The sequence below is a fragment of the Muscardinus avellanarius genome (genome assembly GCF_963383645.1).
Source record: "Muscardinus avellanarius genome assembly, chromosome: 1".
Taxonomy (NCBI): Eukaryota; Metazoa; Chordata; class Mammalia; order Rodentia; family Gliridae; genus Muscardinus; species Muscardinus avellanarius.
In genome coordinates, this window is record NC_137786.1 from 73,418,109 (window position 1) to 73,490,197 (window position 72,089).

Here is a 72,089-nt window from a genome sequence, read left to right on the forward strand (position 1 = left end):
TATCAGTGCTTTCCCATTTTTTATGGGACTGATTAAAAAAGTATCAAAAAGACTACTGTTGGCAGGGCGTGGTGACGCATGCTTGTAATCCCCACACTTGGGAGGCTGAGACAGGAGGATTGCATGGGTTCGAAGCCAGCTTTGCTGGCTTAAGAGACCCTGTTTCCAAATAAAAATATAAAAATAGGTCTGGGAGTGCAGCCCGGAGGTAGAAGGGTTTCCAGAAACCCCAGTACCACCAAAACAAAAACAACAACAAAAAAAAGACTACTGTTAAAGCTGGACACAGTAGTACATACCTGTAATCCCGGTCTTTTGGGAAACTGAGACAAGAGGATCACAGGAACAAGGCCAGCAGGTAGAAACTTAGTGAGCCACTCTTTTAAAAAACAAATAAAGAATTAGGACTGGAGGTACATCCCAGAGGTAGAGTGCCCCTGTATTTAATTACCAGTAAAACACACACACACGCACTCATCTTCACCAAAGGCTACCACAGATGTTGGGAGGACAGGGATCAAGTTGGTAATTTAAAGGGATGAAGTAAAAACACAGAACAAGGAACACAAAGCCGGCTAGTTGCTGAAGCACGGAGCAGGTGATGCAGCTCAAGTGGCTCATGAGGATGGAGATCTGCTCAGCGGCACCCAAAGACACCTCAGCTGTCACTTTGAAATCCGCAGAAGGGAATCACACATTCACTCCTGACCAGACTTTGAAAACAACTACAGTCAATGGCATCCATTTCTGGTGATGCCACCTGTGCCAATGATCAAATCATCACCTCTCAACTCCAGATCCGTCCTTCCCTGCCTGTGCTGTATCATCTGAAGCAATGCTAAGCTTTTTCAGTAGAGGGTGTTAGAGAGGCATGGCCGGAGGAGTTTTTGTCCTTGGTGCTGGTGACTTATTTGCTGATTTCCTGCAGTGCACACAGCTTGCTTGGGGTCCAGGCCACTATGGTGTCAGTGGCCTCTCCAGACCCAGTTCCTAAATGGCAAGCAGCCTCTCCAGCGCCTGCTCCATCCCCTGCAATGCACAGTAGCCTACGGCTTCTGCTGGGCCACCCTAGGCCATTCTGAGGCAAAGTGCTTCTGAGGTGACAAGTCCCTAGGAACAGCTGACTCCAGAACCCTGGGGTGGGGGGTAGACTTTAGGCAAATCCCAAAGGACTAATTTCCTGCATGAGCATCAACATGGCAGCACAGGGGCTCGGCTGCCATTCAGTGAGCCCCAGCTCCCCTTTCCCTGGGCCCTGGGTCTCAGCACTGTGGGCCTTATCCACGGTGTCCCTGGGTACAGTCTCTCAACCCTGTGTCTAGAAGGTATTCCTTAAACCTAAATTCTTATGGGGATTTTTTTTTAGAGTTAACTTTACTTATTAACTAATCTCTCATTACTCTACTATTATAGTTAATTACTCTTTATATTAAACTGTCCCCATTTAAATTAGTATGTGGTTTCTTTCTCCTGACTGGACTCAGATTAATACAACACTGAACTCCTCTGATAAAATTTACTCCCTTCTGTCTATAGACACAGCTAAGGGAAAATAATTGAAAATCAGTAACATACAAAAATTTTCCTCCTTTATATTATGTAGTATATTTTACATTGAATATATTTTAGCCATAATTCAAATACATAGCTATTTTTATTAAACCTTTTTTGTAGCAGTTTTAGGCATTCAGCAAAACAGAGTGAAAATACAGTGTTCCAGTATTGCTCCCTGCCCCACATGTGTACATTTTAAACAGGTGTCTAAGAAAGATGGTCATTTGCTTACTTAATCTAAGTTAAATGTATATGTTGAAAATTTTTATATTTAATATAAGATAATCAAATTTTGGGGGGTACTGGTGGTTGAACCAGGGGTATTCTACCACTGAGCTACACTCCCAGCCCTATTTTATTCTAATTTAGAAACAGGGTATCACTTGGTTGATGAGAGTCTCACTACTTGCTGAGGCTGTCCTGAAACCTGCAATCCTCCTGTCTAAGCCTCCCAAGTACTGAGATTACAGGCATGTGCCACTCTACCCAGCTAGAGTAGCAACTTCTAATGACTTCAACCCTTCAAAAATTTTATTCTCAAACCAAAATATTATTTTCCTTAGGTATTCACTAAAATATAAGCAATAATGCATTTTAATTTTAAATTGAGTTTATTATAAGAAAAATAAGCTATAGTATTCATTTGGCACCTTACAGAATCATGGATAAGAATGTGACTTAAAATAAGACTGTTTTGAGCTGGGAATGGTGGTGCACGCTTGTAATCCTGGCATTTGGGAAGCTGAGACCTGAGGATCGCGGGTTCACGGACACCCTCAGCTACTTAGTGAGGCCCTCACAACATAGTGAGACCCTGTTTCAAAATAAAGAATAAAAAATAGGGCAGGGGGTATAGTTTGGAGTTCAAATGCTCCTGAGTTCCATCTTCAGACCCTTAAAAAAAAAAAGAAAGAAAGAAAAAGAAAAAAAAATCAGACTTTTTTGAATGTAAATCCTGGACTCATCACTGACAATATAACTTTTAGCAAATTATTTAACTTCCCTGTATTTCAGTTTTTCTCAAATATAAAACAAAGGTCAGGTGCTTTATAAGATTTACAGTGATGTTTAAATAACATCATTTATGTAAAATTCTAAATTAGCTCTGACATTAATTGGTAAATAGAAAGTTCTCAAAAACAGGCTGTTATTATTGCTAGAAATGATAATAATCATTTAAATTTTTAATAATAATATAGAAGCTGAAATAATAAAAAGTTAAAGCAAAATAATTTAGAAGAAAATCATTAAAGGTGAAAAATTTGAAAAATTCTTATTGCTAAAAACTTTGATAGTATGTTTGAAAATAGCCAGCCTTCTAACAAAAAAAATATTTAAAATAAGATATACAGTTAATATAGCATGTATCAAAATAAATTTTACTTGGATTTAACTAATTGCTCATGTGATAATTAGGGCTCAAATGCAATCTGTCATTAAGTTAATATCACATAATTTCTGTTTCTCAAAGCTAAATTTAAGCCAGTTGCCATTTAGGCATATTTGGATTGACATGTGGTTGATTTTTTCTAAAGAACATTTATTCAAATGTAAGAAAAATTATTATTGAAATTTTGAAATTTTGATAAATTTAACATGGTATTTTAGTGGCTAATCTTTCTTTAAAATTACTAGAAATATATATATATATATATATATATACAGAGAGAGAGACAGACAGACAGACAGACAGACACACAGACACACAGACAGACATTACCAGAGAATGTGAACTCCTGGAAACACATGTGGACGAAGAGCCTAATATTGGCTGAGCCTGAAAGTCCATCAGTAGGTAGCATTCAAGGAAACAAAAGTAGGTGGCAGAAATGATCATCCTGTTCCCACTGCTAGGAGGTTTTTAATACATTTCAGTTATAAATGAGTTGAATGGACCAGAAAACTGACAAGCATCTAGATTGTCTTTTTTCATTTAGATTACATAGATGATAAATTTTTAAACTTCACAAAGATCTAATGCCTCTGTATAAGAACTAGGCTACTTTCTTCTGGTCTCCTTTCCTCCTCTCTACTGCCTCTAAGTCCCACTTCATGCAAATTTTGCTGACAACAAATTCAAAAATATCACAAATTTCATGTATTTTATTATTTGGTGGAATCACTTCCTATTTTGACATTTCAATAAGTAAGCAATAATGTGGCCCATTTCCCTGAAATCAAGGCTTCTATTTTGCATAAGACAATGAAATTTTTAAACAGGAAAAGGAAAGGGAAGAATTTAATTAGTGGGGAAGTTTGAAAATATACTTTAAAGAATATCCAGGAAAGGAATAAGAGCATTTGACATCCTCTAGAGATCTTTTCTATATAACACATATGAGAAAAGCAGATGTTACCTATAGAAAGTGCAAGGCTGAAACACCCCACACTTACCCACCCAAATTCCAGAGAGTGGTTCACAGAGACCAGCACCTACTGTTAGGAAAGGTCTCTAGCAATCTGAATAATTGTTGATAACCGTTCAGCATAAAGACTCTGATGTTAGGTCTAAGAATATACATTTAGAGAATTCGTTTTTCTGAAAAAAAAGGCCAAGGATAACATTAAGATTCTGGAATGGGCCAAAAGCCATATGAGAGTAGACCCAGATTTATTTTCAGTAATCTCTCCAATTTACAGTAGGATCCTGTAGTCCCAACATAAATAGCACTTAGATGACTTTACTAAAATGCACTAGCCTCTGACCAGACCAAAGAACATTGGCCTAGTAATTGTTCCCTCCGTATGACTCTATTATCAACCTGAAGAGAAAATGACATGTAGGACAATGGTACAATATGTTTTCTAGACATTCTTCCATACCAGTTGAGTCCCCAGGCAGAGCATGAAAGGCATAACCTCATGTCCAAAATGTCATTTACTGAGAGGTACGAAGATGTGAACTCCTGACACCTGTGAAAAGATTATCTTCAGGTTTAATGATGAGGTTTTATAAGTTATGAAAAATATTAGAAAAAAATAATTTACTAACTTTATATTTTTCTTACACAGGTAAGTAGAAAATAATGAATTATATAAGCAGTTTTATTTATATAAAATTTTTATTTATTTATTTTGTGGTACTGGGGTGGAACCCAGGGGGGTTGTCTACCTCTGGGCTCTACTCCCAGACCTATTTTATACTTTATTTGGAAATAGTGTCTCACTAAGCTGCTGAGAGCCTCACTAAGTAGCTGAGGCTGGCTTCGAACCTACACAATCCTCATTTCTCAGCCTCCAACGGGCTGGGATTAAAAGTGTGCACCACCGTGCCTGGCCTATATAAAATTTTTAAAAACAGGAACTGAAGTTGGATTTAACTCTATTAACATATTTCTTCCCTAATTTTAGAAAGAAGTCTCCTTTACTTAAACCCAGAAAAACTGCATTTTCTAGGTGTGGAAATAATTATAAACATTTACTCAATCTAAATATGACTCATCATAATTCTGGGATAATATTTAATGTTCAACATTTCAGAATGCCATCAAAATAATCTTTAAAATAACCAAAGGGACAGAGATCAATCTTTACTTGAAAAGGAGAAAACAAATGCATACTTGTGTCTATTTGCCAAGCTATAATGGTGACTATTTGTTGAATGCCTCCTTGTATGAGACATTGTTATAAATATGCCTCAATATTATCTCATTTAATACTTAAAACTAGGATACCAGCTGGGTGTGGTGGCGCACACTTGTAATCCCCGCACTCGGGAGGTGGAGACAGGAGGATCACGCAGGTTCGAAGCCAGCCCCGCTGGCTGAAGAGACCCTGTTTCCAAATAAAAAATATAAAAATAGGTCTGAGAGTGTAGCCCAGAGGTAGAAGGGTTTCCAGGAACCCCAGAACCAACAACAACAAAATAAAAAACTAGGATACCAAATAACTTGTTAGAAGTTATACAAGTAATTTGTAGCACAGTCCGAATTTAAACCCAGAACAATCTGACTGAAAATCTCATACCCTTTCTCCTAGATTGTGCTGTCTACTAAAGTAATGTGTGTAATAAATGCCAAAGGAACTAGTCCTGGTTTTGTATGCATGTTTACAATATTTTTCAGATAATGAGAACCTCTAGTGTTTCCTAACTAACAAATCATTCAAAAAATATTTCCTAAAGAACAAATAAATGTAAGATCAACTAACTTGCCTCCAGAATCAGACAAACTATTGTGCAACTTAAAAATAGATTTATATGTATATTTGATATAAAATATTTAGTAAAAATATACTTGAATACATATAAATATCCTTTAATAAAATATTTTGTTTTATATTCTTTCTTTTTTGTGGTTTTGAGGATTGAATCCAGGAGCATTCTAACTCCAAGCTATACCCCTAGCCCTATTTCATTTTTATTTTGAAATGGGATCTCACTAAGTTGCTAAGGACCTCACTAAATCACAAACCTGTCATCCTCCTGCCTCAGCCTCCCAAGTACTGGAAGCATGCATCAAGCATGGGGCACTACACATGGCTATATTTTTATTATAAATAAACACACTTTTAAAATAGTTTAGGGGAACATAATTTACAGTCTTATTTACTAATCAATTTATTCTGGTGTGTGTGTGTGTGTGTGTGTGTGTGTGTGTGTGTGTGTGTGTGGTGTGTAACTGGGGCTTGAACCCAGGAGCATTTTACTTTTTTATTTTTTGTTTTGAAACAGCATTTTGCTAAGTTGCTAAGATTTTTACTAAATTGCTGGTGTTAACTTTGAACCTGAGATCCTCCTGATTCAGCCCCTCAAGTACTGGGATTACAGGTGTCTTCCATCAGGCCCAGATATTTATTCTGATTTTTTTTTTTGTGTGTGTGTGTGTGTGTGTGTGTGTCTGGGGAAGGAACCCATGGGCATTCTACCTACCTCTGAGTTATACCCCCTGCCCTAGTTTGTTTGTATTTATTTATTTATTTATTTATTTTTTATTTATTTATTTATTGGTGGTACTGGGGTTCCTAGAAACCCTTCTCCAGGCTACACTCCCAGACCTATTTTTATATTTTTATTTGGAAACAGGGTCTCTTAAGCCAGCACAGCTGGCTTCGAACCTGCACAATCCTCCTGTCTCCACCTCCCAAGTGCAGGGATTACAAGCGTGCACCACCACACCCGGCTTTTATTCTTTATTTTGAAACTGGGTCTCACTGAGTTGCAGAGGGTCTCACTAAGTAACTGAGGCTTTCCGCGAAACACAATCCTCCAGTCTCAGCCTCCCAAATGCTGGGATTACAAGCATGTACCACCACGCCCGGCTATTTATTCTGATTTTTAACAATTATTTTTAGGATCTTAAAAAAATTGAATAAGGACTTCATATAATGAAATTCCAAAGAGTGAATCCTGTCAATTCAGAATAGCAAAAAATAAACAGCAATTTTTTTTTTGGGGGGTGCCACTGGGGGAATCTTAAAAACAAAAATAAAATATACAAAATTAATAGAATAGATTTTAAAATAACCTTTGTGTATGTATGTGTTTCTGGAGATTGAATTCAGGGTCATTCTACCTTGGAACTACACCTCCAGTCCTTTTTATTTTATTTGGAAAAGGGTCTCATTAGGTTTTTGAGGGCCTCGCTAAGTTTCTGAGGCTGTTCTCTAACCTGTAATCCTCCCAAGTACTGAGATTATAGGCATGTGCCACCATACCTGGTGGAAACAATTCTTAGAAGTATGAAATTTAACATTTAATTTCTTTTACTAAAAATCTAATTATAATAATTTGTATGTTAATTTTGATTAATGTAATTTTCTCTGCCCATAATACTGTAAAACTGATTATTTATAAATATGCTTCAGCTCTTCTGATGATACAGAATTCTGGTCATTTATAATGAGTAGAAAGTAAGTTTTGATTTATCTTAAGTGATCCACTTCGTCTAGATTTTACAATGTCAACCACAAGCGTTTCAGTTAAATGCTAAGATCCCTAATATAATTGCATTTTTTAAGCCTACAGAAGTTTTTACCTTCTTTTTTAAAAAATCCATCACCTATGATAATCATGAAGAGATTCAATTAAATCATTGATAAACCTAAAAATAAGAAGACTCTTCAGTGATTCACTTTTAAGTCAATAATTTGAAGAGAGTTTGGAAATTTCAGCCATTGTGTACCACACTAGGCCCTAACTAAGAAACAGTCAGTGTAAAACAGAAACAGCTCTGTCCTCCATACATGACAGTTTGACATGAAAGAGAGCCTCTTGATTTTCACCCAGGTCTTCACAAGCAGGCGGTGGTGTAAGAGGAAGCCCTCTGCACAAGCTTATTCCATGTTTACTCAAAGCTGCCTCCTGCGGAAGTCCCCCTGATTACCCATCACACCCCCCAACTCCTCCAAACAAAAAAATCACTCCCTTGTCTCTAACCTAGAGAACTATTCCAGGGCATTTATTGTATTATGTTTTAATAAATATGTGATTTCTTCCTGTACTGTGTCATTTTGGGGCTAGCAAAAGAATATCTTACTTACAGTTCAATATTTGGAGATAGAACTTTCTCCTTAGCATTCTCTTCTCCAAACTAAACATCCACAATACTTCTCAATATTCCCACATAAAAGTTTTCTGAGCTTATGGAACTACTTAGAGATCTGAAGCATATTTATAAATAATCAGTTTTACAATATCATGGGCAGAGATAATCACACACACCCCATGCTCTTTGCACGGCAAGGGTCCCAATGCCTCAAAAATAATATCGTACCATAAGCTCCAATATATTTATGTGAAGTTGACCTCCAGAGCTCTTCAGAGTTTATGCAATTATATCCCTTATACACAGAACCAATTACAAAATATTTCCTTCAAATAACTAAGCATCTTGGATAGTGTGCAAGATGAAGTAATTCAATAGGCATTTAGCAAGTAGCACCTGTGCACTAGACACTATGCTCAGAACTAGTGATCCTGCGTTAACATGTGTCACACTGGGTTATATCACTGTTAATAGGCTTAACTTTTCCTTAAGACTTACTTCAGCTTCTCATATACAAATGGAAAGTGTATCTTTTGATGACAATAACTCCTAAATTTAATGGATGTTACCACACTGGTTTCATAATGCACCTTGAAGAAACATCCCAAAAGAATATTTGTGTTAGCTTTCTGTAACCATGAAAAAATACTTGAGAGAATCAAATTAAGTGCATAAAAGGCTTATTTTGACTCGTGGTTTTAGACGTTTTTGCCAATGGTCACTTGGCCCTATTACTTTGGTATAATCATGACAAAAGTGTATGATAGAGGAGGCCCGTTCACCGCATGAGAGTCAGGAAGCAAAAAGAGTGAGAAAGGAAGGGGCGAGAGTTCCAACATCTCCTTCAAGAACTCTCTCCCAGTGATTTAACTTCCTTCCACTTGGTCCTACCTCCTGGAGGTTTCATTTTGTCCCATTAGTGCCTCAGGCTGGGGATCAAGGCCTCAACACATGAGCCTCTGGGAGATGCTCAAGAACTAGACTATAGCAAACACTTTGTGAAGACTTTCTACAATTTATAAACAAGTAAACGGATCACTGTAGCCTACGGAAATAAGAGCTATGTAGTAGCCCAGGGCAAGATACTAGTACAGAAGAAGGTTTCAAGGGCTGAGGGAAGAAGAAGGGCAAGCCCCTAGAAAGAAATGGTATTGAAATGGATCTCCAAAAATAAGTCTGAAATGAAAGTGAGGTCAATGACAAGATTCTCAGAAAGATCCCTCAGGCTTGGGCAGAGCCCAGAGTGCCTTCCTGTGCACAGTAGGACTCCACAGCCAGAACTGCAGTCCTTTCTACATTTACCGGAGTAAATATATGTTAAAGGAAACAGTGGCCCTTTCAACAGGAGCTAGATTGCTAGTCAGAAATTCTTCTCACCCCCAACCCTACTCTGCCAAAAAAGCATACAAAAACCAAAAGAATAAAATAAGTCAATTTAATAAAAAGACATTTTCAAAGAAGTTAGGTAACAGATCATCTGCAGCTCCCTAATTGTAACTATGAATTATCAAAGCTTAAAGTTAGGTACGAGTAATGAAAAACAGAATTAGAGAAAGTGGGGCATGCCCAGAGTTTCATCGGGTCTTAAAAAAAAACAACTTCTAAAACTAAGTGTCTCACTTAAATTAAAAACTGAAGGCTCTGTTTACAACAAGGGTATAGGAACTGTGTTGAGTGAGGCAGACAACATTTTGACTTAGATTACAGCAGATGAGGGGCTCTTAAAAAAAAAAAATCATGCCAGTAAACCATGACTGCAGGAAGCTGTCCGAGGAAGCAGACAGGAGGAATATTTTCCATAGGGATCACACAACTTAAGAATATAACTGATCTAGAAAACCCCACTCATTTACTAATAACTCCATTACCAGAAAGAGATAAGTATAAAATTAATACAAAATCAATATAATGGGAGAAATATGCATGTATAAACTTATATGTGCATGTATAAATTTATATATGTAAATTTACCAGAAAAATCAAACAGAATATAAAGTAATCTCCACAATGAAAGAATGAAAATCAAACAGAAAAAGTCATCTCTATAATATATTAAATCTGATCATGAAACTTCATGAATTAAAGCAGTTTGGTTGTGACACATGGATAGATAGGTCAATGAACAGATTAGTAAATTCAGAAATGGACCCAAATACACATGTGACTTTAATATATGGCCAAGGTGGTATCTCACATCAATGTAATACAAAGTCATTATATACCTGGGCATGGTGGTGTATGCTTATAATCCCAATACTTGGGAGGCTGAGACAGGAGGATATCAGGTTTATGGCCAGCCTCAGCAACCTCCTGAGGCTCTCTGAAACCTAGTGAGACCTTGTTTCAAAAGAAAACATAAAAATAGTGCTAGGGGTATAGCTCAGAGGTATAATGCCCCTGGCTTCAAACCCCAGTACTGCAAAAAAAAAAAATCACTATATAAGTGCTCAAAGAGCAGTTAAGTAAATGTCTGAAAAAACTGCAAGCCAAATCTGTATGTTACATTCAGCATTTTCACTGATATAATCCAAAACACCTGACCACACAACTTAGCAGTTGGAATATTTTATTTGCTCACAGTTCTGGAGATATCAAAAATTCAGTCTGTGTTAGGCCAGGTTATATATGCAGAGCTCACAGTATGGTGTGTGGGGGGTAGAGAGATTAAGGAAGTCTCTGCTTTCATATTGTGGAAGCAAGAGAGAGCAAACAAGGAAATTCAAGGACATGAGCATAGTCCCCAGAGCCACACCTCCAGTTACCTAATTCCTCCAGCCATACCCTACCTGCCTAGGTTACTACCCACTGATGAGATTATAGTCCTCATGACTAAATTATACCAACTCTGAACATCAAAACATGAGCTCTTTTAGGGGACATCCTATATCAAAATCATAATACCATACTTCATACTATACACCAAGATAATCCTCAAATAGAGCAAAAGATTTAAATGTTGTCAAACACTGCTAAAGAAACTTTCATAATCCATGCCCCTATCATGACTCATCTATAAGGATATTTGATTTCCTAGCACAATCCTCAAACTTTTTAATTTTTACAAACTGAATAAGTAGACTTATAGCCTTCTGGCTTAAATGTTTTTTCATGACTACTGTGGTTTAAACATATTATTACGTACTTATTGCCCCTTTGTATTGCCTCTTTTGTGAGTTTGCTTGTTTGAATCTTTGTCTACTATTTTTACATTTGGTTGTCTTTTTCATATAGATTATTTTAGGGCATCTTTCTTTTCTAGAAATACCTATTGATTGATGTGAAGCAATTCTTCTTTTCTATATTTTTTATTGTTTATCTTTTAATCATATATAGTAATTTCTAATGCTCACCTGTTTCTAATTTTGGAGTCAAATTGCCATTTTTTCTTTGAAAGTTTTATCTATTTAAAAGGTCGTATTGACCTCAAGATCATAAGAACAGTCTTCTATAATTTTCTGTATATTTTTATGAAGAAGTAAAAGAACAAAGAGGAGGAGGAAAGGGAAAAGAAGAGGCAGAAAAATAGGAGCAAGAAAAATAAAATATTTAATTCTTGTAGTATATATTTGATTCTTACAGAATTACAGAAAATACTATAAGCAAAGACAAATGACAAACTAAAGCTAATCCTTGTATATCATAGACCATAATATGAAAATAATGCTAGAAAGCAATACAAAAATATAACAATGTAATAGAAATTGTCAAGATACCATAAGTGATTGATAGAAAATAAAATACAAAAGACCATTAATTGCATAATACAAATACTAATTTAAAATAACCTATAAATCTATTTTCACTTGGCAAATTATCAAAAATCCTAAAATTTATAAAACAGTCTTTTGGTAAAAACAATAGGAAAATAGTTTCAATTATTGCTGGTGGGAATATAAATTGGGAAAATGAGTATGAATATGCATAGTAAGCTGATTAGACAGTCCATATAATTACCATAGCCATCTCTTCACATAATTGTATATGCACACTGAGTTAGCATGCTGAGAACACTTAATTTCTAGTCTCCTACCAAATTTCAAATATATAATACATTATTACTAAACATTGTCATTATGCTGTACATTGTACGATTAATCACAACCATCAAGATATGGAAACAACCAAGTGACTGTCTACAAATGATTAAATCGTGGTACACACACACACACACACACACACACACACAACACAAGTTTTCAACCTTGAAAAAAATGGATATTTGTGACCACATGAATGGATCTGGACATTATGCTAAGTAAAATAAGACAAACATAAAAAGAAAAATAATAATATGATCTCACCTATATATGGAATTGTAAAAAGTAAATTCATAGAAACAGCAAGTAGAATGGTCATTACCAGCGATAGGGTGTGAGGAAAATAAGGAGATATCAGTCAAAGGTTAGAAGGCTTCATAAATAGAGGGCAAATAAGCTTTAGAAATCTAATGTACAGCTTAATGACTGTAGTTGATAATACTGTATTGTAGCTATGAAATGTTAGTTTAACTTGTTATAGAAAAATTGAGTAGGAGACAAAATTTTCTATAAAGCTGGGAGAGTTAATGACATATAATTTCATTGGCTCATATTTGCCTGAAGAAACTCCAGGAAAATACAAAACAAATTACAGTGGTTATCAATGTGTGAATAGTGAGAAAAGAGAAGGAAGAAAAAGGAGAACAACGGAAAGAAGGCTTAGCAGACTGCACAGTTTTTATGTTTTTAATTTTCAAAATATTATAACATAGCCAATGAATTAAATTTTAAAACCAATTTATTTTAAAATAACTAGTCAACAATATTAACTTAGTTTGAAACATAGAACACAATGGTGATACATACACTTAAGCTATTTTTACCTGTCTTTACATCTTTTTGAGATGTTATAAGAAGTGGTATTTCTATAAAATACCAGTATGCTGCTATTTGTATGTGCCCAAATGAATTATGTGTCTTGAGATACTTCAGGAAAAGAATTACACATTCAAAACTGCTTTTCCTAAAGGAGACTATGAAGGGATGAAACAATTTATGGTATGCTAAAGCAGAGAAAATATTCCATGCAATACGAAATGTCAACTTCAAAGTTAATCTGAAGATCACATATGAGGGGGAAGGAATCCAAGTTTACCATTAAATGATCAGCTGACAATCTGAAGGAGAATATACTGAAATGCATAACGTTTTATTATCACATCTATTTCTTGCAATTCAGAAAAACCATGAAGAATATCTTCCAAATCTGTAATTTAATGCAATACACTGTAACACATTTCTACAGTAAGTTTTAAAATGAGTCAGCCTTATAAAGCTGAGTGACATTTTATCACTGATTTAAAGAAAATGCTGTCACTGTTAAGATCTCTAATGTACATAATAAGGAAAAACACAGTATAAAGTTAGACAAATTTGAGAATTTTGTTATCACTCTAACATCAGAGTGTTAATGCATATGTAACCACAAATATTTGAACTATTCCTTTCATTACATCGAATGACAAAAAAAGGTGCCTGAAAATTGTCTTATTTGTTCAGGTAAATTAAATAATGTCAGATCAATGAGTGATGTGCTTATCAGTATAGAATCTAGATGTTCAGAGCATCATGGGCTAAAACAACATTTGTAGTGGCGTGAAAATGAAATACTTCAACATTGAAAGGATTTATTTCCCTGGAAGCATTTATCTTTATAGTTACACTTTTTCTGTTGTACTAGCTGGCTTATAGATCTTATTTACCGAAGATCAGCCTGAAAACTAAGTGTCACTTTAAACAGAAAGGGTAAAGAAACAAAGGGAGCATTAAAAAATGGATAGACTTTCAGCAACCTAGTAAGACCATGTTTCAAAACAAAAAATAAAAAAGGGCCACTAGTGTAGCTTGGAAATAGGATACCCCTGGGTTCCATCTCTAGTACCACCAAAGGGGGGGAAAAAAACAAGATAAGTAGACAAGTAGATGGGTTGGGATGAATGTCACTTAAAAACAATTCTGTGTTAGTTAATTCACCTGTAATTTTTTTTTTTTTTTTACCAGAGATGGAACCCAGGGGCATTGCACTTTTGAGCTACACTCCCAGCCTTATTTTTTAATATTTTATTTTGAAACAGGTTCTTACTAAGTTGCGAAGGTCCTCAGTAAGTAGCTGAGGCTGTCAGGAACTGGGAACTGTGATCCTCCTGTCCCAGCTTCCTGAATGCTGGGATTACAAGCGTGTCCCACCATGCTCAGCTTCACCTGTAACTTTAAGAGACAAATGTGTATTGTTCTCAAAGAACAGCACAAATAGCACATGTGAATGAATGACCACAGGATGAGCCCCAAAGCATGGCCAGTTGAAATTCAGTGAGCTGCAAGTGTAGAAAAGGGGCATTTCTAAGACATTTCACTACAGATACTATGGAAATAATCTGATTTAGTCTCAACTGGATTTCTTTTAGATTTAGGTGTCTTTACACATTTTTAAGTGCTTAATTTCCAGAGGCCAGAGCAGGATTTTCAATTCCTAGTGTTCCCCCAGCAGTGGGGCAGGCCCAACACTGCCACTGTACAACCACTTTTTGTTGTTGTTGAATGAAGCTAAAATTCTGGTTCGTTCATCTATATATTTTTTTAATCTAAATATTAGAAAAAAGTAGCAAATAGACTGTAGGAAATTAGGTATCAACCAGTGTGCTTTAAATTCAATAGTAATAACCAGTAACCCTTTCCAACACTTCCTTTTCTTTTTATCACCGTTTCAGGATGAGCAATGGAGGCCACACAGGTCTGTAGTTTGCCCAAGGTCACACAGTGGCAAATGGCAGAGGTGGAACTTGAACTCAGGAATTCTGCTTCCATGTTTATACCCTCAAAGACCAAGGGGCTAGCCGGGCGTGGTGGTGCACGCTTGTAATCCCAGTGCTTGGAAGGCTGAGACAGGAGGATCACACAGGTTCAAAGCCAGCCTCAGCTACTTGGTGAGGCTCTCAGCAACTTTGTAAGACCCTGTTTCCAAATAAAATATTTAAAAAATAGTCTGGGAGTATAGCCCAGAGGTATAAAAGCCCCTGGTTTCCACACCCAGAACCACACACACACACACACACACACACACACACACACACACACAAAGACCAAGGGTCTCCTGTAAGAAAACTTCCCCTTCAAAAAGCTGGTCACAGCTGGGCATGGTGGCGCACATCTGTAATTCCAGAATTTAGGAGGCTGAGACAGGAGAATCACAGGTTCAAAGCCAGCTTAAGCAACTCAGTGAGGCTTATATCAACTTAGCAAAACCCTGTTTCCAAATAAAAAAATAACATAAGATTAGAGGTGTAGCTCAGAGGTAGAATTCCTCTGGATTCAATCCTCAGTATCACACGCACACACACAAAAATAGCTGGTTACAAATATTTAATTAATTGTATAAGTAAATTGTTTCTGGAACTATCAGTATTGATAGCTTGCAAACATTTTTCTAAAGTCATTAATGAGCCACCTCCATATCTAAAGGACCCAATTTGAAAGAGGAAGTTGTTATGGAAAACTTAGGTCTATTATTATTCTAAGGCAAGAGCATAATTTTTTTTTCTAGTACAGGGGATTGAACCCAAGGGCATTCTACCTCTGAGCTACATTCTCAGCCCTATTTTCTTTTTCTAAAATTTGCTCAATTTATACTTGAACTCTTCAAAGTTTACATGTTATGATCTGATTCTAGATTCATATCAGAATTTATAGCTATAAGTTAATTTAAATATGAAAAGGCAAATGACTATAGAAAAAATATTCCTTGTATGGAAAATGCAGAAATATTTGGTACATGCCATTTAGACCCACTAGCACTTTAATATATGTAGAAGAAATTTCAACTTATTTCAATTTCACCTGGAAAGTTTGGTAACTCCTTTGAGAAATAGGATGCCCAGATTACCTTTCAGAGAGTGTATATCATCAAGCTGTCTTAGAAGCTACACTCTATTTTGCACTGAAAACCACCAAGCTTGCATTCAGTGATTCTAAGACTATACTATCAAGCTGGTCTCAGTGGTACACACCAGTAATCCCAGTACTTGAGAGGCTGAGACAGGAGGATCACAGGTTCAAAGCCAGCCTCTGCAACTTAGCAAGACCCTATTTCAAAATAAAAATAAAGTATGGCTGGGAGTATAGCTCAGACGTAGAACACCCCTAAGATTCAATAGTTTGTATTGTTTTTGTTTTTTGTTTTGTTTTTTGCAGTACTAAGGATGGAACTCGGGGACATTTTACCTCTGAGCTACACACCCAGCCCTGTTTTTTATTCTTTATTTTGAAACAGGGTCTCACTGAGCTGCAAAGGGCATCAATAAGTAGCTGAGGCTGTCCTCGAACCTCGATGCAGCTGTCTCAACTCCCCAAATGCTGGGATTGCAAGCACGCACCACCACATCCAACTAAACCCCTATTTTATAGTGAGAATTTGTATACATTTGCCTGAGATAATGCAGTGTATATAACAAATATAACATTCTCTCTATCTCTCTCTGTCTATACACACACACACACACACACACACACACACACACACACACACCATCTTTTACAAAAATGTCCACATGCTATATAATTGTATTTCTCAAAGTAAGTTTATACTGAACATTTTTCACATCACTTGTTTTTGGCCTAAATACTTTAAAGTAGCCAAAAGATAAAATATCAGTACTATAGTCTAATTATACCTTGGAAGGGGAGATATCTATAATAACCTTTAAAGTTTTTATGTAAAATAGCTGCATTATTGCACGAAAAGCAACATTTCTTATAGCTAAATATATCATTAGCATTATGACAGATGAAAATATGTTCTCAACTTTGTGAGGAAAATGTACAATGTAAGTCGTCTTTTATAAAATAAAATTACATTTTGGAAAGCCACATTTCCAGGGCTCTGATTTATGCTTGAGTCGGTGGTGAATTATGAAATTAGACTATTTTTAATAGAATTAATGCAGCATTTGTGTAATGTAAGATGATTTGTCCATGATGGTCTTTGTCATAACTGCCTCCATGTTCTTTGTAATTCTAGGATAAATACAAATAACTATAGTTGTATATTTTACACTAGTGCAAACAAAGTTGACAAAAAGGCAAATACAATGTTTCACTGACCCTAGCCCACCCCAAATTTAACATGTGTCATTAAAAATGTAGTTAAGAGCGGGTGTGGTGACACACGCTTGTAATCCCAGCATTTGGGAGGCTGAGACAGGACGATCGCAGTTCAAGGCCAGCCTCAGCTACTACTGGTGAGGCCCTTTGCAACTCAGTGAAACCCTGTTTTAAATTAAGAATAAGCCGGGCGTGGTGGCGCATGCTTGTAATCCCGGCGTTTGGGAGGCAGAGACAGGAGGATCTCGCAGGTTTGAAGCCAGACACGCACGCTGGCTTAGGAGACCGTGTTTCCAAATAAAAATATAAAATAGGTCTGGGAGTGTAGCCCAGAGATAGAAGGGCTTCCAGGAACCCCAGTACCACCAAAAAATAAAATAAAGAATAAAAAATAGGGCTGGAGATGTATCTCAGAAGTAGAATGCTCCTGGGTTCCATCCCCAGTACTGAAAAAAATAATAATTAAAAATATATATAGTTAAAAAAGTAACAGGTTTTGGATAAAACATCACAATTTTGTGGTCCAAGACTCCACTAGAAAATCTGAGAGAAATCCTACTGGATAGCACTGTCCTACACCTTGTGCAAACCGCTTGGTCACAGAGCAAAAACAAGCAAGTAGCCCTATTGACAATGACTGTCCACAGAGGCACTAGGCTCCCTGGTTTCTCACAGAGGTTCTCTTTTTCACCTTCGAGCAGCGCACACTGTTTTCATGAGTCCAATTATTTTCCCCCAGTGATGTAAGCCTGTCCCACCGTATCACCAGATCTTACCCTATGTCTCTTGAACTTGTCTCTATACCTTTCAGAGATGCAATTGTATGGAAGAAACCTGAAAAGTATCTCTGGTTGAATGAAATTACGTCAGATCCAACTCTTCCTAAAACAATCTGTTTTGTAAGTGGTGAGGCTTGGATGGAAAGAAATGCTTATATTCAGGGTATACAGAACTATGGTCCTCCAGACTTTCTCCAGGAAATCTACTTCTTTGCCTGTAAAGCCCCATCTCTTCCTGGTAATGATAACAGACTTGCTGCCATCATCTCAAAATTCAGACTTCTGGCTCACCACAGCTTTAAAAAAATCCTCCTAATACTCCTTAGTATAAGCGAGAATGATTCCCTAAAGCCCCTTTACAAAAGAATGTCAAGCTTATAAGCTTTCTCGATAACATAAGGTACCAAGAAACACTGTGAAACCTAAATGCATACACATGAGACAAAGTAGGGCTCAGCCCAGAATGTCCCTTCTCTTCCCTTTGCAGTTCAGCCAGCAAATAGCAGGTCATTTTTATTGTGCAAAATGCTAAATATTTCAGTCACTCTGACTACCTTCTCATCTGACCTGGCTGAGGCCAGCATTGAAGGATAGGTGAGAAGTATGAGGAAGTCATTAAATACTCAGTGGATTTTCAGGCCCGAGGCTGATTTTCTTCCAGTTGAGCCTGATCCATGGAAACAAGTGGACAGCTGTGGACAGGAAGCCAGGCTTAGCAGTAGCACAGAGGTCTTAGATAAAGCAAACAAATCAGGGCTTTGGGAGGTGACAAAAAGGAAACGAGCAAAGTCACACCCTAATCCCAGCCTTCAGGCCATCCAGAGAGCAGGAAACAAAGCCAGGCCAATGGCCCCCATGGTGACAATAGGCTGCACAGGTGGCCAGGAGGAAGCCAAAGTGAGGTTCTGTCCTTTTAACACACTTTGACATATTTTAATGGCCTAAGTTTGTACTCTAAGAAATTCAGAAATGGGCCTTCTGAAAGCTCAGGCTTATAGTGAACATAACATGTGACTTAGTGAAGTGCTTTTAAAAAAAATAACATACATCTGATCTTTCACAGTCTTTTCTTATATACAAAGAAATCTGTGGGTCTCGCTGCTAACAGTTGTACTTATTTTAAAAACTGAACAAAAATGAAAGGCAACTTAAAGATGTAGCATTCTCCTTATCGAGAAGAAACCCAAGCCTCCAAATGATTAGCTTTTTTTCCCTACTCTCAAACTGCAAGGAAGCCTTTGTTGATAATGGGGATAATAAGAACCAGAATATTCTGGAATATCAAATAATATCTAGACAATTATGAAATCACACCTAATATAAAAACTAAGGATGTCAAAATCTAAATGTTGAGTGAAGCAAAGAACTAGAATAACTTTAAACATTAAAAATGAAAGCATGGAGTAAATCTTGCTGCCATGGATATTTGGGAAATGGTTGGTTGTCAGCCTCATATAATGGCGTGTCAAGGCAATGTTTCAGGAAGGACACAAAAAATCTAACTGGGGTATAAGCAAAGGATAGTAGCCAAGCCATTCTCAATCCCCCAAATTAACTAAAAGGAAGAGAGGTAGGAATGGGCATAGCATATATGGAGAGGAATGAAATCGATCTAGGTAAAATAGACTGCTTCCATTATTTGGGAGCTATAAAGTATTGATCTGTAGAAGTTAGGTAGTTCAAGTGTCATATACATGACTGAAGAACTTGAAACCAGCCAACAGGTCAAGGAAACATTAGACCTTCTGTTGCAGGGGAAGCACACTGGAAGGAACTTTTAAAGGAAATTCTGCAGGTTTGGTTTGGGGAAGCTTAGCTTAATGTATGCATACTAGACATAAGGCTAAGTTCATAATTCAGACGCACTGTCACAAAAATCTGACCAACAGGGACAAAGAAAAGAAAAGGTGAGTTTAGGAAACACTGCAAACAGAGGAAACCCTGGCAGCCTGGATATGAAGTATTAAGATAACACATCGAACATGACTCCAACCAACTCATATAAATAAGGAGGCCCATGGACCACTAACTAGGCAAGTGCTGCGAAAGATGGAGAGATAGAAGGGGGCCTTGGGTAAACCAGGGTGGTGCACTCAGCTTTGTTTATCACTTTCATTATCATTCAAAGCAATGACTACTGGCACTCAGCACTGTCTAGTTACCATCAAAGGAAGAAACACTTCAGTTCTAAGGAGCTTTTAATGTAGTTTGGCAAAATTGCAAAGCAAACTATTACAAGAAACAAATAAAATGTGAAAACTGAAACAATGAAGTAAGTACACTTTATCACTGATAGACCTGAAATAAAAGAATAACACAGGAAGTGGGGGTAGTGGATTAAAATGTTACACATGGAAAGCAGGATGCTGAATCTTGAGTTATGCACCCAGAGATTAGAGATAGAGGAGGAGGAATGAGGCGGAGCTGGCCTCTGCAGGAATCTGCTGAGCTATCAGAATAAGGCTGGAACTCAGCTTGAGTAAAAGTGATACTAAGCAGCAAGAGCAAGCAATTGGGAGAAGCCTGCCTTGCAAGGAGGTGTGCACCATCTAGGCTTGGAATCACTATCAGGGAGACAACCTGCCATTACTGTTTCTCCTGCTTTCTACCATAAACATTACTTTGTGCTCACATGTGCTTGCTCAAGGGCTATTTATTCTCCAAAAGGATAGAGAGACCTCCTCAGCACTTTCTGTTCTGTTTTTAAAAAGCAATCTTAATAAACACTTCTTAAAAAGTGCCACTTGAGTTGCTATAGAAAGTATTACACTTGAGGGGAGATCTTAGATGGCCTAAAAACAGGTAAAATTCTGCTTTCTAATATGTTAAGGTTCTCTAAGGTAAGGTAGAGGACAGGGCAGGAAAAGAGGTAGAGAAGAAAGTAATGTAATGACTTTAAGCTACTGTACAAACTAGCATTGGAATTTCATTAGAAAGCAAAAGGGATCACTTAAGCTTCATCAGTGGAGATACTGAGTTCTACAGAGCGTGAAGAGAGGAGTGTCAGTACCAGTGTCTTTAGCGTGTGTTCTCTACCAGAGCATACAAATGAACTTTTTAAGTATTGTAAAGAATAGCAAAATGTTTAAGTTAGAATATGCCTGGGTTCAGTCCTAGCCTCTCCAACCATGACTTCAATAACAGGAAAATCAGTTGCTATAAGTTCTAACTGCCTGATTTTTAAAAAAATAAAAATACTGGCGATAAGGCTTGGTACTAGAGATGTAACACTGGGACATTCTACCTGTGAGCTATACCTCCAGCCCTATTTTATTTTTTTTATTTTGAAACAGTCTCGCTTAGTTGCTGGGGGCCTCCCAAATATTGGGATTACAGGTGTGTGCCACCATACCTGGTGGCTAACTGCCTGATCTTTGAATGAAGGTAATTTTTAATATACCTTACATCATTGTTATTGGTATCAATTAAGATACCATTTATAAATTACTTAGCACATTGTCTGGCCCATAGCAGGAACATTTATATTTAAGTGTAATATAACTATTATTAGGAAAAATTATTTCTTCCTCCTATCCGTCTAGATAAAGATGAGTGACCATCATCTCAATATTTCTGAAACATAGATGATATGTATAATAATGAGCCCTTTGATGACCTTTGTAAAAAGGTTGTCAGTCACTAATATTTTCAGGTTCTTGTCAACATCCTTTTTCCTTCTCTCAGAATGACATTTTTAGGCCTTTTAGGTATTAACTATTTCCTTCAAACTATGTGTTGTTTGACTAGAATACATTACACAATTTAACAGAATATCTGCCTCATTTTGGGAGCTAAAAAAGCAACGTTGTTTTACATATAACTCCTCCCCATATATATAAAAATAACTGATCCTTTGGTAAGTCAGCTTAAAATTAGAAGTAATGGTTTTAAAAATGAAACTAAAATTATGAAACTTTGTAGGAGGTTGACTAGGATCTCTCTGTCAAAACATCAGCTTGCCTATTTAGATTTAGACTTAATAACATGTATGTAATTTCAAGTTATAACATTATAATACCAACAAATAAGATTAATTCTGGTCATATGTTTATTAAACAAGCAGTTGTGTGGTGTGGTGCTGAGGAATTCTGCACTCTTGGAAATGCAAACCACAAAGATCCAATATCCACACACCTGTCCCCCTTTCTCATTAGAACACTGTGCTACCGCTCGTATGTCTAATTACTACCCACTAACAGTTGCAAAGGCCCTTTGAGTGATTACCCACAAAGAATTCAGTGAAAGAAGAGGGGACATGCAAAGAATGTTCAGTCACTATTGAAGAGTAAGTTGTAGGAATGAGAAGTGTGGAACTATGTGTGCTGTGTGGTACTTCCTTATTAACTCCTGTCATTCACAATCCCTACAAATTCTCTCAAACTTGATCACAAAATATACCCTGACCTTTAGCAACTTGCAGGGCTGAGATGTTAACCTTCAACATTTTGCAAAATTTTTCTTTAAACACTTCCTCTGGAAAACACATAGCTCAAAGTGCTAAAATTGTCTCCTATAATAACCACAACAGGATCGTAACAAACCCGCATTTAAAAACCAAATAAAGCTTTCCGTGGGGGCGGTTCACCACTTCCCCCCTTTTAAAAAAAAAAAAAAACATGCAGGAGCTAATTTAGCTGAGAAGATAAAAGCAAGAGCTGCCTACAGATGTACAAGGAAACCAGATCCTAGAACATAAAGTGCCTTGGTCATGGGGTGGTCTGGGCAGTTTTCTGTAAAATAGAGCCCTCTCTGACTTATAATAACACAAAGGGAAAGCAAAAGTCTAAGACCTCTATTACTATCAAAGTGGGCTGAAAAGGAAGAAAAGGCACCCCAAGTTAGTTTCAACAAAAGGTCTGTGTTTTCCAGCTGTATAATTTTATACCCATTTTCAATTTATATCAATGAAAAGATACTCAGAAATTTAAGAGTAAAGACCTTAGAGTTTCTGTTAGATGTTATAACCCTTCCCTTTCCTTTACAGAACTCATGAAATAGCAGCTTTTCTATAAACCCTTCCTTCCCTCTTTCAGAAAGATGGTCATTTGATCCCATCCTGGGTGGTCTAAAATGCACATAGGCTATGGGTTTCACACTGAAAACCCATAAAGTGTGCTTATTTCATTACTCATTTAGACCTTTCCAACTTACTTTTTTATTTGTTCAATTTATTGGTCATGTACTTGATTGTAAATCTGTGGGGTGTATTGTGTAAACTCTGGCAAATTATAAACTGCATATTATTAGACATGACTCTCATTAGCACAATATGTGTATTTTCTAACAGTGTCCACATGTAATAAATGTTCTGTAGTTCCAAAAATAATAAATGGTACATGAAGGGAAGATTCTGACCATCCTTCCTTGGCTCTTAACAGAGAAGTTATAAGTCCATAGAGTATATCCTTCCTCCCTTACTCCACCATGCAGGAAAGGATGCTGACTACTGAAAGAAGGTGGCCGGACGCTATTTGGGTTTCAATACCTAGAAACAGACAAAGGTGCCTGGGATCAAAAATTATCCAACATATGCTTGATAAACAAAATCTCTTTTAAGCAGATTCCACTTGCATATCTTTTTCTCCTACAGAAATCGCTTTGAAAAGATTCCTAGCAAATGATTGGTAGCAAGATGAAAAGGTGGATGGAAATAAATTACTGTACTAACATGTAACCACTTTCATCGTCTTTTGAACTTCCTTCTTCTCCCGAAAGCACTGCTTTCTAATATTTTAGTTTAAACCTGGATCCATATTACACCTTCTGATAGACTACAAGAAAGAATCACATGTTAGCCATGAATGAAGATTCCAAGACCAGATCTACACAGTACTTGGAGTCATTGTTCAATATTCTTTTGATTTATTTCAATGAAGAGATGAGTAAATAAATTTCTGAATGTTTATACAATCACACAAATATGTAAAGATGGTGAATTAAATAAAAATGATTTTACTTCAAGTAAAATGATTTTACTTCAAGAGTGAGGAATGCTATTGAGAAGCCCTGGATATAATGAGTATAACCTAGAAACGGAGGTAAGAGATAGCTTGTTAAAACAAGTCTCAGTTAAGGTGCCACAAGTTCAGAAAACAATGACAGACATCTACCTTAATGACTTAACAGGCTTATGAACTTTATACACTCTAGTAAAGAAAAAAAATCCACCTTTAAGCACAATAATTTTTAAAGTCTCTGGTGTCAATGTGAAGGCATTTGTGTACATTAAATTGTCTGCTGTATTTCCAACTGCCTATAATATTTCCAAGACAAAGAAGAACCATGAGGCATTAAGTTGTAAGACAGAGACAATTCTAGTCTATTTTAAAAGTATAGTTTTTACCCATACATCAATTTAATTGACTTGATTGAAATGTGATAGTTTAATTCTCCCTTTCCCTACCCCTTGGACATTCTTGCATTTCTCTTCTTCATGCTTTGGGAAGTATCAAAGCATGTCACAAGATTATTAGGAAGGGTTCAGGAAATTTATACCTCTGGATATAAAGATTCTCTGGAGAAAATATTTCTGAGTCTTAATATTAATTACAATCTTAATTCTGAATCTGAATTAAGACATTCCAAAATACAGAACAGTCATTTCAAGTTTCCCACCGCACTTACAAAGAATAAATTTTTTTCTTTCAAACAATCTGTAAGTGAGAAACTGGAGTTGGTGGTGCATTTCCCTGTCTCTGATATTACAACCACCAAACCTTCTGATTTTGTCCCAGTAAAGTAAATTCAAAGGCCTTGTTTTGTGCCTTTGGCATTAATTTGAGTGATGATTCAGACATCTTCTCAAATGTATATACCTTTCTAAAATGACACAAAGCAGATTTAAACGGGTACAATTTCAAAGCTGAGCAAAAAAGATTAAATGTTCATACTACAGATTGAACATCTGAAGAGATTTTAGAGTAAGTTCCCTTTGAAAATTCTGCCCTTGAGAGATAGTTCACTCTTCATCACACATTTAGATTTTCATTCCTCTTTTTTCTACTTTCACAGAGCATTCTGAAACTATTTCTCCTCTGTGGTTGCACTTTAACACTAGATCTAATAGCAGAAACCACTTTTTTCCCCTTATCTTAAACATGAGCAGAGTCTGAATAAGTTAATTTTATTTCTTTCCTGTTGTGAAAGTTTAGTCCAAATGTCTATAAACAGATTTCCAAGTTATCTCTTTTATATATAGATTTGAACAGTTTATCTCTCACAAATATATATATTTGAAAATTATATCCACAAATCCTTTAAAGAAGCCTTATTACATTTCATTGTGAATGACTGCAATTTGTTGGAACAGCAAGAAGTAAAACCACATGTATTTGCATATACACTGAAAAAATTATATAATTTGAAAACTCTACTTTATTTGCAATTTAGTAACACATTATACCACATTGGTAGCACCAGAACTTACAATATGTAGCCTTTCCTTTAATGCTGAATTTTTCTGAAATAATGTTTCTAGATAACAGCTTTTAAATTTCAAATAACAGTAGCCATATCATCTAGCACCTAGCCCTTAGCACTCCTATCCCTTAACATAATTTCTCTGAAGGTGACTTACCTATTCATATATGAAATTATCAGTGCCAATCTCAATATCATGTACTGAGGCGGGAGCTAGCAGAAGCTTGCCAAGTGTTGTGTGCATAAATATCCCTATCATTCTGAGCTTCCTTATGATGGGAGACTACAATGCACCAATAAAAGTATTTTGAAAAAAGAAAAGAGGAAGAATAAAATTATGTCGTTTGCAGAAAAATGGATGCTAAGTGAAATCAACCAATATCAGAAAGTCAAGGCTTGTATGTTTTCTCTCGTATGTGAAAGCTGGAGAGACAACAGGAAACAAAAGAGACTTCAGATAAATGAAAGAGACCAATAAAAGAGGGAAAAGGGATTAGGGGTGGGAAGTGGGGGAAGGGAGGAGGATTGAGGAGGAAGGCAGGTCAAATAATGTCATGTACCTATATAAAGGTATCATAACCAATCTCTTTGTATGTGTGTGTGTGGTACTGGGGATAGAACCCAGGGTCATACTACCTCCAAATTATAACCCCAGCCCTAGTGTTTGGTCTTTTTTATTTTTGAAACAGGGTTTCACTGAGTTGAGAAGGGGTAGTAAGGATGGATTGGTGGGAGGGAGGGAAGGATGCGGAGGGAAATACACCAAGTACTGTGGGCATGTACATTTGTATCACTTTGAATCTTATTGTGATATATAAATATAATGTACCAATTAAAGTATTGAAAAGAATGATATGGATATTTTAAAACCTTGCAAGTAAAGAAGAAAGAAAATGAAGGAAATAAGAAAATAGAGAAAGTAGAGGAAAAAGTAATAAAAAATTTTCTCCTGCCTTAGTGGTTAAGAACAGTACTGAATTTCTTAACTGAGGCTCCTCTGGAGTTAGCACATAACAAAGAAGAAAAATCCTTTTCATTTTAAGACAGTATCTTGTTAAGTTGCCAAGGATGGCCTTGAGCTTGTGATCCTCCTTCCTCAGTCTCCCAAGTAGCTGAGATTACGAACATGCACTGCCATGCCTCTAGCTGGTTCATTCATTCTTCTTGATGCATGGCCCTTAAACTTGTTAGCTGTAGAACCTCTTGGTCAAGCGAAAAGGAAAAAGATTAGTTCTGATCCCTACAACTGCCTTAGACTATGAGCCTTTTTAAACTAAAATCCCTAATTAATATGTCACCAGAAATGTGGAAGAAAAAAGAAGGACAAAGGATAAAAGAAAGAGAAGTGCCAATCTTGATTGTCATTATCCCAGGTCATCCTTAAACATCTCTGGGGATGATCTAACCCAGAGGTCACTCTGAATTCCTTGTCCCACTCCTTCACACTGCTCTAGCTAATCAACGTGAAGTCAGTTAAGTCTGTTATTTTTCTGGGATGGCAAAATCTCATTAATGGTTATTTCTAATATCCTCCTCTGTGGCCAGCACTCTTTCCCAATGACTGTAATTCCCTACACTCCGCCATTTTTATTTTTAGGAACATCTAGTTCCTTGAAGTCTATGATTGCTTGCCAGCCACATTACTACCATCCTTAACCTGCAAAAGTATCATAAATCATCTTAGCCAAAGCTTTCCTGCCATTTATGTAACAAAATTTAAAAGAATAGTATTTTTATTTAAATATTTTAAGTGTTAAAGGTTATTTATGTCACTGGGGGAGAGGGAATAAACTAGCCTGAGAGCTCGGCCTCATCTAGTCATTCTCAGAGATAATAGGAGCTTTATCGCAGCATATCATCACATGGAACAAAGAGAATGTTGCAAAAAAAGGATCCTTGTATTCATGCATTATAGTCTCACATTCACCAGTTTCCTCCCCACTCTCCGATTCTTTAAACAGAATATGGCGATGGACATTGGGTATTCACACATATGTACACAATCTCAATAGAAGTGATTCCATCATTAATTCTGCCTCTCCTCCACCCCTTCCTTTAGACCACCTTCTGGCTCCACTGGAGTTTCTTCTCCATTATCTCAAGTCCCCCTGGCATCCTGATTACAACCTACATTCTACATATGAGAGAAAACATATGACCCTTCACTCTCTGTATCTGGCTAATCTCACTTAACATAATATTCTCCAAGTACATTCATTTTCCTGCAAATGACATAATTTTGTTCTTCTTTGTGCTGAGTATAAATCCATTATATGTATATTCCATACTTTTCTAATCCGTTCATCTGTTGTTTATGGACACCTAAATTGATTCTATAATTTGGCTATTGTGAATTTTGCTGCTATAAACATGGATATGCATACATTACTAAAAATATTCTGATTTCAGTCTCTTTGGAAAGATACCCAGGAATAATATAGCTGGTGGGTTCATATGGTGGGTCCATTCAAAATTTTCTGAGAAATGTCCACACTGATCTCTATAGTGGCTGTACTAATTTGCGATCTTATTAACAGTGTAGAAGAGTTCCTATTTCTCCACATCCTAACCAGTATTTATTGTTGACTTCTTGATGATTGTCATTCTGATTGGGGTAAGATGGATTCTCAGTATAGTTTTAATCTGCATCGCCCTGATGTGTAATGATGTCGAACATTTTTTCATGTACTTTCTGGACATTTGTAACATTTTGTTTGTGAAGCATCTACTTAGTTCAATTGCCCATTTCTTGATTGAGTTATCTGAGGGTTTTGTTGATATTTTTGTTGTTGTTTTGGTTTATTGTTAAGTCTCTTAAGTACTTTGTATATTTTAGATATTAGTCTTCTATCAGAGGGATAATTGGCAAACACCTTCTCCCATTCTGTATGATAAAGCCTATGCTGGTGGTATTTATTTGCCTCAGTGAACTTTTATAATCAAACTTTTAAGTTTGTCCCCCAGAACCTCTTTAAAAAGATATAGTTCTTAGTCAGTCTAGGCAAGCAGGGGTCTCAAATTCAATGCATGGAACCATGCTGTCCAGACCCAAACTCAGGAAAACAAGAGACTCCATGATGCTCCATTCAGAGCCTTCAGCCTGCTGGTTAGTATTTAATACCACATGGATACCACAATTGCTCTGCTGGTTGTGAACTCATGAGACCCTGCAGAGTGCTGACCTCCAGACTCTGTGGCTACTAGGCCTTAGCTCAGTATGGCCAGAGATTACTATGTTCCAAGCTCATTGCCTGGCTGATGAGCTTTGACAGCCCAGGGACACTTGCTGATCTGGTTATGATCAGGTGAAGCACTGTCAATCACTGGCATGCATGTTTTCCAGGCTCAAATTCTGCTGGTGGAGTGTTGTATCCCCAGCCTGTAGCTCAGATTCTGTGTACTCCTTGCTGACCCCTGGCCTTCCTGCTTTTAGGGCCCAAGTTCTGGCAGGGAGAGGATGTACTGTTCTGAGCTCTGAGCTTGGGTGGTTCAGTTATTTAACCCCTGGGACACTGTTGCTGCTCTGGGCAACTGCAATCATGTGAAACTTTGTTGGCTTCTGGCCTTGCCACTTGTGGCACCCAAACACCATTGAGAGTTAGTTTGTAACCTTCCAAATCTGCAACACATTTGATTGATTTACTTCATCCTGCAGTCATCACTGCTGGTGGTGCTGTGGTGACTGCTGGAGACCTTGTAAGGGTGTAGCAAACTGAGATTGTTAGCTAATTAGTGTTTCTGCCAGGTCTGATTATAGCACTCATCCCCATCTCTGCAGGGATGATTTGCCAACTCAGACCCCACTGGTCTGTTCATCGCCATGCAAATCCCTATAGCCATGCAGGTTCCCACTGGAATGGTTTGTAAGCTCACAGTCTTGACGAGTGCTGCTTGGGTCCCTGCAGAAAGGGACAAATTCAGCTACAGCCACAGGAGTTCACTGGTCAATGTGGCTGGTTGGTCTGTAGATTCACAATGTTCTTGATGAGGCAGGTTATAGCCCTTGAGGTCTCTGTAGGAAGGACCTGTCATTTTTTGATGCATCTGCAGCCACAGGAGTACACTGAGCAGTTTAGCTGGGCAATCTGGGGAGTCGTTGTCTTTAGGTATTTGAGTATGAAGAGAAGAACATGATTGCTTCTTATGATGGTTTTCTACAATCACTGGCTCTACAAAAGTCTGTTTCTTCTTTGCTGGAGTTGGTCTCTCAGAGCCACCAGTCCTGGTATCTGCCAGCCCTGATGTGGGGTCACCAAGATTTTGCCCATTTCTGCTTTCTGCTTACCAGAGGAGAGGCATGGAGCTCTTTTTATTCCTCTGATATCTGTGCTGCATCCAATTCCACTATATTTTTACTGTCTTCTGTTGAGCTCTGACTGTTTTTCTTCACTTGCTAAGAAACAGTCTTCCCACTAGTTGAGTTCCAAGTCTCAGAGCAAGTAAAAGGCACTGTTATCTTCTGTTCTGCCATGTTTAATCCATTGCAAATTTCTGAAGAAGGAAAATATGGTATGATCTGACTTAAACTACCTTCTGTCAATGTCCTCAAATCCTATAACCTTTTATTCTTTCAACCAGCCTTCCCTCGGCCCTAAAATAGCATATTGTACTAGGGAATTCCTCCACTCCTGAATAATGAGTTTTCAGTATTCTGGAGGGAAACTGCAAGTAAGATGAACTGGTACCAACACAATATTATAGGTTCCTAACTTTGGTTAATATCTCAAGATCATGTGGTAGTCCTTTATTGGGCTTTCAAAAGTCTCCCTCTCCAACTACTGATGTTTAACATTTATCATTCTCTTGTAGATTTCAATTCTAAATTCTTAAATTCTCTTAAATCCCCCCTTTTTGGGTACTGAAGATTAAACCCAGAGCTATTCTACCGCCAAGTTATGCCCACAGCCTAATTTTATTTCTTATTTGTAAACAGGCTTTCATGAGGTTGTTGAGAGCTTTGTTAAGTTGCCAAGGCTGGCTTCAGAACTTTGATCCTCCTGTCTCAGCCTCCCAAGTACTGGGTTTACAAGTGTATGTCATCTCACCCAGCTTTAAGTCCCCTTTATAGAAAAACAGAAGCCACCAGACAGATACTACCCTAATTCCAAATTTAAGAACTCTATTTTCTCTCAAGTTTCAGTAGAAGAAATATCCAACTGCAGGCTAATTCCTCCTACCCTTTTTCTACATCCCATTTTCTCTAAATTCCTTTGTAATATTGTCCCATAAATTATCCACTTACTTTCCTAGACAACCATATTAGCTCTTTCCTAATACAGTAATCATTGAAAGGACAAATTCCCTACTTCTCTCCTTCCCACCATAGCCAGGCTTTGTGAAAGGAGCAGTGGCATTTGTTATCTCTTCTTCACCTTCTGTTTATTTCTCACATGGAAATGTTCCTGCCTCCCTTTATTTCCCTGAATCTGCTTCTGTCAGAGCAATGATAACCCCCCAATTCACCAAGCCATCAGAAATTACCCAGTCCTGATCCTCTTGAGCCTTACTTCAGCCTTTAAGACTTTTGGCTTACCGAATTCCCTCCCCTCTAGATTTCTGATACCATTCTTTCCTGATTTCCCCTCTATTTCAACAGATGCTTCTCTTCTGTTGTGAATCCTTTTTTTTTTCTACTACCACTTGCCTTTAACAGTTAGTATGCTCCATATTTCACTCTGAGTCATCTCACTTTAAATACTTTCTCTGCAGTTATCCTCTCCTAGCTTTAAATGTCACCTATGGGCACTTTAAAAGCTTTACTTCTCTGTTTCCATCATTAGAATGCAAATATGCTGAAGGTATGGAGACGACTCTTCTTCATTGCATTTCTGGCACTTAACAGGTCTTATATAATACATAATATTTGTGGAATGAAAGAAAGAATTTCACATGAATATTTTTATCCCAGATCTTACTTTAGGCTCCAAGATGGTTTATCACACCACCTACTCGCCATTTCCGTTCAGAGGTGGCTCGAATGTCTCAAACACACATCCCACCCTAATGCTTCACACATGTGCATGTTCCTTATGATCTGAAAAGACAGCCACCCAGCTGGCAGGTGAGTCAAGGTACACATCCAGCATCCACATATTTGTATAGGTTGGTGGTTTTCTACTCTGAGAGTTGATGGTTGAAAAAGGGAAATTATATGGCAAGAACACGGTATCTGAATTTAGTAATTCATATAAGTATACAAGAGTAACTCTTGAAAATATGTTCAGAGCTTACTTATCTTCTTCCTTGAATATACCACAAACTTATAACTTCCCATATTTGAACACCTGCTTTTTAATCTACTTGGATGTATTTCAATGTTATCCCAATTTTTTCGCTTCCTTTGAAAGTATGAATAAACTGCCAGATCCCACTGGAGGCCTTTTTGGTTTTTGTTCTCTCTTCTTGCGAGACCGGAGTGGGTGTAGATGCTCCTTGGCAAAAGTTTTTCAGCCTTCTTTTGCTCACAGAGCCTATAACCTACAATCAGAATTACTTGCTAATTTGTTTCAACCACTATTTAATGATCTACTGGAGGACAAGAGGGTTGTCCTGTTCTTTATATTCTTATATTCTATCCTCAGAAATAAGCACACAGAGTAAGTACTCATCAATAAATTTGGGAAGCCAGGTGTGGTGGCGCACACTTGTAATCCCAGCATTTGGGAGGTTGAGACAGGAGGATCATGGTTCACAGATAGTCTCAGTTACTAATCATGCCCTTTGTAACTCAATGAGACCCTGTTTTAAAATAAAGAATAAAAATATGGCTGGGGTGCAGCTCAGAAGTAAAACGTCCTGGGTTCCATTTCTAGTACCACAAAATAAATAAATAAATAAATAAATAAATAAATAAATAAATGTAAATAATACTGTCGAGTTGAGAGTTTTATTTATGTGATTGGGTATAAAGATGACACTCATCACAATTAAATGGATCAATGATTTAATATCCTTGTTATATGTGAGGTAGGGTAAAAAGACAAAATATTTTTTTTGGGGGGGGGCAATACTAGGGATTGAACCCAGGTGCATTCTACCTCCAAGCTATACCCCCAGTCCTATTTTTTTTATTTTTAATTTGAAACAGGGTCTCACTGAGTTGTAAAGGGTTTCACTAAGTAGCTGAGGCTGTCTGCAAACCACAATCCTCCTGTCTCAGCCTTTAAAATGCTGGGATTACAAGTGTATACCACCATGCCTGACAAGACAAAACTTTAAAAGTTGTTTTAACACAGTTTATTTGCTTAAATTTACTCATCTTCCAAAAGGGTCATTAAGTTCACTGTATTTAATGAGAAAAAGTTATATAAAGAAAGTTACCTTATCACTAATCATCACAAGTTATATAAAGAAAGTTACCTTATCACTAATCATCACAAGAGATTTGACCATTGTTTCACAGAGTTCCCAAAAGTGACATAGTAAGTTTTTCACTGCCTATTTCCCTTGACACTCCTTTTTTCTATCTCTATTTTTCTCCAGATTCGTATGTGGACTGTGTTCCTTAGACTGTAATTCTGGCAACCATTTTGGAACCATAAGAAAAAAGCCAAGAAAATTACAGATACCTTTGCCTTGACATTTTAAGCCATAGAAACAGCCACTGCCTCTATAGATTTCTTATCACAGGAGAAAAAAATAAGTCCTTAGGTGTTTAGTCACTATGATTAATGGCAACATTAATTATACTAGTCATATTCTTAACTAATATGAAAGCCAACCACATGACACCATTCCATAATGTAGAGGCATTCCTCTTGCCCACATTTCTACTTCCCACATTCCTATTGCATAGCCTTAACACACTGACACCACACACCACACATCCCGCTCATTAACCAGGCAAAGCAGGAAATCCCACAATTTGAGACTCATTTCCTTAATATGTCATTGATCTTTTTAAAAATGTAAATGACCTTAGAATTAGTTGCACTTAAACTTAAGACACTCTTTTTAACAAACTTCTGTAGCATGTTTATTATGTTTATACTCAAGACACTTGTGCTCAGTTGGTAATGGTTTTCCTAAAAACTGACATCAAAATAGAATCCAGGTACTGAAAAAAGTGGGGGCTTTATTGTGTTGTTGAGGAAGAAGTCAGGTAAACCCAATTCACTGTGGTGAGTAAGGGTAGATTTCCTAGAGAAATTGTGTTTCTGTTGAATGATCGGGATCAGTAAATTTTGGAGTGTTATATGTGTGAGTCAGAGTGGAAGTCACAGGGAGGGGAAAGCCAGAGAGAAGAAGCCATCAAGTGAAAAATTCTAGGCACTGTAAGTGTGGAAAGACCCATAGGATATGCATAAGAGTATTGTAGAGAGAAAAGAAGAAGTATTATATACAATTTTATAATCTAAATTTCATAGTAGCAGTTAAAGCCATTGTAGTCTTTTTTTGTGTGTGTGGTGGTACTGGAGTTCCTGGAAGCCCTTCTACCTCTGGGCTATACTCCCAGACCTATTTTATATTTTTGAAACAGGGTCTCTTAAGCCAGCACGACTGGCTTCGAACCTGCGTGATCCTCCTGTCTCCGCCTCCCAAGAGCGGGGATTACAAGCGTGCGCCACCACGCCCAGCATTGTAGTTTTCTATATTACACCATAACTGTATTTGCATTTCCTGAAATTCTCTGATATACTTTTCATTAATGTGTAGAAAGAAATCTGGGAGAATAAAGCAGGAGGCAAGGTGTTCAGAGGAAGTTATCTCAGAAACTCAGTAAAAGCCTGCCTTAACATTATGCTTGGTGAGGAAGTTATAACTAGGAGATCTATGTAAGATCTGACGGACAGGTTTTGGTAATCAACCAGATTTGAGAAACGTACATTTAGAGGAGTTAGAAATGATGCCTATCTTAATCAAACAACAGTGATATTTATAACTATTCATACTTAGTCTGTATGGATGCCAAACAAGTGAAGTTGCTACTAAAACATAGACCTCTATGTCTCAAAAGGCTGACAGATAAACCATCCCTGCTTCCCAATACCAGGCCACCAACCTTACCACATATCAATATGAGGAAAAAGCAGTTTGGTGTTGAATAAGAGAGGACAGCTTGTTTATTTTTATTTTGCATATTGTATAAAAAGACATTATATTTTCACTATAAAGTTTTTCCAACTCACCATGAATGCAAACACTGGTTATGCAGCTACTACAGGTTTATAAGTAGTATTTCTCCATATAAGTTGTATTAAACTCCACAACAAGAACTTAGACATGCCTGAGTGGGGTTAAATACAAGTGATCAGTTTCAAAAGGCTTTTCTGAAAAATAATAGCTCGGCTGGTGCCGATACTATTTCATTGTGTTCTCGCTTCCTCTCCTTCCCTCGTCAAGTCTGAATTTCCAGTCATTAGTCGCTGTGGAATGTGGAATCCTCTCAAATGAGGTTTCAACCTGACACCATCACAATTCACCTTTCCATAGCTGAAACAATTTGAGGCATCTCTATAATAACCAACACCAGAGATGTGTAAATAATATGCCACCGGCTGTCAGTGATTAGAATTGTTTATCTAAAAATGTCTTTAGGTCAGCTAGCAGGATGCTCTTCTTCTAACCTCTTTCCATTCTTTTGTTGTTGTTGTTGTTGTTGTTTTGCCATTTGCATTTGCTGACTTCTCAAAGGATATGATTTTAGCCGCAATTTCACAGAACCATGAAGAACTTTTGAGAATTAAGACCACACAGCCCAGTTCATATTTCATTCATCCTTAAGTCTCGAATGATGTCTGTCAGTGATGCTTATAAAAGATGTTTGCATGTTTACTAATGATTCCTTGTTCCTCAAAATATGACTTCTCAGTCACAGAAACATGGAGTAACCTTTCTTCAATTTTTCTCGAGTAGCACTAGTCATAAGAACAGCTAGCTCATGCCAAGATGGATGGAAAGAATTTTGACTGTATAACTTTGCTAATCTCCTGAAATATCAAATATTTGAAACTGCTTCAGCAAATCCCCAATCCATCACACCCATGCAGACAAAAATCACTGATGTTGAAAATTATAATCCTGTACTATTTTGTAATGCATATTTTGTTCACTAGACTGATAATGAGTTCTTTTTAACAGTATCACGGATTCAGCCACAAGTCACTGGCTGTCAAAAAATGGCAGATTGCTCTTCTGATGAAGTGACATGGTATGGAATACATCCTTGAACATGGGCCGCTATTTAAATTGCAGCATTCACAACTAAGGAAGCTAGATTATTAATTAGAAAATGTGATCTTAAGAAAGATCACAATGCTTTGCAGCTCTGAATAGTATTACTTCAGTTTTGAAACAAGATGAATAAAAGAAAATAATGTTAATTTTTATATTTAGTTGAAATAAATCGTTAATAACTTTTTAATATGATAAAACATTTTTTTGGTCTGGCTATGGCAGAAATGTGCTATCTAAACTTTCTCCATTTTAGTAAGATTCTTTTTTTGTAAAATTCCTTTAAGTTCTGTCACACTATCTTATTTTTATATTAAATTACTTAAAGATAATAATTGCCACTCTTCCAAAAATGCCTTAAGGCTGGTGCTGCCCAGAGGAAGAATGAGGGTTCAGTTTCCTTTTGGCAGAGAGGGCCAGGCTCCACTAACCTGAGTGTCCATTATGATAGACAATTGATCACCTGCCCTAATGCTCTGGATTCAGACTCACTCTCCCAGATTATGTGTTTGGATTTTTATCAGTCACAGAAAAGGCTTATGCCAAAAGTCAAATTTAAGTTAAAAGAGAAATGAATGAGATGGTAACTCCTACCTCTCTGGCCAGACCAGTTGAACATATCCTGGAAATCAGTAGAAGGTTAGTATTGTGGCCAAATCACATCTCTCTCGTTAATCATTTCCAAATATAGTGCTTTAGTACTTAACAATTCCAATTTGAAAACAATTTTACTCTTCTGCCAAAGGAAGCTGGACCTGTAGAGATATCTAACTGGAAAATCAATTTCCGTGAAGATTACTAAATAGCACATAGTTTAGGTATTTATCACAGAGCAAATACTACTAAAAACCCACACATATGAATGGAAATGTGAGTGTTCTCATTAATTTTTTATACTTTTAATGGTGCATTGAAGCCTCATATCATAATGTAGTTCAGAGTGATAGTAACATACCTGCACATAGCCCTGATGAGCATTCCCCGGCCCTCTTCCCATTCCCCTCTCCACAGACAAGATATTGAGACTGGCATCAGTTTTCTCACATATGTATGTAATGTAAATGGAAGTGCTTCCTTCATTCTCATTTAAAAATATTCAGCCAGGGCCAGGAGGTAGCTCAGTGGCAAAACACCTGCTTTGCTGATACGGTGCTCTGGGTTCAATCCCTGGTTTCCCCTCCCCCCAAAAAGACCCCTTAAAAATATGCAGCTATAAAATGTATTCTAGCTACAACAGAATCTGTTTTGATATTTTAACTGATCTTCCCTAACTTGATGGTAGAATCCTCTTTTCCTACATAAAGACAAAGATTCCCCATGGATGAATGCCCTCCTGAGGCTGCACTAAGGGACTGAAAATGAAAATAAGCAGAATTGGAGTTTATGACTCCCGAGTTTGATCTGAGGTGACCCGCAGTACACTTTGCTTCCCTACTCACCCCCATCGCAGTATCTCCTGGTCAGTCAGGACCTCAGTCTAAAGTGTCCAGTTTAAGACAAAAGGGAACTGAGACCATTTATTCAGAAACCAAATGAGGGCTAGAATATAGCTCAGTGGCAGAACACTAGCATAGCATGTGTGAGGCACTGGATTTGACACCCAGCACTACAAAATAAATCCATCCACCCATCTATCCAGAACCCAAGTAAATATAATAAGTATTACCAGGTGTGGTGGCACACACTTGTACTCCCAGCATTTGGGAGGCTGAGACCAGAGGGTTGCGGTTCGCAGACAACTTCATTTACTTAGTGAGGCCCTCTGCAACTCAGTGAGACCCTGTTTCAAAAAATAAAAGAATAAAGCCGGGTGTGGTGGCACACGTTTGTAATCCCCGAGCTTGGGAAGTGGAGACAGGAGGATTGCGCAGGTTTGAAGCCAGCCTCACTGGCTGAAGAGACCCTGTTTCCAAATAAAAGTATAAAATAGGTCTGGGAGTGTTTCCCGGAGGTAGAAGTGTTTACAGGAACCCCAGTACCACCAAAAAATAAATAAATAAATAAAAAATAAAAAATAGGGCAGGGGGTATAGCTCGGAGGTCAAATGCCCCTGGGCTCCATCCCCAAATCCGCAAAATATAAATAAAAAATACATTAAAAAAACAAGTATTAAGCCTGGCGTGGTGGCACATGCTTATAATCCCAGCATTTGGGAGGCTGGGACTGGAGGATTGCGGTTCGTGGACAGCTACTTAGTGAGGCCCGTTGCAACTCAGTGAGACCCAGTTTCAAAATAAGGAATAAAAACTTAGGGCAGGGGATCCGGGCGTGGTGGCGCAAGCTTGTAATCCCCACGCTTGGGAGGCGGAGACAGGAGGATCGCGCAGGTTCGAAGCCAGCCACGCTGGCTTAAGAGACCCTGTTTCCAAATAAAACCTATAAAAATAGGTCTGGGAGTGTAGCCCGGAGGTAGACGGGCTTCCAGGAACCTCAGTACCACAAAAAAAAAAAAAAAAAAAGTAGGGCAGTGGGTGTAGCTCGGAGGTTGAATGCCCCTGGATTCCATCCCCAGATCCGCCAAAAGAAAAAAAAAAAAAGTATGGTTTTTGCTAACTGAGAAAGTTTCAGTGCTTGCAATATTCACTGAACCAGCACAACAGGCAAGGACCATGTCAAATAGGATCTTAGATTTAGCAGAGGAATACCCATGCAGGAAAACAACTGCATTTAAATTCTATGCTTGAATGTTACTTTCTTTCTCAGTCTATATAGGTGTCTCTTGTTAGCTTTTCTTCTAACATCCTTTTTCTTTCCTTCATAATACCCGCCATGTATGCAGTTACATGTTTACTTCATATTAATTTGTCTCATTTATCTCTCCCCAAAGAAGGCAGGAATTTGTTTTCCTTTTTCCCACATTACTTGGGATTTAACACATGCTTAGCACTATGGGAAAAAATATAAAATAATGCAAAAACTAGATTCAATTGCCAAAATGAAGCATAATAAAATTACATTTAATTGATCTGGAGGAGGGGAAATTTATATAACTGAAATTTCAGTATTTGAAATGAGAAAGAATGTGTCCTCACTGACAAAGAAAAAAATGAGGAGCAAAAACAGAAGAGGAGGAACATGCAAGGCCTATTTAGGAAGTAGTGGCTCAGATTAAAATCGTTTCTGAGGGAGGAAGTAAAAAAATAAATCTGAAGAGAGGTGAGGGATTACTGCAGAGGTTTTGGTTGACATGCTAAAATTTTTGGCACTTGGGTTCATAATGCTTACTCCTAACATCTTTTGGTTCTATATGAAGCTCTGTTTTCTCATCTCACAAACAGAAATAGCAATGCTTAAAAAAACCAGATTTAACAAGTTGATTTGGGAAATAATATATATGAAGACATTTTCTATTTAAAGCGCAATTAAAATTCTCGATGTCATTCATGTTAACTACTACAAAATTGATCTGTTGAATTTAAAATTATGAAAGATAGAACACTGCTCAATTGGTACTGTCGCTTTTTGGTCATTGTGTTCTTCATCTGACATTTTATGAACAGCTGGACTCCAGTGTTGTGTATAGAACCTCAAGGGTTAAACAGTTCAACCAGTGGTTTCCATGGTTGAATTCGAATGTTATGTGTACTCAAATTATTATCATTAGTGAAACATATAGTTGTTTCTTTTGGTGAGATTTGCAATAGTTTTTTTTTTTTTTTTTTTTTTTTTTGTCTCAATTAGGGCCAGGTCTTTACTGAGCATCATCCCACCCAATAGGCCTAGTGCTTGGACAGGTTCCTAGGCCAAGAGGAAACAAATGAAATATTCTTGATTCACCATAATGGTGCACCAAGTCATGCCTTTGCCCCTCCTGGTAATTAGAACGTGATACCAGCCCACCTGCCTCTACAGCCTTCTCTGTCTCTGGCTTTCTGTTCTGTGGTTTGAATTTTCTCTTTAAGATTTATGACTTTTTGTTTTTCATTTCACTTCTTACTTTTCCTGATCTTTAAAATCTATATATGCATTGAAATATTTGCTTTCTTAATTACTTTGTTGATTTGATAATAATCTTAATTAAAGTTAACATTAACGAGTACCTGCTATCTGCCAACTGCTTTACTCACTTGACTGCATCTCTGGAATAACTTCTCAAGATGTTCACCATTATTCCTATTTTATAGATAAATTCCACCCTTCTTCAAAATGAATAGCCTTCCTAGGTCAAAAAATGTTAGATAAGATAGAATTTATCCTAATCCCATTCAATTCAACATCCATTTCCTTTTCAGCTATCACACTAACCACTTAGCTCATGAGCATCTGAGCTCTTTATTTCCTGCCAATTTGCTGACTCAAAACCTGGGCTTCGTCTATATTCTGCCTTTCTTCATCTATCACTGATTCATTAAACTGGGTAACTAAAGTCAGGATTGATTTTTAACTTGTTTGTTGAAAGAACACTGACTGTGGAGTCAGCAACTTTGATTAGAGTCCAAACCCTGGCATTGTATGCACATGTCAAGCCTTTGGGAAAGCTATTTTCCCATTTTAAACCCAGATGCCTCACCTATCCAGTTAGGAGTCTTCCCTAGATGGTCTCTACCAGTCTTTTCAGGCTTATTTTCTGAGGCATGCCCTCTGCCCATCTCTGTTGCACAGTGACAGGCTCCATCTTTCCAGCTCTTACAGCCCACTACATCTGGAATCTTGCCTCCTATTTCTCTTGTGTTTTCCTGACCAGGCAATATTAGTCACTCTTCTTTATAGAGACATGTGGTATCCTTTCAAATCCACTGGAAAATCTGTTCAAAATTAGTACCAGTAAAGGCTAAGTTTTTCCTGATTGTCACATGTTAGCCCTATAGACATTATGAATTTAAAATCCATCTGATTTTATCGCTGTTTTAGTACATAGAAAATTCAGAATCAGGTCAAGCACCTGTAGTTACAATACTTGGGAGTCTGAGGCAGGCAGATTACAAGCTCGCAGCCAGCCTCGAGAACTTAAAAAGATGCTGTTTTAAAGTAAAAAATAAAAATAAACAGGAATTAGGCATAGTAGTACATGTCTTTAAACTATAATTCCAGTAACTTAGTAGGCTGAGACAAGAGGAGCACAGGTTTGAGGTCAGCCTCAGCAAATTAGTGAGACCCTATCTCAAAATATAAAAAATAAAAAAGGGCTGGGTGTATAGCTCAGAGGTAGAACACCCCTAGGTGCTCAATCCCCAGTACCGGAAGGAAGGAAGGGAGGGAGGGAGGAAGGAAATAGGGATGGAACCCAGGGGCATTCTACCTTTGAGCTACAGCACTGCCCTGTTTTTTATTCTTTATTTTGAAACAGGGTCTCACTGAATCGCAAAGGGCCTCACTAAGTAGTTGAGGCTGTCCTCGAACAGCGATACTCCTGTATCAGCCTCCCAAATGCTGAGATTACAAGCGTGCGCCACCACGCCTGGCTTCCTAAAAGTGTTTTTGTTTTTTTCGTTTTTGTTTGTTTGTTTTTGTTTTTTGTGGTACTGGGAATGGAACCTAGGGGCATTCTACATCTGAGCTGTACTCCTAGCCCTATTTATTATTTTTTATTTTTATTTATTTATTTATTTATTTTTGCAGTACTGGGAATGGAACCCAGGGGCATTTTACCTCTGAGCTACAACCCCAGCCCTATTTTTTATTCTTTGTTTTTAAACAGGATCGCACTGAGCTGCAAAGGGTCTTACTAAGTAGCTAATGATGTCTGCAAACCAGGATCCTCCTGTCTCAGTATCTCAAATGCTGGGATTACAAGCATGCACCACTACACCTGGCCTTAAAAGTGTTTTGAATTAAAGAATGAGCAGAAATATTTACTAAAAAATATATTAATGAGTAGATTGAAATATATATAAATATATTCAGAAATAAACTAATATATACAGTATACCAGGATCTGTCTTTCTATAGTTACTTACAAAAGTACATTTTAATTTCAATATTTTGAAGTATTGATTATTCCACAAAACTATACGTGTCCAAAAGTAGCATTACTGTTAAAAAAAAACCAAAAACTTTTTCACTATTAAAATGACTAAAATAAATGCCACCAAAAGAATATATTTTCATCTGCTATCCGTTAGGACACAGGTAGGGCACAACTTGATATGTCAGTTTTGTCTTCAAAGTAACAAGTCCCCAGTGTGTTTGTTGATGCCAGCCAAACTGGAAAAAATAACATTGGCAAATTAATCAAACATCTGTGCCTTATTAGGATTAGTATCTGAAAGCATATACTCATCAATATACAAAAGACCATTTTGTTAAGAATGGAAACAACAAAGCCTTCTAGGAATAATCCACTTGGATTTGGAGAAGTCTTGATCCAGCTTAGAACTCTAAATCTCAGCATCAGACTTCTTACAGGACTTTTTCTCACCCTCTTATAAAACAAAATTAAAACACTCCAGTTTCCATTTGAATTAGAAAAAACAAAAATAATGGCCTTTACACTATGTTCATGTTGAAAGAACTAATTATACGAGAACAAAAGAATTGTATACCATTACTTGTACTGTGTTGAAAACCTGCAAAAATGTACCCATGCCTATTTTGAATTTGTCTACTGAGCACATCCTAGAAGCTGGGGTAAGTGAAAAAGACACAGTGTGTGTCCTCTTGGGTTTTACATTCTACTAAGTAACAAGACAGCACAGTATAAGCAGTACAGGCAATAATAAAAATAATTGCAATTAGTGATAAGGAATCTAAAGAAAATAAAACAAGATTATATTAAATAGTATATATTCAAGGGACTCCTCTAAGACTTAAAAAAAATAATGAATTAGTGAAATTGTTGAAGAGTCATACAAGACTGTGAGGGTTCCCCGAGATTAGCTAGAGCAGAATGTCATTATCACTAGAAAGACAAAAGAGGGACCATGGTACCAGATTCTGAGGGCTGGGATTGACTGAAGAAAGTAGGAACCACTGTGCATCTAACAGAGGGAGATGAAGCCACAGAGAAAACACATTACTGCTGGAGATGCCACTCTAGAGAGGGCGAGGGGAGAGGAATTCTTCAATCCCTGCCTCAGGGCCGCCCATTGGCAAAGTGCGGCAGGAAGTCAGATGACATGCCAGCCTGGGAACTGCAGTCTTCAGGTTTCAGCCCCACTGTCAGAAAGCCCAGCAGCAGATGCCCAAGGATCAGACTGAGGTCAAACAATCTCAGGCTTGCACAAAAATAGAGTGACTAGGGAGCGAACGGTGTGTGTGGTTTGTTTGTTTTTTTTTTTGTGTGTGTGTGTGTACATTTATTCACTCTCTGAACTTTTATTGATGCATTGTAATTATACATCATAGTGAATTTCAGTGTGATACAAAATTCATGCACACAGCACTTTGTGTTTCCACCTGGATAGCATCCCACCCCCCACTTCCCATGCATGTTAGATTGGTAGTGATACCTTCATATATGAACATAACATTATTTAAATTCTTTCCTTCATCGGCCTTTTTTCCCTTCCTCTTCTCCCTCCCCAATTCCCTTCTACCAGTCTACTAGTCTTTCTCCTCATTTCTCTGAAGTTTCTTTTGTTTTCTATTTTCTAACTTCCACATATAAGAAAAGAACCCTTAACTTTCTGAGACTGACTGATCTCACTTAATATTCTTTAATACCATCCATTTTCCTGTAAATGCATAATTTTGTTCATCTTTCTGGCTGAGCAAAATTCCATTGTGTGTATACAACTATGTTTTTGTCTATTCATCTGTTGAACCTTGGTTGCTTCCATAATTTGACTATTATGAATTGTGCTGCTATGAACATGGGTATACACATATCACTGAAGTGTTCTAACTTTAAGTCTTTCAGAAAGATATTGAGAAGTGGTATAGCTAGGTCAAAAGGTGGTTCCCTTCCTAGTTGTTTGAGGAACCTCAATACTGATCTCCATAATCGTTGTACTAATTTAAACTTCCAGCAACAGTGTTTGAGTTCCTATATCCCTACATCCTCGCCAGCCTTATTATTTGTACTTTTGATGACTGCCACTCTAATGGGGATAGATGAAATCTTAGTGTAATTTTGATTTGCATTTCCATGGTTGCTAATAATGTTGAATTTTTTCATATATTTATTGACTATTTTTCTTTTGAGAAGTGTCTGTTCAGCCCAATTGCCCATTTTTTAATTGGGTTATTCATTGTATCTTTTATTAATGTTGAGTTTCTTGGCTTTTATATATTCTAGATATTAATCTAAAATACCTGGCAACGGTTTTCTCCCATTTTGTAAGTTCTTTCTTCAAATTCTTGTTTCCTTTCCTCACACAAGCTTTTTAATTTGATGCCATCACATTTATTGATTCTCAGTTTTATTTCCTGAAATTTGGAGGTCTTACTGAAGAAGTCTCTACCAGTATCTACATGTTGAATAGTTGGTCCTGTGTTTCCTTTGGAAGAGGTGGTGAGAAGCTCCACAATAGCAGCAGAAGAGTTATTTTTATAGAAATCAGGGATGGTCATAAAAGGTGGTGACACTTGAACAAAAGGGACCTGAACATGAGAAGCAGGGAACCAGAGGGATGAGGTGAAGACATTCCATATGAGAGAGCAGAAAGTAAACAAACCTCAAGAATAGAAAACACCTTAGCAAATCTGAAAAATGGCATTTAGATGGAAAGGAAAGAGTGATAGGAGATATAGTTAGACAGTTGGCTAGAAACAACTGTAGAATTTTATGGGTCTTGATATGGAATTTTATTTCATTATTGCAGTAAGTATTAATTTTGACTTGTTTCCTCTCTTTGCAAAACAGGCACTATAGAAATTGAACACTGGAGGGACTTCCGGGAAGATGGCGACCGAGAAAAGCGGGGCTTAAGAGCCCCGCTAACAACCAATCTCCATTACCACAAAATCAGCACCTTTCATAGCCAGAAAACACCATCACCAGAGAAACAAAAAAATCACCAGGCTCCAGAGAGAAAGCGGACTGAGAACAGAGCTCAGAGCCACAGAGGAGATACACCAGCCTCACGCCCAAGGACGCGGCAGCAGTGCCATTCTGCTGGTGGCAGCAGTGAGTTCACCGGAAGGCTGCAGCAAGCCGAGGTGAGCCGCTGCGGAACAGCCAGGCAGGATTTCTTGGCGCAGAGAGCATCTAAAGCTCCCAGTGGCTGAGCTCAGCACACGCTGCAGGGATTCAGAGTGGATCTAAAAACCAAGAAGAAATACGACAGCCTCACAGCCGAGGGCGTAGCAGCGGCGCTATATTGCCACCGGTGGCAGCAGCAGAGAATTCACCGAGACCAGTACAGCTACATCTGCGTACTCAAGAACAGTGAGTCAAATTGCGGGCCACAGAGGAGAAATCCCAGTACTGTACTCCCTGGGACTTGACCCAGTGGGGGAGTGGCAGTGGCAGAGATATCACACCATAGGAGAACGTGCAACCTGGCACCCCCCACAATCTAAAGCAGCCTCTATCAACTCTCTAGGTCGGAGACTCTGTGATACAACCCAGTAAAGGAGTAGTGGGGTCTGAGATACTAATGACTCGAGATCCAGAACACCTTAAGTGAAGTCATAGTGACCCAAGGGAAGAACCCAGAGAAGGCACAAACTTCCAAAATCATGGGAAAGAGGAATAATACTGGAGCAATGAATGCCCACAACCCCACAACATCAGAACCCGATAAAACTGAAAATCAGAGATTTCTAGAAGATCAAGTCAGGAAAATAACTGTAGAAATAATAGAGGTGCTTCGAAAAGAACTCAGAGAGAGCCAAAAAGAGATAAAGGATGCAATTAATGAAGTAAAGGCCTCAATTCAAAGCACAAACAACCGATTAGACCACATGGAGAACAGAATCTCGCTCTTAGAAGATGATCATTCCAAAAATGAATGCATAGTTTCTAATCTAGGAAAAAATATCCGACATCAGGAATCTGATATTGAAGAAATATGGGCCCATTTTAAGAGAGCTAACCTAAGAATAATTGGAATAGAGGAGGGGAAAGAAAGTGAAACCAAAGGGATCAACAATCTCTTCAAGGAAGTAATAGCAGAAAATTTTCCAAACATAGAGCAAGATGTTGATACACAGGTCCAGGAAACTTATAGAACTCCCTTTAGACAGGATCGGAGAAGAGGATCCCCATGCCACATAATTGTCAAAATGAACAATGTGGAAGCCAAGCAGAGAATCTTAAAGGCAACCAAAACAAAGGGCCAAGTGACATTCAGAGGCAAACCAATTAGAATCACTACAGACTTCCCAAACCAAGTCATGAGAGCCAGAAGGCCTTGGAGCAACATATTCCAAACTCTGAAAGAAAACAACTTCCAGCCAAAAATTTCCTACCCAGCCATACTTTCTATCAAATTAGATGGAAAAATAAAAAGCTTCCATGACAAACAGAAACTGAAGGAATTTATGTCTTCAAAACCAGCACTAGGGAAAATATTCAAAGAGATTAACTACAAAGAAGAAATAGGTAACACACACCAGAACCAGAGAAACAAGATTTTCCATCCAACAGACAACTAAGATTGGTTATCTGTGGAGATTCATTATTTATGTTAATCTTTTACCTATCTCTAAATGGTATTGTTTGCCTTTATTGTTGTTAATTTTTAGGATTTCTAGTTGGAATATTAATATACCTTCAGATATAATATTTGGAAATATTTTATCCCATTCTATTAGTAACTTTTAGCTCTGTTTACATTGTCTTGGGATATACAATATTTTTTTTTATTTTTTAGGGAGTTTGTATACTCTTCTGTTGCCTGTGCCATTGAAATCATATCCAAGAAATCACTGCCAATTTCAATGTTGTGAGGTTTTATGACCCAGATTTTCTCCTAAAAGTTTATAGTCTTAAGATTTATATTTAGGTCTTTTATCTATTTTGAGTTAATATTTGTATATGGGATTAGGTAAGGGTCCAATTTTATTCTTTTCCATGTAATTATTATTTTTCAACAATATTTAGTTAAAAGATTATTATTTCCACCACCAAATGTTCATAGAAACCTTGTCAAAAATAACTTGACAATATAGGGAAGAATTTAGCTCTAGGCTTTTATTTAACTCCAATGGTTTTTATATCTGCCTTTAGAATAGTACTACACTGTCTCAATTATTGTAGCTTTATATGGTTTGAAATCAGAAAATATATATCTTCTAGCTTTGTTCTTTTTCAAGATCGTTTTGGGTATCTAGAGTCAATGTTCCATATTAGGATAGATTTTTTTTCTGAAAAATAAATATATAAATAAATGATAGTTTCACCTAAAAAATAGAAAAAAAATATTCTCTGGTAAGAAAGTAAAAAAGAAATATTGAAATGTTATCTTTAAGTCATCAAAAGCTTGGTATCAGACAAATTAAACTTATGTGAGATAAAAAAAAAAGAAATTGAACACTGTATTATATAAAACTGGCCTGCCAATCTTAGGGGAAAGTGACCCAATCCTACTGATTGACCCAACCCTAAGACCCTACTGTCTTAGGAGGACAGTAATATAGAGATGGAGCAAAGTTCTTCAGCTATGACCCCTTGCTGTGTGTCAACCTCAACAATCCACATAGTTTATATTAATTCAGAGAAGGACTTGTGAGCAAGCACCCAACAAACATCTCACACTTCACTATCACACCCTTCCTCCCACATAAATGAAGTTAGTGAGGAAAGTATCACTGGCAGCTGCTCCCATCATTGTCATTTTTTCTTTTTTTTTTTTTTTTCATTACTGGGGATGGAACCCAGGGGCATTTTACCTCCAAGCTACACACCCCCCTGCCCTATTTTTTGATTCATGATTTTGAAACAAGGTCTCACTAAGTTGCAGAAGGTCTCACTAAGTAGCTGAGGCTGTCCACGAACCGAGGTCCTCCTGTCTCAGCCTCCCAAATGCTAGGATTATAAGCATAAGCCACCACACCCAGCAATCATTTTTTTCTTTTTTTTCTGAGTACCATATATAAGAAATCTTTCTACCATGGTTCCATTGCTCTTTATATTAGAATAATGAAATAAAAGGTAATTTTGTAATTTTTTTTTGGTGGTACTGGGGATGGAACCCAGTGGCTTTCTACCTCTGGACTACACTCTCAGACCTAGTTTATTTTTTATTTGGAAACAGAGTCTCTTAAGGCAGCTGAGGCTGCCTTCAAACTTGCTCAATCCTCCTGTCTCAGCCTCCCAAGAGCGGGGATTACAAGTGTGAGCCACCACACCTGGCAAAAAGGTAATTTATTAATAAGAAATTTTATTTTTAATAACAATCTGTTCTGACATATAATATTGCCATTAGATTATTGATTACTTGAGGAACTGTCCAGTTAATTCATTACCAATTTGTTACCTTCATTATTTCCTACTTTTAAGCAAAATATTATTTTAATCAATACTTGTAGCAATCCTGTCTCAGCCTTTCAGTGCTAACCATGCTCCACTGTGCCGAGATCTTAAATTCGATAATTATATATAGTACTTACTCTTTAAAAATTATGGGGTAACAATACCAATGACAAACCAACAAATGTTTCAATCAAAATTTTCAGGGAATACTAATAGATCATTTAAATTAAGGCACATCAGATAATCATTTGTTTAGGAAGTAATTCATAAATACCTGCCATATATGGCAAATATTGATTACACAACTGGCATGTGGTCCTCGGTATGCTCACTGACATCCTAGAGATGAACAAGTAGTGGGTGTATGGTTGTTTTTCCTGAGGCAACTATAACAATGCCAGATAAATTAACAAGTGATTTCATTTCATGGTTTTTTTTTTTTTCAGTACTGGGGATTGAATCCAGGGCCATTCTACCTCCAAGCTACACCCCCAGCCCTATTGTTTTATTCTTTATTTTGAAACAGGGTTTCACTAAGTTGTGGAGTACCTCACTAAGTAGCTGAGGCTGGTCGCAAGCCTGCGATCCTCCTGTCTCAGCCTCCTAAGTACTGGGATTACAAGCATATGTCACCACGCCAGGCTCCCATTCATATGTTAACTTCATAAAAAAAATCAATTTCATTAACAGTTAGGTTTTTATAACCAGAAAAGGCATGTTAGAATATCAAGTAAACAGGTTTAAACAATTGACTTTACTCAGTTAAACTATAGTGGCTAAAATTAAGAACTGAAATGGTATTTGAGAAGTACTACATTACTAAGAAAAAGATATAGAAACACTTAGAAATGAAACTTTTAGGTAAAGTTTTGGAAAAGGACAAAAATGCTACCTAATTTGCTTCTCTGGTAAGAGAGAAAGATTAACACTTGCTGGGGTAGGAAGAATACAACCAATTATTCAGTAATCCAGTGCTTGCTAAGACCCTTAATAAAATACTGCCACTATAAACTGTGTGACTTAATTGAAAAAATATTATAGTATATAGTACAAAAAAGGATATCTATTATATTTCCAAAATTTATTTGGAAATTATTCCCAAAGTTTGTTTAGTAAGAACATGGGAGATGTGTGTGTATGCTTAAGAGCCAATTTTTTAATATAATGATACAAATTTTTCCATTTTTCATTCTCTATGGCCTTTAAGATGTGAAAATATTATCATCATCTATTAATAGATACAGATACAGTGAAAATCTCCTTGTGCCTACTTTATAATCATCAGTAAAGCAACTAGCCTAAAATTAATGGGGCTGCAAGTAATCTGATTGTCTTGAAACCTGAAATTTTCTAAATGTTTGATCTAAATATGAAAGCATTATATTTTTTAAAGACCACACCAGAGCCAGGCATAGTCACATATGCTTGTAATCCCAAAACTTGGGAGGCTGAAGACAGGAGGATTGCAGGTTCACAGCCAGCCTCAGCTACTTAATGAGGCCCTCTGCAACTTAGTGAGACCCTGTTTCAAAATAAAGACTAAAAAATGGGACTGAGGGTGTAGTTTGAAGGTAGAACACCCCTAGGTCCAATATCCAGTACCATAAAAAAAGGAGAAAAGAGATCATAGCAGGATTCATAAAAATAACCCAACTAATGTGTCTGTATGCCAGTTTCATGCTGGATACTGGAGAATATTATATAGAAATAATATCTGAAGAAAACTGATGAGGAATTCAATTTCTATCCTTCCACATCATTAAAATATAAGCTGAAATAATTTTGTTAACTCACAAGAGAAAAATATTCCAGCAAATCTGGACAAAGATCTGCTTATTTAGGGAAATAAAAGGAGTTCATTGTATCCAGATTTAGGATAAATCTGTTACTGCAAGCAGGGGCATCTGTTGTTACTAGCATTTTGTACATGTTTGTGAATATGAATTGAATATAAATTTTACTTTCATGAGCTTCTTTCTCTGATTTCCAAATTCAAAAATTCTATTGAGATTTAAAGGGAAATATTCCAGCCTAACCTCTAAAGCATATAGGACTCATTTTAACTAGAAAGAGGTGTGAATGCTGAGAAAAAAGGGTGCTTCCAGGATTGTTCAGCCCAGTAACTCTAAGTTTTAATAAAATAATATAACAGTCTGGTATTTGTGAGAAACCAAAGAACAACTACAACTCTTTGAAGGCAGAATTGCACCTGCTAATTCTATAGCACCTACTGGCCTAGCAGGATGGAATAAGGTAAAGAATGAGAAAAGTAGGGGGTATATTCTTTCCTTAAAACTAAATGAATATATGTCCAGGAAAAATGCACTGATTATCACAGTCGAGGCCCAGGCTTTTAAACTGGATTTGCCTTCCCTCTGTGTCAGTGTGAGGGTTTGCACACATACACACCCCACACACAGGTTTACATCTCTTTGGTCAGGCTTTGGCAGAGCCATTAGGAGTGCTGAGCCTCAGGCTCCCAATCCTGGCTCTGCCTCTTCCCAACCCGATAACCCTGGGTAAGTGGTCCACCTTTCCAAATGTCATCAACATCATGAGACAGAGCAGGAAATAGGAGATGAAGTTTCTTCCAGGTCCAGAATCCCCTATAATGGCCTCTTTCAGGTTCTACTGAGTCTGTTCTACTTCTTGAGAAAAATCTGTGAGTAGTAAATGAATAAAGAAAGATAACTTCACGTTCAGCTCCAATGAGTAAGCTTGTCCTTAGAAATCAAAGAAAACAATAATGTTCTGCTCTTCCATGCCCTGAGAGCCTGGGAAGCCTGTCTCAGTTCAGCATTGTCATGTTGGTGGGTAAGATTTAAAGCCATGTCTTCTAACTTGATCTCTTTTAATAATCAAGTGGTACATACCTATTTATTTCTCTCATTTGACTTTCTTTTTCAACATGTTTAAAAGCCTGATGAAAAAAAGTAATACATCTACAGGTGTAGATATTGGTAATCCCAATATCTACTATTATTATTACCAATTATGACTGATTATTTAATGATTTTATTTTTATTTTTTATTTTTATGTGGAACATATTAAAATGGCATACATTCAGAGTATGCTTGGTGTCCCCCGCCCTGCTTCTCCTTCCCCGCTCCCAACAATGAGTGTTCAGGTTAACCATGCTTTTTTCATACTTTTACACATATTTGAATACTCTAATGTAGCTTCTCCATTAACCAACCTCAGAGTTAAGAAAGGATTAAGCTGGTTTCTGTGGCATTGGCCCATAATTCTAGTATTTGGGAGGCTGTGGCTGAGACAGGAAGATTACAGGTTCAAAGCCGGTTCTGGCAACTTAGTATAGCCCTTAGCAACATAATAAGACCCTGTTTCAAAATAAAAAAACAGTAGAGCTAGTAGCTCAGAGGTAGAATGACCTGGGTTCGATTCCCAGTATCACCAAATCAAATGATTAAAACAGTGAGCACTCTCTACCATCACTTCTCAGGATTTCATTAATATCTGTTGGATAAATTATAAAATATTAGAAGTTGACAAACTTTAAAAACCATATAATTTAATGTTATCTTTTTACAAATAGAAACCTTGGTTCTTACAATTAGCCTAACCCTAGAGATAGCCAGAAGCAAAATCAAAATACAACCTTGGAGCTGGGGTTATAGCCCAGCAGTAGAGCATATGCTTACCATATGCAAGGCCCTGAGGGGTTCAATCCTCAGCACACACACAAAAAAGTACAGACTCTCAATTCCCCTTACTCCCAGGATAGTGTTCTTCCTACCATTCTTGCAGTACTCAGCAATTCATTCTCAAGGGTTTTATTCACAGTGTATGCATGTGCATGCGTGTGTGTGTGTGTGTGTGTGTGTGTGTGTGTGTGTGTGTCTAGGAATTGAATCCAGGGGTATTCAACCACTAAGCAACACAACCTAAGCCCTTTTTTTAAAGTTTGAAATGGGCTCTCACTAAAAAAAATTTTTTTTACATTCTCTTGTAATAAGTTATCTTTTATTCTGAATCCAGAATTTGGGTTTTGAAGAAAAACTGAGCATCTCATAAGTAAGAAGAGGAGTGGGGAGACCATTCAGAAAAATAAGAAGGAGCTTAGTTTGACCCAGGATGGGAAATAGTGTATTTATGTTAGCTGATTACGCTTTTCCAAAGCCAGCTAATGTCATCAGCCACGCACATGCTACTTCTCAAATCTTTCTCCATTTACTCACACACCAATCTTTAATATTCCCACATTACTCATTTCTCAAGGACAATGTTTTTTATGTGGTGGTGTTTAGACCGCCAGCAATAAATTTCCAAAAATTTTATTAAAAATCTAAATTCTTAACTTTGCTTAGACTACTGAATCCAAATCTTTAGAAATGTATCTTGGAGCTATGTGTTTTTTTAGCAACGACATCATATGATTCTTATGACTCATAAACCATGCTCTGTTATAATACATTGGATTCCACTTTAAAATGCAAATATAAAGTAGAAGGGTAATATGTTCACTCAATTATTGTCTTCTAGTAACTTAATTCAGTTTATTGAGTTACTTTAAATGGTCCATTATAGAGATTTTTTTTAATCCTGGTTTTATTATCTGACATTTTAACATAAGCTAGCTTTTGATAAGATACAACTTTAAAGAAAAAATAAACAATATAGGAAAATCTACTTCCTAGACTTCTTTGTGAATGTGGATATGACAAGCAGTCACTCAAGCATGCCTCTTAATTAAGAGCCTCCAATGTCCTGTGGTGGACACTGGCATGACTGAGCCTTTTTGACTTAAGGTGGTTTAGTATAAGGATCACACCAACAATCTAGATACTAACTTTTGATCCTCGAGGATTTTTATGTGAAACAAAGTAGGCCTACAAAGACTTTTCTGATCCATAGTTCATCTAGTGTAGTCCCCAGACCAGCAACATCAGCTAAAAAACAAAGCCCCTGCCTACAACAGGGTATTAATATTAGTCAGTCAAGATTACTGCAACAAAACATTACAACTGGGCAACTTAAAGAGGAACTTAGTGTCCCACAGTTATGGAGGCTAGGTGTCCAAGATCAAGATTTTGGCCACTTTGGTTTCTTTTGGGGCCTTGTTTCTTGGCTTATAGATGGTCACCATCCACTGTGTATGTACAGCCTTTCCTCTGCACTGGCAATCCGGGTGTTTTTTTTTTTTTTTTTCTCTCTTCTCATAAGGAATCAGTTATGTTGGATTAGGGTCCATCCTAGTGACCTCATTTAATTACCTCTAAATGCCCTGTCTCCAAATATAGTTACCTTCTAAAGTACCAGAGGCTAGGTTTTCAACATATGAACTTGGAGGCCACACAACTCAGTTCAACTCGAGAAACTCACAAGCTGGGTCCCAGCAAACTTTGTTCCATATATCCTCCAGGTGATTTTGGTAGCAAGTTAGGTTTGAGAATTGTGCTAGCGAGTGAAGACATAAGCTCACCATACAGAAAGGTAATCTGAGACGAAGTAATAGGCTTATCATGAAGGTCTGTATAGCTTTGGAGAGAGTACTGATGCTGATACACACAGATTAGTCTGGAAGCCTTAGGGCCATTTCTCTTTGTGGTAAACATGTGTGATAAAAAAAAAAAAAGCTAATTGAAAAGTCTAAGCATGAAGCTTGGCCCTAGATGAAGATGTGGCCACCAAGACCATGAATGTAGGCAGCCACTACCACTGTGTGTGTGTGCCAAAAGCTCACACCGAAGTGAGAGGATTAGATTGCCCACTGGCCCCAGCTGGCCTTAGGAATCGCTTGAACTTTTGTCAGCGTCACCTGAGGTGTTTATGACAGATATGTATTTCACAGACCTATTCTTGTCGGATTGAACTAGGCTCTACAAAAAAACAGGGCTCAAGCTTCCTGGTCTACTGGGAGAGAGGAAGGAAGATTTGCATCAGGTAAAAAATTAACTGAAATAGTAAGCTAACCATTATTAAGCAATAGAGGTACAAAAATAGTACTCATAATTTTTTTGGTCACATGTTTTATAAGAACTGAATTTAAAAAACAAGAAGTAGGAGAATAAGGGAAAAGAAGCTTATCAAAAAATAACTCCAGATTAGAATTAGATGTTATGCAAACATGGCATTGATACTAGAACAACATGAAATCACTTTTCCTCTTCTTTTTCCTTACCCTACTGCAGCTCTCTGCACAAAGCTGGGCACTTCACCCATTCACTGCACACAGCTAAGCTACTTGCTGGCAATGTATTAGAATAACATTGTTTCTGGTAGTAACACAACGCCTACATCATAAAAACTACTTACTCTCTTTTGCCACTTAATGCTATTAAGATTACTGAAGAATATAGATATCAGTTTTGTCAAAATTCAGTTTAACTTTAAAAATCTGTTTTTTCATGGGATAATAACCTAAACAATTAGCTATGATCATTAGAAAAAAAGATTCCAAAAAGTGATAATACAAGTTTTTGGCTAATTTCAAAACAAATTAAGTTCAATATTTCCTTTTGAAAATTTAGGATGCAGCTGGACTCCATGGTACATGCCTGTAATGTCAGTACTTGGAAGGCTGAGTTGAAAGGCTGAGACTGACAGCCTCAGCAACTTAGCAATGCTCTTAATAACTCAGTGAGACCCTATTTCCAAATAAAAAATAAAATAGGTCTGGGGGCATGACTTGAAGGTAGAATGCCCCTGAGTGGTTCAATCCCCAGAACCACAAAATGAGAGGTGGGGAGAGGAGGGGGGGAGGGAGAGGGAGAGGGAGAGGGAGAGGGAGAGATAATCTTAGAATGGTTCTATAAACTACGTTTCATTTTATACCAAGATCAGTAGATAAGTTTACTATTATATAAAGGCCTTGCTTCTGTAATTCATTTTCTAAAAGGTTCCTCCTTTGTTTTTATGAATTAACCACTGGTGCCAGGCATGGTGGCACATGCCTATAATCCCTATACTTGAAAGGCTGATAGAAGAGGATCATAGGTTAAAGACCAGCCTTCAGCATCTTAGAAAGAACTTATTTCAAAAAAAAAAAACAGTCTGGGGGTGCAACTCATAGGTAGGATGCACCTGTGTGAAGTTCCCCATACCAAAAAATAAAAATAAAATTTAGTCATTGAACATGTACAAATGTGATCATGTGTTTTATCTTCCTAACATCAAAAAAAAAGATGTGTTACATGACTCTTCATTCTGCCTCTGACACGGACACACAAAATTAGTTGCCCATAAATCAGGACAGGTTTGTAAGATATCTCTATGAAGTCAACAAATCCTTGTAGGACTTTGATTAAATCACAAAACTAGAAATTTCATATCTTTACTTATTATACACATCTTCTATCATATCAAAGTTTCCTTTATTTGTTTTTGCTTTTTTCTTTTACAACCTATCCTATTTCCCACAATAGTAAATAGCTGACTTGTATGTTATAAAAGGCCATCAGTCATAACCCACTGGAATCATTTTCATGTGGATTCAACTATGTGACAGTTGGCAACATCAACTCACTTGAAATAGTTCCCATAATATCACAAAAAATAGCTACCTTCAAATAACTCTCTTCCATCTGCCTTATATAACAATGGTGAAAAAGCTTCAAATTAAATGTGATATTGCCAGCTGAGAATGTTAACAAACTTGTTTATATCATATTTGTCTCTAAAACATGAATTCTGAAAGAGTTTAAATTATAATTACTCTTTACACTCTATCCTTGTGCTTTCATATAATTTTGTGTGTATGTGTTTGTGGTACTAAGGATTAAACCTAAGGGCATTCTATCTCCAAGCTATACCCCCCAGACCTATTTTATTTTTTATTTTAAAACAAGGTCTCACTACTTTCTGAGGCTGTTCTCAAACCTGCAATCCTCCTGTCTCAGCCTCCCAAGTTCTAGGACTACAGGCATGCACTGCCACACCTGGCCTCCATATAATATTTTCACCTGTCCCAGACCTTTCATATCTATTTGCAACATCATACAGTTTACCTCTCAGGATTAGAAAACCAGTAGACCATTCTGTGCAGTTGCTGTGTTTTGTCAAACCTAATTCTTCTGTTCTTGAAAATACTAAGACAAGCCAGGTGTGGTGGCACACACTTATAATCCTAGCATTTGGGGGGTTGAGACAGGAGTATCGGGGTTTGCAGACAGTCATGCTACTTAGTGAGGTCCTTTGCAACTCAGTGAGACCCTGTTTCAAAATAAAGAATAAAAAATAGGGCTGGGGGTATCACTCAGAGGTAGAATGCCCCTAGGTTCCATCCCCAGTACTGCTAAAAAAATAAATAAATATTAAGACAAACACAGGTATATAAGATAAAATGTAGCATTTTGATACAAATTCCATTGAATTATATACATTTATTGAGTTCTTCTGGAGATTCTGTAATGTAGTAGGTGTTGGGGATTTTGAATGAGCTATTCTCTTCTGACATGAAGGAGCTTACAGAACAAATTTTAAAACATGCCACACATACTTTGTTCCTTAAAGCACCAATCTTAAGCAAGATTTTACACAGGAAATGGGTGACATTAACATGGAACCTGCCTTCTCAGAATCCACAGTCAAAGGGGAGAGAGGAATCAAGAAGGTCAATAAAGCTGGAAATACTACGTCGCATCAGTGAGACATGGATAAAGCACACTAAGGACTGGAAGAAAGAAATCTCAGACACAAGATGTTATTTTAATATTTAATAACTATGCAAGCTGATTAGAGAAGTTTCTTTTTGGGAGAAGGATTCACATAGATTTAAATGGATGAAATCATTATTTTCCAATGTGTATCAAAATAGCAAGCTACAGTGTACTTGATGGTGTTAGCTAAATAGGAACACATTTGCATAGCATCTGATCTGCAGCTTTTTGCAGTGCTTTTGTTGGAAGTTGACAGAAGCCTTCCAGGTGTCCATGTTTTTCCCAGAAAGACATTTTCCATTTCCACATCTCCACATAAAGTATGACATTATGTGCTAAAAGCATTGTCAAATGTTAGGTTTAAAAGGGTCTCTGTCAGCCTGGTGTGGTGGCGCACGCTTGTAATCCCAGCATTTGGGAGGCTGAGACCTGAGGATCGCGGTTCATGGACAGCCTTAGCTACTCAGTGAGGCCCTCCGAAACTTAGTGAGACCCGGTTTCAAAATAAAGAATAAAAGGGTCTCTGTGGGCTGGAGATGAGGCTCATTGGTAGAGCTCTTGTCTGACAAGCACAAAGCCCTGGGTTCAATCCTCAGTACTTCAAAATTAAGTATGTAAGCAAATAATAATAAAAGAACTATTATAAGTCTGTCAAATATTTTTAATTCCAAATATAAGTCCCATCAGCAAAGCAAATGAAAACTAAATATGCAGCTGGGTCCTTCTGGGAAAATAGCCTTCTAGACAGAGCCACAGGAGCACTATAATATGATGAAAAGCTAGCTAGACATTGTGTTTTACAATATTCGGTGTAGTACCTTTCTAAAGGACAGAATTTAATAATTAAATCACAGTGTTAAAAGGGGATAGCGATTACATGGTAGAACCAAGTTCTCTAATGTATATCTCATCCTGTGCATTTTTTATTGTCCTAATACATCTATAGATTTCCTTCTCCTGGTGTTGGTTTTATTCACCAACACTAACCTTAAAAGTTAGTATTAGACTGTCTTTGACTTTTCTACTTAAAGAAGGTCTTTCTCACCCTTCTAACCCAACTAATTCCTACTCGAGATCAAACAAAAGTGGATGGAACTAAAAGAGTTTAACTCTTCATTTACTCTTTGTTTTATGAGCAAAATGATGTGTGCAGGCTATGATCCAAAGAAGAGACTTAGGGGAACACATTAAAAGATGCTAATCATTATCCAAAAGCTGCCATCCTGGGAGATATCTAAAATTGGAAGCACAAAATACACAGAGGTATCCAGAAACAAGAACCAGAGTTCAGACCTAAGGCAGCTCAGTACAGTCTGCCAAACACTTCCTCCTTGCTTGGCTCTATTTACTGTGGGTAAAACACATATTCAGCTGCTTTCAGCCAGTGGCATATAGAGGTGTCAGCCTTGACACAGCTCAGCCTTAAAGGCCTCCCTCAGAACTTGCCCACCCTTAGGTCTTACCTTAAGTTCTTGATGAGATTTCTCTTCCCATTTTCTGTGCAATTGAAATGAGTTTATCACCACTTAGACTGTTAGATAAACTTGGAGCATAGCAATTCATAAAAATAGGGTAAAAGTCAGGCTTTTTTACCCTGAGGCAAAGCTGTGCAGGAAAAGTTTAGTAGCACAAGCAGGTCAGACCCAATAAAAATTCAGATGCATGTGATTATAAGGTTGAGCCTACAACTGATGAATCAGTCTGCAAATAAAATCTTTTAAAAAATATTTTCCCACCTGGGAGGTCCAGGTCAGAGTATTGTGAGGTAGAGACCAGTCTGGGCAACTTATTGGAAAATCGTTTCAAAATAAAAATAAATAAATAAATAAATAAATAATAAATATTAAAATAAAATACCTTCATCAAATGCTAAGGCCAAAGCTAAGGTTAAAGAATAGTTCAGCTACACCAGGTACTTAAAGACCAAGAGGACAGGAGAGCTCTGAACATTAAAGCAGCAGTAGATCTTGGAATCCAGGAAGATTCCATGAAGCCAATTTTCAGAGTATTGTGAAGAATAAATGGCATGATGTAGCTAAAGTAGTTCCCCCAGTGGTTTCTCCCTGTAGTCTCACTCTTTCTTCTTCCTCCTCTCAAGAATCAGAAAACATGAAATGCCCCATAGACTTGTCATACCCACAGGAGGCAGTAAGTGCCAAAGGGCAAGGATCATAACAGAGTATTGTGATTCACAAAGCTTCTGCTTAGTCACACATTTGTGCTAGAAAAAAACAAATAAATGAATGTGGAAAAGTACAGGATTTTCGCTGTTTTAAAGTCAGTTTTTTCTGTACTATCATGGTAGTATTTGACACACTATGAAAGAATAAGTATACCTAGTTTTCTTCACTTCAGTATTCTTGGGGCCTCCGCATTTTCTGGTTTGTTTGAATGCCATTATGTGCCTTCCCTACCATGGCGCCATGGGCGTTATCACACAACTATTTCTTATAAAAAAGTTTGCTTCACATATTCCATACTTTCCCCCTACCTGCAGCCCCTAGCTGGCATTTCTTTGTGCTTGGAAATAGCAAGTTCTGATCCACAAAGCTTTATCCGAGTACAACACACTTTCTCTGCCGGTACATGCAAAGGGCTGGATCAGCAACTGGCCTATTATTTTTTTAAAGTTTATGATATTCCTTGTATACCCGGTAAAACTATTATTGGTCATATAAAATTAAATGACGATTAGTTTAAATTTTCATTATTTATAATGAATTAGATATATAAAATGTTGAAATGCAAATAATATATATATAAAAAATAAAAAGAGTGAATTAAAATTGTATACAAGTAAAAGAATAAAGCCCCAAACATAGTCAACTAGAGAGAGAGGTGAAAACAATCCATGTTACTTTTCAGAGCTAGTTAACCATCTAGATTCCTTCTCTCTGCAAATTCTCCTAGCAGGCCCACCATGAGGAAATTGCTCACTCCTCTTTCTTTCTTTCTTTCTTCCTTCCTTATTTATTTATTTATTTATTTTTGGTGGTACTGGGGATGGAACCCTTCTACCTCCGGGCTACACTCCCAGACCTAGTTTATATTTTATTTGGAAACAGGATCTCACTAAGTTGCTGAGAGCCTCACTAAGTAGCTGAGGCTGGCTTCGAACCTGCGCGATCCTCCTGTCTCCGCCTCCCAAGCGCGGGGATTACAAACGTGTGCCACCATGCCCGGCTCACTCCTCTTTCTTTTAATAACACTATACCAAAAGTTGTTTACTTTCTATGCGACCACAAAGTTAGAGAGCTGTAGCTAGGCATGTTCAGGGGACCAACCCATCTTAGTCGATGGGATGTGACTGTAAGATTGGGACACTCAAGGTTTGGTTTTCAGTCTTTGGTGATGCTACTCCATGCTCTTTCTCCATTCCTGCAAGTTAGAACATGACTGTGGTACTAGTGGCAGCTTAAAGAAGGACAACTGGCTCATTTCACATTAAGGAGAAAAACTCACCTATTATTATGACAATCCCAAAAGAGACAAACTATAATCTTATTTAAGCCATCTTACTTGAAGGGTCTCATTATTTCAGCAGCTTAGTTTTTACCCTAAACAATAAGTCCAACAATCTATATCCAGGCCTTAGAAAAGAAAAATTGTTTCCTATCTGGGCATCATGGTATATGCCTATAATACCAGTACTTGGGAGTAGAATCAGGTTTGAGGCCAGCCTCAACAATTTAGCAGACACTCAGGAACTTTGAGACTCTATTTCAAAATATAATTGAAAAGTTGGGGGGTGTAGCTCAGAAGTGGAATTCCCCTGAGTCTAATCCTCAATACCAAAAAAATAAAAAGTTTGTTTTAGCTTCAACCCAGCTGACTAAAGAGTATCCAGATACTCCACACTACTGGCAATGGACAGAGAACTAGCTATATAACTAGGAACATAAGTTCCCAGGACAAAAAAGGAGACCATCATCTTTCAACACATATAGTTATTGTCCTAATCAAGACCCCTAACTTAGCAACAAATATTGACTCATGTAGAATATTGAGCGAAAGCCTTGGATAATCCTGCGTATTCACAGATACCATAGCAAAGTACCAACAGATTCATAAGAACTGAAGTCATTAAGGAACTGACTCCCCTCTTTATCTCTCTCAAGATCCACACAGATTCTAGTTTTCTAAAATCTGCACAATTTTTCTCTGCACAATTTCTCTGTTGTCTTCCATCTTTTTACAAAGTTTCTGGTAACAGAGCACCAATTACTTAGGGCAGTCTATTACTGGTGTTATATAAAGAACAGGATCTCAAATAAAGATATTATAGACAGACATAACTCTAAAGTATGTCCACCAAAGATGTTAAACTCTTACAAATCTTCTTTTTGTTCTTAGCAATACTCTCCCTTGGTATCTTTCCTCTATCACTGTGAAAATCCATTCTTCTGTGGGGAGATCTTCCTTCCAGGTCTCCTTGTTCTCTGATGCCTTGGTTTGTGAAAGATGACACCAGTCAAGCTCTGTGCCAAGGTTCGGAGCTAATATGAGCACCATTTCCCCAAATTATCTTAGCTCTTCTCCAAAATTCTATCCTTGTATCTATCTTTTCATTCTTTTGAGATCTCCAGCATTTTTTATCTAACTGATATCTTGTATCGATACTTGATACCATAGTCCACATAGGATGTATCATGAAGGTCAAAGAACTATTTACCCTGGATCTCACTCAATAAGTCCTCAAAAAATACTTCTTTTTTTGTGGTACTGGGGTTCCCGGAAGCCCTTCTACCTCTGGGCTACACTCTCAGACCTATTTTATATATATTTTTAATTTGGAAACAGAATAACTGCACGATCCTCCTGTCTCGGCCTCCCAAGCATGGGGATTACAAGCGTGTACCACCATGCCCGGCCTCAAAATATACTTCTAATAATCTCTGCCTTTGTTAGATTACACACAGTCTCTGATTTACGCTGAAGATTTTATTCATCATAAAACTTTAGTAGCCCATTACTAGATATCTGTACTGTAGCACAAACTATTTTTAAAGAAACCCCGTATAAACATATGAATAATGTAATTATGTTGCACTATAATATATGTATTAGAACAATTATTTCTTACATGTAAACCTGGTTTGACCTTTTCTCTAAATGTATTTTAAAGAAGAAAGGAATGAAGGGAGGAAGAGAGGAAGGGAGGATGGAAAAAAGGAGGGACAGCGGCGTGGAGGAAGGGATGAAGGGAAGGCAGGGAGGAACAAGAAGCACCCAGCCTTGGTCATTCACCAAAAGGCTCTGGCTTGGCTTTAGCTCGTAGCTGTCCACTTGAGCTACCCCACATACATTTATATATGTCTTATTTAAGTTTATGGATATAGAGAAGTAGCCATTAAGTAAACAACACTAGAAAGACCAACCATAGAAATGTCAAGGCAGATTTCTTTCAACTGGGAGTGGTAGGAGTGGTCTTGTGGAAGATGTGGTATGTAATTTGGCTTCACAACATAATGATATTTTGTGTGGTGTGAATGACACTGACAAGGGAAAGTAAAAACCATTAGGAGAGTTAAAAAAAAAAAAAAGGCCAGGCGTGGTGGCGCATGCTTGTAATCCCAGCGCTTGGGAGGAGGAGACAGGAGGATCGCGCAGTTTCGAACCCAGCGTGCTGGCTTAAGAGACCCTGTTTCCAAACAAAAAGTATTTTGAAAAAAAATAGGTCTGGGAGTGTAGCCTGGAGGTAGAAGCGCTTCCAGGAACCCCAGTACCACCAAAAAAAAAAAAAAAAGGCGAAGGAGAGAGAGCCAATCTGCTTATTTGGGAGAGTATCCTTGCTGGAACTGGATGGAGCTTGCAATGGATGATGTTTACTCAAGCTTTAACGCACAGAAAGGGAAGAATACAAGGAAACAGCCATGTTTGCCTGCATGACTATTTTGCCCAGAGTCATCCTGGAAAGAAACAAAATAAGAAACAGAACCAAGGTTCTGGAGTGTGTAAATGTAAGGTCCACGGAGGCAGAAAGCCTGATTTCCAGATGCTCCATCCCAGAGCTCAGAGCAGTGCCTAGCATTCAGATAGACTGAAGTATGCCAACAAATGCCTGTCTTGTGGCAGGAACTGTGCCCGCCTGTTTACCTACAGTAGCTCATTCAAGTCTCACACAGAAACACAGAGGAGGAAACTGAGGTTTGGAGAAAAAAATCAGTATTTTGCCCTGGGTTGTCCAGTGTATAAATGGCAGTGCCAGAATTCAAACCCTCCTCTACTTGACTAAATCCAGAGCTATTAACCACCATGAAATAACTTTTCACCAGACAGGAAACCAGACTATGACTATAGCATGGAGTAATCTCAGTTTGGCACAACGTTCTCTGTTGATACCATCATTCAAATACAAACTGGAAGATCCAGTTTTGTAGAAGGGTGAGGGGGCGCAGGGTACTGAGGGAAGCTGGGCAGTCAGTCCGACTCTGTTTTATGGTCCCAAATTTGGTTTTCCTGAATTTTAATTAGAACTAGAATTAGTTCAAAGCATAAATGCTTTCTCTGCTTCTCTCTTTGGTGCAGTGTCTTGTAGAAGAAAAACAGGAAATGTTTCTACATTAAGCAAGTAGCATCAAAAAAAAAAATGTCAGTATTAAAAAGCACCAGGTAATTCCTTAGATTTGGAAGCTTCGATTTGCTTTTAATAAAATTCCAAGAATGTCTCAATAAGCAATTACTCAGAAATATGTTGGTGTTCCCTTGGCAGACTTAAGGTGAATTATTTCTAAATCTAACCATTTCTATGAATCATCATGAACTCCAAGACCTGTATTTTATTCTGGTTCTTTATAAAATAATACAAGATAGAAGAATGAGAAGATAGGATGAATAAGAGAGAGGAAAATGTATTAAATAGTACCATTCAGTTTGTATTCGTTACTTTTGTATTCAAGGACTTTGGCAGGTGGCATTGTATATTCAGGCTACTAAGTGTATTTCTGAATGTTCCTACTGAATACCAGAGTAAGACAACAGAGACCAAGCTGACTGCCAGCCTTGGCCTGGCTAGTAAAGAACGGAAATGAGTCATCCATTTTTCGCCCACACTCTTGAAACTAAACCTGAAAGGAAAAAAAGTTTAACACAAAAGAACTCCATCTTGTTTATTCCCTTGTCCATGTCTATTAGAACAGTGTCTGGCATAAATGTTTAAGCATCGATGTTTAGTGCATGTTTCTTAAATGAATAAGTGAATTTTTCCCTAATCAAAAAACTTGCAAGAAATAAAGAACAAGAGAATAATGCTTATCATCCATAGAGAGCTCTCTTGAGTTTGCTGAGACGACAGATAGCCCTATAGTCAGGATCTACTGAGACCTCAAATAGGCAGCATAAACTTAACATACCCAAAATAGAACTTCTAACTTCCTCTCCTATGAACAAGTCTCCCACAATCTTCTCTCAGTAAGTGTGCTTCCATCTCACCAGCTGCTCAAAGCAAATACTGGGAGTCATACTTGATTTCTCCCTTCCTCTCATTCCCTCTACCCAAACCCTCAGTACAGACTCTGTCCCCAGAATGAATCCTGAGTCCAGTCACTTGTAGCATCTCCTGCACTGGGACTCAGTCACACCACCAGATGCAAACATCTGCCCCCTGACAATTCTGTCTAATTGGGCTCCCTGCTTCCAATGTGCCTGACTGTAATTTCATCTTCATCCAGCTAAAAATATGATCATTTCAGATCATGAATATTAGTTCCCTCCTCTGTCTGTAATGCTCCAGTGGCTTCATGTTGTACTTACAACAAAAATGCAATGTGTTGTGGCTTCTAGGTTATGGGGAATAGGTCACTTCTTCCATTCTGTGCCTTCGTCTTCCTCTCTCCTGTCTCTGCTCTTGAAAGCTGGGTTCAGTTTCTTCTGTTTGAACGGTTCAGGTTGTTTCCCATCTCAAGGACTTGTACTTCTCATTTCTCTGTATGAAATTTCCTTCCTCCAGATCTTCCTGGGGCTGACTCTTTCTCATCCATGTTTTAGCACAAATGGCTCTTTCTCTAACATACTTTTCCTGACTAGTGTTGACCCTCCTCGCAACACCCACACAGACATGCACATTCTATCCCATCACTCTGTTTTCTCTATACAACTGGACACTCTCCAAAGTGACATTATGCTAATATCTCCTTGATTAAACTATCTCGAGGTATTTTTGATAAAAGTAGGGATCTTATTAATCTTGTTCATCGTAGTTCCTAGACTTCACTAGATGATTCTTGAAGGAATGAATGTTTTCTGAAAGTCTTGGAACAGTATTTGTGGTTGTTTTGAGTACTTTTGCCGAATGCTACTTGTTCATTATGTTATGGGGTCTCTGAAAGCAGGATAGCAGCTGATTGAGACTGTCATTTTCTATTGGTTTTTCAGCAGAATTTGACATCCCTTTCTTTAGGAAATACTTTTAAACTGCCAGCGTACCATAGAGCCAATTCTGACACATCTGTGTCAAAAATTAATTTCCTCAATTCTGTGTGTATAGAGTTCAGCTTGTTTCTAAATACACCCCACATCCTGCATAGCCATGGTTGCTGATTCTTTTAACAACACCTTTCCCCATTTCTCTACCTTTCTCTCTCACTTTTATGCATACTGATAATCTCCTAAATATAAATGGCTGAGTAGTAAATGCAGGGAGAGAAAGAGAAATTATCATTTGCAAAGGAAAGGAGAGCTCCTGTTTCTTAGCCAAGCACTTCTTCAGTAGCTAAGTTCTCATTAGAAAGCTCACTTTCAGAGAGTCCTTCCAAGGTGTCATTTGGGATGACTTCACTTCGCTGCACCAGTGTGCCATCTCGTGACACCCTGAGGCTACTTTCCAGGACTGTCACAGAATGACACCCTGTCCCGATCACCATTAAATAATATTAATTACCTAGTCTGATCTTCAAAGTCTAAGAATACAGCCTGCATCTACACCAGGAGAAATCTGATCTTCCTTAAGATGGTGTTAAATAATTTTTAACTTAGTGTAATAACTTAGCCTTCATGCTTGAATTAGTTGCACTAAAGCACTGTCTTCCATTGCAAATAAAACTGTATTTCTAGTTTTAGATTTATTCTACAGTAGTCGCCATTTACCTACCTGTTCTTCGACTTTTACTCAAATTACAACTTAACTCTGACGGGATGCTGGTGTTTTATTACTTATTTTTATTTTTTTAGTTTCTATGTTGAAGAGAATAGAAATAACACAACCTGAAAAAAAAAATATACATCCTAGAGAAGAAAATAAATGAGGTTAAATTATCCCCAAAGTTATTAAAAGAATTTCAGCTATTCAAAGAAGTCTTCACAAGCTGGGTGTAGTGACACATGCCTGTAATCCCAGTCTTCAGGAGGCTGAGATAGAAGGCTTGAGGCTAGCCTCAGCAACTTTATGAGCACTTCAAAACTTAGTGAGAACTTGTTTCAAAATAAAATGAGAAATAGGACTGGAGAGTTCAGAGGCTTCTTAAAACCTTTTGAGTTTCAAAAAATAATTATTAAAAACATCTCCCTAAACAATGTCCCTTTATGAGTATTTTCAATTTTTTTGATTGAATTTTGTGCTCAAACAGTTGAGGTGATATCATAGGATCTATTTCACTTGGAAAATAAACATACACTTAAGATAAAGAAATGGCTGGCAATGTCTTAGCACGAATTGGGTTTCTGTTACAGTTGTTTTCTGTTTTTTTTTTTCCTTTTTCTTTCTTTTCTTCTTCTTTTTTTTTTTTCCATACTGGAAATTAAACCCAAGAGCATTCTACCTCCGAGCTATACCACCAGCTCTACCTTTTATTCTTTATTTTGAAACAGAGTCTCACTAGGTTGCAGAGGGCCTCACAAAGTAGCTGAGGCTGTCAGGGAAACTCAATCTTCCTGTCTCAGGCTCCCAAGTACTGGGATTACAAGCATGGGCCACCACGCAAGGTCTGTTACAGTTTGTAAAATATCTTCCCCCAAAATACATTCTCAAGTTCCTATATCCTGTACTTTTTTTTGTAAATGGCAATAATTTTCTAGAACAAATATTATTTATAATGATCAAGTAGTTATATATAAAATAGGTATAACATAAAACCTGGAGAAGCATTACTAGTTGTTATTATACATTGAATAGCATTTTTCATTTTTGAATTTTTAGTTCTGGGAATTGAACCCTGGGTATTAGGCATGCTGGGCAAGTGCTCTACCACTGAGCTACATGCCTGCCCATAAATACCATTTCTTAATGTTATCGTGGCATATTTCTGATCTCTAAGAATACAGCCACAGAGGTACTTTTGATACTCCATATAAACACACCTCATAAATGACATTCACTGCTTGTATGTCCTCTTTCCAAATTTTATATCACTAATTTATTTGTGATAAGTTAAAAATAATACACCTATAAAAAATGATTGAAGCAGGAATGATGGTACAAGCTTTTAATCTCAGTACTTGGGATGCTGAGACAGGAGGATCACTTGTTCACAGCCAGCCTTAGTAACTTAGTAAGCCCCCGCCCCCCTGCAACTTAGTGAAACCCTATTTCAAGATGAAGAATAAAAAAGAGGAGTGGGTATATAGCTTGGAGGTAGAATACCCCTGGATTAAATCCCTAGTTACTAAAAAAAAAAATTGAGAAAAACAATTTTTTACCACCTAGGGAGTAAAGTTAAGAAATCATACCAGGCGTGGTGGCACATGCTTGTAATCCCCGTGCTTGGGAGGCAGAGACAGGAGGATCACGCTGGTTCGGAGCCAGCCTCGCTGGCTTAAGAGACCCTATTTCCACACCCTATTTCCACATAAAAAAGTTAAAAAATAGGTCTGGGAGTGTAGTCCATGGGAGTGTATCCCAGAGGTAGAAGGGCTCCCGGGAACCCCAGTACCACCAAAAAAAAAAAAAAAGAAAGAAGAAAGAAAGAAGAAAGAAAGAAAGAAAGAAAGAAAGAAAGAAAGAAAGAAAGAAATCATGACCATTTAGTTTTAACAAAATGTGGGAAATTTATTGTTTTAATTTTTTTATTTTTATGTGGTTCATATTGAAAATGGCATACATTCAGACTGTGCTTTGTGCCCTCTCCCCCTCTCACTTCCCCTTTCTCTCCTTCCCAACAATGAGTGTCCAGGTTGACCATGCTACATTCATACTTTTACACATATTTGAATGTAGCTCCTCCATTAATCAGCCTTCTTCCTCTCTTACCCTTCCAATCCAGTTTTGCTGAGGTTTCCCCTCATGCTAAGACATTGCCAGCCATTTCTTTATCTTAAGTGTATGTTTATTTTCCAAGTGAAATAGATCCCCTCTCTGGTATTCCTAATACTCCCTAGTTTGGGCATATTAGAGAAAACATATGTCTCTTCTCTTTCTGTCTTTAGCTGAACTCACTTAACATAATGTTCTACGGGTCTTTCCATCTTCTTGCGAATGACATGATTTTGTTCTTCTTTATAGCTGAGTAGAATTCCATTGTGTGTATTTCCCATTATTTTGCAATCCATTCATCTGTTGATGGAGACCTAGGTTGGTTCCATATTTTGGCTACTATAAATTGTGCTGTTAAGAATGTGGACATGCATATGCTACTGTAGTTCTGATTTCAGACCCTTTGGAAAGATATGCAGGAGTGGTATAGCCAGATCATATGGTGGACCTATTCCCAGTTTTCAAAGGAATCTCTACACTGATCTCCATAGTGGCTGAACTAGTTTGCATTCCCACCAACAGTGTAAAAGAGTTCCTCTTTCCCCACATCCTCACCAACATTTGTTGTAATTTGATTTCTTTATGCTTGCCACACTGGGGTTAGATGGAATCGCAGCATAGTTTTTATTTGCATCTCAAAATGTGAGAAAATTAAATATTTAAATTGAAATATTGAGAAGCCGGGCGTGGTGGCGCACGCCTGTAATCCCCGCGCTTGGGAGGCAGAGACAGGAGGATCGCGCAGGTTTGAAGCCAGCCACGAGTGCTGGCTTAGGAGACCCTGTTTCCAAATAAAAATGTAAAAATAGGTCTAGGAGTGTAGCCCAGAAGTAGAAGGGCTTCCAGGAACCCCAGGACCACCAAAAAAATAAAAATAAAAATAAATAAATAAATTGAAATATTGAATAGAACTAGCCGGGCATGGTGGTGCACACTTGTAATCCCAGCATTCGGGAGGCCGGAGAATCATGGTTCACAGACAGCCTCAGCTACTTAGTGAGGCCCTTAGCAACTCAGTGAGACCCTGTTTCAAAAAACAAAAAGACTAAAAAATAGAGCTGGGGGCATAGCTCAGAGGTAAAATATCCTTGGCTTTTATCCCCAGTTCTGCAAAAAAGAAAAAGAAAAAAAATGTTTGATGACTAAATTAAATGGAAAGTATTTAAACTTAAACATTTAAGCTAGGTGTGGTAGCACATACTTGTAATCCCAGTACTTGGGACACTGAGACAGGAGAATCACAGGTTCACAGCCATCATCAACAACTTAGTGAGACCTCTGCAATTTAGTGAGATCCTGCTTCAAAATAAAGAATAAAAAATAGGGCTGAGGGTATAGCTCATAGAATAGAGTACCCTTGAGTTCAATCCCAGTTACTGTAAAAAAAAATTAAACATTTAAATGGAAAAGTAAAAATGTAGTGATTAAATATTGAATCAGATTAGTGAATGAAATGATTTAAAAGAAAAATTGTTCTCAAAATGTCCTATTTTAATGATATTCTGACAAACAGTAAATACCATATGTATTTGTAAGTAATAAAAGGAAAGGTAGGACAATAAAGCTAAAGAGAAAATATGTAAAGCCTGAAATAGCCTAGGCAACTGACTTCCAGAAGAATATTTTTGGTAACTTTTCCTGAGGCAACACCTAGTTAAAATACTTTAAAAAGTAATTCACATAACACATGTATTTTTTAAATCCCATTTTTTTAAATAGCCAAGTGAATTGAATTTCAAGCACTTGGAAACCTGATAACAGAATGTATTCCATGTTTCACATCGCCAACTGGGGACAAAGAAAAAGCACAGCAATAAAATGCTCGGTTCCAATCTGCTAATACTGCAAAGTTTGAACTGGCAAATAACACAAATTGGCACTTCTTGTGAAGATGCAATCCTGCTTAAAAATAATTATTCTCTAGTGGAAAAGAGTATGGGCATTGAAAATTCACAGTATGGTAAATAAAATATACTTTGCAATTAATCCCTGTGGGTGGGTATATATTAGGCCAAACTCTGACTCCTATACTTGCCTTAGGCTCCTATTAAGGTCAGAAAAGTATGGAATTATGTTGAATGTTCAAATCTTAATAACATTTTTAGTTCCACAATTAGAGATAAAAAACTATAAATGTCCTCTAAATTGAAAGATTTATTTCATATCATTTCCTGAATCCTTAGAACAAATCCTACAAGAAAATGAGAGCTTAGTTGGATTAAATATTTATTAGAAAGAAGAAAAAAGGAGGAATAAAGCAGAAAGAAAAGGAAGAAGAGAGAGGATGATGAGGAAGGAAATTATGTAGTTAACAGACCTCATGGATTCTCCAGGATAGAAATATACTTATCCTATCACAGAAGATAATTATTACCAAATCTTTGTACTCCTAGACAACACTGCTGAGTCACAAATTTACCTAGGACTCCTTACTATCCCTTCTATAGACACTTCAACAGTGACTTTTCTTCTACCAGTCTTTTTCCTGTAAATATATGTGTGTGTGTGTGTGTATATATGTATATACACATATATATAGTAAAATATTTATGTTTTATAAAAATATATTTTGTAAAATATTTACATTTTTTGTAAAAATGGATTTTTACAAAAATATTTACATTTTTTGTAAAAATGGATTTTTACAAAAATATTTACATTTTACAAACATATATATACATATATTTTTACTAGATGTCACAAAGACAGTAAGTTAAATGCCCATTAAATGTGGCTTGACAGTCACTTAGGCACTGGCATGTCACTATAAGTCGTTTGAAGACCAAAATGTCCTACAGATCCAAAGGTAGGAAGCTATAATTCACCCCTCACTTGCTCTTGCACAGAACCAGTGTGATTTTGGCTGTGCTCATAGAGCTTCAACCTCCATCATTGTACACAGCCTATAACTTCTGACACCTTGGAGCCTTTGCCTGAGGGCCTTCTCTGCTACAGAAGCATGACCAGAAAGGAGAGAAAAGGGAGTTGATATCTTCAGTAGCAGCCTCACTCAATAAGTAAACAGAAATTCTACATCACCCCTTAGAGATCCCTCGCAGAAATGATCCCCAGTGGTGAGCAGTGATTAACCACTTGTTAAGATACCTTTTTCTGAGTTCCTTTCTCCTGGTTTGTCTCACATCCCTATTCTTTATTTCTTTCTTTTTTTTTTTTTTTTTTTTGGTACTGGGGATGGAACTCAAGGGCATTCTACCTTGAAGCTACACACCCAATCCTATTTTTGATTCTTTATTTTAAAACAGGGTCTCACTGAACTGCAAAGAGCCTCACTAAGGAGCTGAGGCTGTCCGCGAACCGCGATCCTCCGGTCTCAGCCTCCCAAATGCTGGGATTACAAGCGTGCGCCACCACGCTTGGCTCACTTCCCTACACTTTAAGATGACGCTTCATGGGATCACTTTATAAAAAGCTATTTACTCTTGAATCCTTATTTTATGTTTTAGTGGTACTGGGGATTGAACCCAGGGCATTCTACCTCTGAGCTACACCCAACCCCATTATTATTATTATTATTATTATTATTATTATTATTATTATTATTTATTATTATTATTATTTATTATTATCATTATTCATTTATTTTTGAAACAGAGTCTAAGTTGCTGAGGGCCTTGCTAAATTGCTGAGGCTGTCCTCAAACACGTGATCCTCCTGTCTCAGCCTCCCAAGTATTTGAATCCTTATTTTACAGTTTACTTATTCAAGAACATTTGTTTAATTTATATCAGGGACTAAGAAATATGACAGACTCTGGGAGATCAGACATGAACCTTGAGGACAAATATGTGAATATTTTCAAGCAGGGAACAGGGTTATGCATTTCCTCAAACTCATCTTACAGAAGACCACATCCTCCACATCAACTTCTCTAATCAGCTCTATTCATTATTGCTCACCCTTTTCTTCAGACAAAATGAGTCATATACCAATGATTACTTAATGCTGCAGAAAATGTTGTTCTTTCATCAAAACTTTCCTGATTTCCTCCTCTCTTTCTCAGCAACTTTAACAGACATTCAATTAGACTCTCTCAATTGTTATTTTCTCTTCCAACTCTGCAAAATTCTTTGGGTTGTTCTTTATGGCAAAGCAATATTTCATGTCATAGTAGCCAGTAATATTCTAGCCCTCTTTTTTCATTTCCCATACTCCTTTGTTCATTTGTGTGCTTTCACCAATGAAGTAAAAAGCAATTTTGCCATATTCAAGCCACTTTTAAATGTTTCACCCCAATTCTAGTATACCATAATAATACACTTAACCCAACTAAAATCTTAGGATAGGTATTATCTGTTTCATAGATTATAATTTTTTTCTTTTTTCTATTTGTTTATTTGAGATGGAGTCTCACTAAGTTGCTGAGGCTGACTTTGAATCTGTGGTCCTCCTGTCTCAGCCTCCCAAATACTGGGATTACAGGTG